General features: G+C 37.4%; 4 protein-coding genes and 1 long non-coding RNA gene across 7 annotated transcripts; 1 reads left to right on the top strand and 4 right to left on the bottom strand.

Annotated features, from left to right (window-relative positions):
- Window positions 1-21,291: 21,291 nt before the first annotated feature.
- LOC126615154 (ferredoxin, root R-B1-like) lies at window positions 21,292-23,726 on the bottom strand. Of its 3 annotated transcripts, none has more exons than XM_050282912.1 (2): window positions 23,441-23,726; window positions 21,292-21,910 (listed from the first exon to the last, which is right to left on the bottom strand). In XM_050282912.1, the coding sequence occupies exon 2, from the start codon at window positions 21,900-21,902 to the stop codon at window positions 21,441-21,443; it is 462 nt and encodes a 153-aa protein (XP_050138869.1). In that variant the 5' UTR covers window positions 21,903-21,910; window positions 23,441-23,726; the 3' UTR covers window positions 21,292-21,440. The 3 variants fall into 3 exon arrangements, with proteins under 3 accessions (XP_050138869.1, XP_050138870.1, XP_050138868.1); XM_050282913.1 differs by having other exon boundaries at window positions 23,472-23,726; XM_050282911.1 differs by having other exon boundaries at window positions 23,536-23,722.
- Window positions 23,727-41,684: 17,958 nt separating this feature from the next.
- On the bottom strand, window positions 41,685-44,976 carry LOC126615155 (uncharacterized). The gene is made up of 4 exons (XM_050282914.1): window positions 44,751-44,976; window positions 43,153-43,423; window positions 41,992-42,229; window positions 41,685-41,897 (listed from the first exon to the last, which is right to left on the bottom strand). The coding sequence occupies exons 2-4, from the start codon at window positions 43,158-43,160 to the stop codon at window positions 41,787-41,789; spliced, it is 357 nt and encodes a 118-aa protein (XP_050138871.1). The 5' UTR covers window positions 43,161-43,423; window positions 44,751-44,976; the 3' UTR covers window positions 41,685-41,786.
- A 5,848-nt stretch (window positions 44,977-50,824) lies between these two features.
- On the bottom strand, window positions 50,825-51,221 carry LOC126615156 (uncharacterized). Its single transcript, XM_050282915.1, has 2 exons — window positions 51,042-51,221; window positions 50,825-50,950 (listed from the first exon to the last, which is right to left on the bottom strand). Exons 1-2 carry the CDS (start codon window positions 51,219-51,221, stop codon window positions 50,825-50,827), a joined length of 306 nt encoding a protein of 101 aa, XP_050138872.1.
- A 3,460-nt stretch (window positions 51,222-54,681) lies between these two features.
- LOC126615157 (uncharacterized) lies at window positions 54,682-55,922 on the top strand. The gene is made up of 2 exons (XR_007620659.1): window positions 54,682-54,825; window positions 55,533-55,922. It is a non-coding gene; the product is annotated as an uncharacterized LOC126615157 (long non-coding RNA).
- Window positions 55,923-59,416: 3,494 nt separating this feature from the next.
- On the bottom strand, window positions 59,417-61,918 carry LOC126615153 (60S ribosomal protein L10a). Its single transcript, XM_050282910.1, has 6 exons — window positions 61,768-61,918; window positions 61,458-61,503; window positions 60,802-61,021; window positions 60,284-60,449; window positions 59,877-60,082; window positions 59,417-59,742 (listed from the first exon to the last, which is right to left on the bottom strand). Exons 2-6 carry the CDS (start codon window positions 61,460-61,462, stop codon window positions 59,689-59,691), a joined length of 651 nt encoding a protein of 216 aa, XP_050138867.1. The 5' UTR covers window positions 61,463-61,503; window positions 61,768-61,918; the 3' UTR covers window positions 59,417-59,688.
- Between the last annotated feature and the right edge of the window lie 10,171 nt (window positions 61,919-72,089).

The raw sequence follows: 72,089 nt of genomic DNA, 5'->3' as shown, positions 1-72,089 counted from the left end.
ACGACCAAGAAGGGTAAAGGAATAGTACTACTACTTGTGTTAGGGAGACTCCTATATATGTCGACCTCCATCCTCCACAGCCAGGCAAACCTGCAAATAAAAAAACATGCTCAACTTTTCTTCACATCCGAGAGGGCACTCTCAGCAGAGTCTCTCGAAATACTCAGCTTTTTTTCCTCCCGATAATACCTCTACAAACAAGCCACACCAGAGCAAGAGTATCTTATATCATCAGGGTTAAAAGCAAGAGTATCCCATATCATGCTTTTTCCCTGTCTTTTCCTTTGGCCTTGTTCTTACCTGCAAGACAAGGAGAAAGAGAACAATTAGTCAGCACTTGGACATCTTATGCTTCCAGAGAAGATACCACATCTGTCTCGAACCCTTTACCTGATTACTTACCTAGCATTGCTCTCGAGTACTCATCTTCAACATCTTATGCTTCCAGAGAAGATACCACATCTGCCTGAGGAATAGATAGGGCAAGTGATAAGGATACAAGGAAGCATGTGGAGACAAGCGTAACAGAACACGTGTCGATACATCCACTACTTTGTCAACAGCAAAAGTATCCCATATCATCAAGGTCGAACGTACTCTAGATTTGATGGACTTGTTTTAACCCTCAAATTCTTAAGTCAGCCTTATACTCTGGAGGGAACCAGAAAACCCTCCAACCCAGTTCAAGAATAGGCCTGTGGAAAGTTACTTCTTCAAAAGCAAAAGCATCTCATATCATCTCTTCTCCATTTTCTTCTCCTTATCCTTGGTGCTTTACGACACAAGGAGAATGAAAACAGTCAACCGGAAGCCGAAGTTGAACCTCCGATCTAGGTTGCTTGCTTGGAATTCTGATTGCTTACCTTGTCTGTTACATCTTTCAGCAAATCTCCTAGCTCGGCGACTTGGGGGACTCCTACTATAGGGTTTGTATCGCACTTTACCAAGCCCGAAACTACAAGTAAGCTTCAAGTGAAATTGATACATTACCTTGTGCATCTTCATCGGTTAAAGATACCACCCCTGGATGGAGGAAAAGTACTTCCAGAGAAGATCCCACATCTATATATGAGACAGATAAGACAAGTGAAAATGATACCACACTTCGGTACTTAGAAGTTTCGTGATTACTTAATGGCTTGGATCTTGCAAGTCCCCAACCGAGGAGCTTCCCTCACTCAGGAACTTAGGGGAGCACTGTTTGTACCATACTTGACCAATCCCGAAACTACTGAGCACCAGTCAACGTTATACCGTCAAGGACCCAGAAGAGTTTCCCTCCAATATTTCCTAATGTCATTTGTACTACATCATTCTCTCACAATATTTCCTAATGTCATTTGTACTACATCATTCACTAGTACTCACTAAAGGAGAGCTTGAACCTATGTACTTGTGTAACCCGTCACAATTAATGAGAACTCCTCTACTCTGTGGACGTAGCCAATCTGGGTGAACCACGTATATCTTGTGTTTGCTTCCCTGTCCCTATCCATTTACTTACTTATCCACACTAGTGACCGGAGCAATCTAGTGAAGGTCACAAACTTAACACTTTCTGTTGTACCAAAGTCCTCATTGATTTTGTGCATCAACATGATCAATTCAATTCCATATGTAAATAAAAATCATTTCTGAGAGTGATTTGTATGCAGGCTAGAGAGATATTCTGATTTTTGCTTGCCCAATAAGACCATGGCTATTAGTGAGTTCTTTGGAATAGAATAAACACATGTCTATATTTTCCTGGAGTTATCAAAAGATAAACTTTACTTCATTCTAATACCATATGTTGGTATTGTGCTTCACATGAAATGTAACATCTGACTCAGTGTATTGTACTAAATATAGTAAGGCACATACCTCACTAAGATATGGTACTCTTGGACTAAATATCAATTCATCATTTCCCTCACAAGGACGAATGATCTTTCTTAGTGTCTAAACATTGGTTAATCATTTGAGTATTCAACTCATAATCTTCAATCCATATGATTTTTTAATACCATAAACATTTTGGATAAGATTTTTGTTGACATATTGTTCGATCTGCAGCTTGAGACAATACTCATTTCAACACTTTATAATCTTTCTAGACTCTTCAAGAGTTCTTGCAAGAGATTCAATATGTTGCAACAATATCATAATGAAAGTACTCATTAAGCCAATTTATACCATTCATTGGTATTGAGTACATAATTTATGCTTTACCCTTCAAGGGATTTCTTCAAGCAATTTGAATACTTCTGGGATTTTCTATACTTCATGACACATTCTCTTTTGAAATTTATACAGAGCAACTTGCTTCCATGGATACTTGAGGGATTTACTTGTGATGATATGCTTCGAGCATGTATAATTCTCCACTAAAATGAACAAGCTTTACAATGAAAAATCATGTTTCCAGGAGTGTATTACAATTTCAGGTTTCAATTGGAAACCTTGTGTCATATCATGTGAGTGTATTTCACTGTATTACAAATGCCCATATGTAACCTTCTGAGTTCAACATCATTTGGCAATTTGTACTATAGGTCAATTTTTCCACGTTCTTAATAAATTGTAATGGAATTGCGTTTCTCCTTTTGACCAATAATTTTTCTTTTTGGTCAACCAACAAAAGAACGTGGCTCAATATCAACATAGCTCATTGATGAATTTAGTAGCTACTATAAAGCCAAAACTAACATTGGTAATCATCAATTCTTGATCCCATTATTCTCATGTGCATGCGCATGCATATTTATAAGTATTTAATTACTTTAGATATCCTTGCCTCTTTAGGGGCTTTACATTGTCTATTCTGGGACAATTATCTCTTATTAGATGAATTGTTTGAGAATTTGGATCATAACTCCTCTAGAGCATTATAGAGTTTGGATTTTAATCTCCACTTATGAGGAGTTAAATCATTGGAACCTACACATCGATCATACTTCAGGCATAAAATATATTAAAATTGCTGTGTCCATGGATTATCCCTTTTGGAACTTGAATCCATGCGGCGACTGCCATACTTCGGGCATGCAACAGTTCAGTAGTGCCAAGTTTGTGGATAGTCTGACTAAGACTTTAATCTGTGTGGCATCTTTGTAACTTGTAATCAATTAGTAGTTTTCATTACCCTTTTGCGCATCATGTGAATGATATAAACTGGTAGAGCTTGTTGGGGCTGTGAGTAGGATTTCCATCATTAAACTGTGGTCTTCCATTCACTCAATCAGCCACCAATTTTCTCCTTTTGCACTTCCATGGACTCATCGTTGATCATTCTACTTCAGTCTCTTGCCCGATAGATGTGGTGCGCAATCTTTGCCCTTGGATGGTCCATCATTTCTTGGTGACTCATCCATGCTTGGTAGCTTCAATGTAAGGAGCTAATAGCATACCAATTATTTTGCGATGTTAGTGACTTGAGGCCTAGCTCCAACAACAATTGAAGATGACTACTCGAGAGCAATACAAGGTAAGCAATCAAGGAAAAGTTCCAGCCAGTCAGTTCCTGATCAGAAGTTTGATTTTAGGTTCCGAATGATTGCTTTCTTTATCTTTGTCTTGTAGGCAAGAGCAAGGCAAAGGAAAAGACGGGGAAAGAGCATGATATGAGATACTCTTGCTCTCGACCCTGATGATATGAGATGCTTTTGCTCTTGAAGAAAAATAGTATAAGACTTTGATGTTAATGTAAAACTTTTTGACCAAAAATATTTTCTTACTGAGAAATTGAGTTTGGCATTTTGAGGGATTTGGTTGAAGAAGTATTCTCAGAGAGAATGAAGACTGAATATGTTGGGAGGTTTTGTTGCAAATACATTCTCGACAAGGAAGATGAGTTAGGCATTTTGGAGGTGTGCCTTGCCATGGAGGACTAATGTCAACATATACAGGGATTTCCCAATAATAGGTAATGGTGCGAATGTGGCCTTGTCACCCATGCTTGTCGGAAATAATGGTGTAGTTGGAATAGTGAACTTTATGCATTTTAACTTTGCCAAAAATATTTTGACAGAGTTGTCCTTGATATCCATAAAACTGAGATTGTGTCTGAGAAATGTTGATGAACTTTATTAAGGAAAATCCGATTTTTGAAATTCGAAGAGCCGTGTCTCTTCGATTTTTGAACAAGTGGTCATGTTGCCTCTCCTTTTATAGATGTATCAATTGTATCCAACATGCAAGCTTTGAAAATTGCCTGCCTGTGAAAATTGTCTTTGTTGTATTTATGAGATTTCACTCAACCCAACCCTTTTCTTTCATCATTTCTGAAAATAACTTGCACATCCAACCTTTGTTTAGATTTGAGTCTCGGAAGAGATGCATACATCATGCTTTAGGATAATATATGGCGCTCATCATTCTTGTCTTCTAACGGCCTTCTTATGGTTGGAGACTTTGTGATGAGGGATGATATAATAGCTATAGTAGTAGCTAGGAACTTTCTCACTTCCAGAGACAAAAGAATACTTTCAAAGAGGTCTGATGAATAGGCCGTTCAAGACTCTTTAGCTTTCAGTGTTCAGTGTATGGGTTCTGTATCCAACATGGACCAACGCTTACTTGCTCGAACTCGCCAAGTCGAAACATTAATGGCTGAGGTGGGAACTCTTAGATAAGAGATTAGAAGGCTCAAGCATGAGAATAAAGAATTGTACAAACTTGCAAATATTTACTCGACGAGCATGAAAAGAAAGCTCGACCAGCTGTAGGAATCCGAAAGTCAGATTCCAAGTGATCACCAGAGATTCATGGCTAGATTCCGAAGGCAACTGATGCCTTCCCCTTCTGGTGTTTTTCCAAGTACTAGAGCGTCACATGATCAATCTCCTAGTGCTTCCCCTTTCTAGGGTATTACCAAGTACTAAGGCTTCAAATTAGCAACCTTTGTGAAGGTCTCCCGCCCCCATTTGTTTGTTTTTGTAGTTGTAACTCATATATATATATATAAATTCCTTCTCTTCTGGTTTTATACATACTTGAAACTTTAGGTTCAGTTTGTTAGATATAGGAAATTATGGAAACTTTTGGTTCCATTAATATGAATCAATGAGCCTTTAAGCAAAGATGTATTCTAATATCATATGCTTCCACGTGAATTCTCAGGCATTATGAATTAATGAAAGTATCTCTTGTGTAAGATGTTAATGGTCATAAGATCAGGTTTTGCTAAGTTCATCATTTCCTTATTCCCAAAAAGAAGAAATTTAGGTATGATAGAAATTGCGATAATTAACTCAAACCACATATAACACATGTCTACACAAAATGTTAGAACTTTAAGTTCTTAACATTATTCATATTCTGAACTTCAAGTCAAAACATTATTCATATGGACTCGAAATTTATTCTCAATATCGACATCATTTTTTGTTCATATTTTTGGAACTCATGCCCTTACTTAATTTGTACATGAATTAAGGAACTCATGGTCACCATTCACATGAATCAAGGGACTTTTTGGCCCTCATTTAATAATCTATGGACTGAGGCATTTATGGCCATCACTTTAATTTAATTGAGGAACTGTTGTTCTCTTAGTTGATTCAAAAACTTCAGGTTTTGATTTGATCAAGGAACTTTGGGTTCAATCTTTTTTATATAATGATGATCACGGAACTTTAGGTCTGATCTTTTTTAACGGTGGAACTTTATGTCCATTCATTTTATATGATGAGGATCAAGAAACTTCAGGTTCTAATCTGATTAAGGAACTTCATGTCCTTTTATATACTCATCATAAAATATAGTACACTAAATAAATTAAAGCAATAGGCGGTAATTCTAGCCATGGTAAATAAATTGCTTTTAAGTAAATAAAGTTTGTGACAAGGGCTTTAATTAAGCACCATTCAAATAAATATCAAAGCTTAAAGCAAAGGGTAATAATTCCACCCACTGTAAATAAATAGAACTTGTGATAGGGCTTTAAACCAGCACTATTCACATAAATATGCCAAAACAGAAAAGAAAATGATAACTCTCCATTTTTTTCTTTGTCTGCCACTTTCTTTTGTTTCATCCTTTTTATTTTATTTTTATTTCACAGTTCTAAGTCCTTTTATTTACCTAGGAGGTAATAGTAACAATAAGTCCCAATTGGTGTTCCTCCTCAGATGAGTTTCGAAAAAATCAAAACGGTTCCCATAAGTTTTGGAGTCAAGAGTAGTGCCTGCAATTTATGAGAAGATCAAGCCGTTAGATTTGGCTCAAATTTTAGTATGATATGGATAGGAGGATGTCGAACAACTTTCGTGAAGAAACAATTTGGATCTGAGCTACTGAAAAAAGAGTTTAGGTGCTCATAAGATGGCTGTCCAGTTTTCTGCAGAATTGGAAAATAGGTTGGTGTTTCAGACATCTGTGACGATCGCACTGTTGGAATTTTTTGATCATTGAATATGTTATAGGTATTAGGTGGACCAACAACTTTCAAGAAGGAAGTATCTCAATCCGAGGTTAGCAAGTTGGATGTCAGAGGCTATTTACATGGCTGTTAGATTTTCTGCCAATAATAATAATAGTTATATAACCAAACGTATATTTACTTTAAGAAAATTAGTCATATAGAGATATGAAGATGAAATGAAAAGATTTTCTTATATGTGAGATTCCAGCCGATAGAGGTGAAAGGTAGGAAGTACTTCACTAGATTTATGGATTTGTGCTTTCCACCGACACGAGAGTTTCTCATGCTGATAACGTGTTGTAAAGTAGACGATATGTGTGCAGTGGAATAAAGTAAATAAGACACAATATTTATGAGATTCGGCAAGTGTGCCTACATCCTCGAGGCAATAGTTGTACTTTCTTTCATTACCTGAAATAATAGGAGCACAAAATAACTCTCCCTATTTTCTCTTTTCTCTCTACCCTGGCTCACTGGTAATTTCTTTCGCATCTCTTTTCTTTCCTCTTCTCTTCATTTTCCTCCATAACTCATCTTTCTTTCCTCTGTATGTTTTTCTCTCATCTCTTCCTTCTTCTTCTCACTTCTTCCTTCCTCCGTATGCTCTCATTTTATAGGCAAAAGATTACTATAGCGACACTATTCACTTTACAAACTTTCCTCAAATGAATAGTGAAATACTATGCATGAATAGTAATCCATCCGTTTTTCTTCATATGAATAATAATTCATCTAATTTTTTTTTGGATTAATAGTAACAAATTATTTATGTGGGGCCATCCACATATTTTATTACAACAAATGTGAAGATCCTCTAGAGATTCTTTGAATTTATTGTAGGGACTATTTTGTCCCCCATCAAATATTTGATGAAATATATGCTCAACATATCTTAATAGGCGATCTCGACAACTTGGGGCTCTCGACAGAACTTGATTGACATGCGGCCAACGTGGGTCAACAAATGACAACATGGCCACAAAATGCTCGACGAAATGCCACACTTAAAAAACTTGAATCTTTTACAATGGGGACCTACTAAAATAGGATTTTAAACCTCCATTACTTACAAGTAAAGAAATATATTGTTGAATTGTAGTGCTAATGACAAAAAAACAAAAAATTTAGAAAATACAAGCTGTGTATGATTGCTTGATCAAAGCAGCTCTCACACAAAATTGTTCCTACACAAGTTTTTTACCCGTTTTCATGTTATCGACGATTTTATTAAGAATTATAGTCACTATGATAAGTCTTCTATCTACCTGAAACATATAGGTCACTAAACAACCTTTAATTTGACTGAATATAAGCTGAAATCACCATTAAGTGAGATAAAGAAATGTTCTTAAAATTTCATGTTTAAGATAAAATTGATCGATTACAATTGAGTAGATTTTAGTGTGCACCAAACTATTATCGAAAAAAGCTTTGTTTTTTAGATACTCTGTTCAGATCATGGTGCGTTTCCAACTTTCCACTAATATCTATTTGGATTTTATGTTTTGCTTGTTTTATCTTTGACTAGCCTTGCATAAGACATTTTTTGAGTCACGGCGTGCTACGCGGAACTTACACATTTTAAATGTATTTATAGGCGTGAATTGACAAAAGGAAAGTAAAATATTTGAAGTAAATGAATAATCTTAGATCATGCTAAAAAAAAAAACCCTCACATACCAATCGAAGCAGGGAGGCAAAACCAAGAGGGAGGCAAAAAGAGTACGCTGAAGGTCGATGATGAAAATCTACGGGAAGTAATCATTAGCCCTTCCAAGGAACTTGATGTTAGAAAATAATAACTTTTCATTTTCAATTAATAAAGTTACATGATAGTTGTATATATACAACTCATTTACACATGTCACCATCAGCCACTCCAACTAACTAATTACACATTTAAACTGATTAACAAATATTGAATTACATCTCTAAGTATTAACTAACAATTTCATTTACATAAGTATCCTTAATATCCCCCCTCAAACTGAGCTGAGGAGTTCGAAGGGAGAGTTTGTTGCGGAGAGAATGAAACCGATCCTTAGCAAGGGCCTTTGTACAAATATCTGCAATCTGTTGTTGGGTGCAAATATAGTGGACAAAAACTTCGCGAGCTAAAACCTTTTCACGAATGTAATGGTAATCAAGCTCAACATGCTTGGTACAAGCATGGAACAAAGGATTTTTGGCCAGAGAAAGAGCAGAGACATTATCACACCACAGTTGTGGAACAGAAGGTGATTGGTAAGAAATATCCACTAGAAGTTTGCAAATCCAAGTGAGTTCGGCAGCAGTATTGGCAAGAGACCGATACTCAGCCTCAGTGGATGAGCGAGCAACAGTAGGTTGCTTTTTAGCGCTCCAGCTAATAAGAGAAGAGCCAGGAAAAATGCAGAAACCGCCAGTAGACTTTCTGTCAAGAGGACAACCGGCCTAATTGGCATCAGAGAATGCAGTAATGGATGGAGAAGAGGAACATTTGGGAAACCATAATCCCAAATCAAGAGAGCCTTTAAGATACCTGAAGATCCGTTTAACAGCTTGAAAATGGGAATGGCGGGGACTATGCATATATTGGCAGACCAAATTCACAGCAAAGGAAAGATCAGGTCGAGTCCAAGTTAAGTATTGAAGTGCTCCGACAAGAGATCTGTATTGAGTAGCATTGTCCAGTAAAGAGGAGGAATGATCAAGCTTTGATGTACTCAGATGAGTAGCACAAGGTTTGGCCCCATCCATTTGAGCTTTCTTAAGCAAATCCAGAATATATTTGGTTTGGGATAAGTAAATACCTTTGGAGGACCGTTTCACCTCAATACCAAGAAAATAGTGAAGGGGACCGAGATCCTTGATAGGAAACATAGAGCTAAGCCGAGTAATGACTTGTTGACAAGCAGAAGGAGATGGTCCAGTGACAATAATGTCATCAACATAGACTAAGATGAACACCATGGGATCAGTCTTGACAAACAAGGAGTGATCGGATTGACAACCAATAAATCCCAAAGAGAGAAGTGCATCATGAAATTTTTCATACCAAGCTCGAGGAGCTTGTTTGAGACCATAGAGAGACTTACGGAGATGGCAAATGTGATTGGGATGAATACAGTCTTCAAAACCGGGTGGCTGTTGCATAAACACTTGTTCAGAGAGAGTACCATGCAAGAATGCATTGCTGACATCAAGCTGATTGAGAAACCAATCATATTGAGCTGCCAAAGTGAGGAAAATCCGAATTGTGACCGGTTTAGCTACCGGACTAAAGGTCTCTGTATAATCCAAGCCTGCTTGCTGGTGGAATCCTTTGGCAACTAGACGTGCCTTGTACCTGTCAATAGTACCATCGGGTTTCCTTTTTATTCGGAAAACCCACTTGCAGCCTACTACATTGGTGGAGTGAGAGGGAGGAACCAAAGTCCAGGTTCCAGTTTGCTGCAATGCAAGAAACTCATCCTGCATAGTTTTAATCCAGTGTGGATATTTAGAGGCCTGAAGATATGTAGTAGGAACAAAGTCATGAGAAAGATGAGAGGGTAGAGGATGTTTTGTTGCAGTTAAGGCCTTAGGCTTGTATATGCCAGATTTAGCTCGGGTCTGCATAGGATTGATATTGGTGGGGAGATGGGAATGGGAAGTTGTATGGGAAAGTGGAGGTGATGGAGAGGCATTAATGGAAGGTAATGAGATTGGAGAGACAGTAGTAGGGGGAGAAACCTGAGAATGCTCTGGAGAAGATGTACCAGGGGTGATTATGGGTGGAGAAAAGGTTAATTGAGATGGAATAGAGTGAGTATGAGTAACATTAGATGGTGGGGATGGACTGGCATGTGAAAAGGAAAACTGGACTCATCGAAGATGACATGTCGGGACACATAGATCATTTTAGAAGTAGGATCAAGACATTTGAACCTCTTGTGATTGAGACTGTAACCCAGAAAAATGCAGTGTTTGCTTTTAGGATCCAACTTTGATGGAGAATAAGGCTGCAACCAAGGAAAGCAATTGCAACCAAATATTTTCAGTGTGTGATAAGATGGAGATCTGTTGAATAATAATTCCCATGGAGAAGCTTTGGATGTAGTCGGCATTCTATTGATCAAATAAACTGTAGTAGCAAAAGCATGATCCCAATAGATATGAGGAACATGAGAAACTGTCAATAATGTCCTCACTGTCTCCACTATATGCCGATGTTTACGCTCAGAGCAACCATTTTGCTCCGGAGTGTGAGGACAACTGAGTTGATGGTGAATGCCATGGTCAACAAGAAATTGAGAAAACTGAGAACTCAAATATTCACCACCAGAATCAGACCGCAGAGTTTGAATTTTGGTGCACAACATATTGTTGGTTCTTCCCTTTGCAATACAAATCAGATGTTTTTAGTACTTTTGTGAAGTTTAAGGCTCATGTTGAAAATATGTGTATTCAGGATACTTATGTAAATGAAATTGTTAGTTAATACTTAGAGATGTAATTCAATATTTGTTAATCAGTTTAAATGTGTAATTAGTTAGTTGGAGTGGCTGATGGTGACATGTGTAAATGAGTTGTATATATACAACTATCATGTAACTTTATTAATTGAAAATGAAAAGTTATTCTTTTCTAAGGTTTAGGGTTTAGAAAAGAATAACTTTTCATTTTCAATTAATAAAGTTACATGATAGTTGTATATATACAACTCATTTACACATGTCACCATCAGCCACTCCAACTAACTAATTACACATTTAAACTGATTAACAAATATTGAATTACATCTCTAAGTATTAACTAACAATTTCATTTACATAAGTATCCTTAATACTTGAAGAGGCAGAAGCGCAAGGGATTTGGGAAGGAAGAATGCAGAGCATCTCAAACAAAGTCAAATGGTGGAGGATGGCAAGTACCAGCCCCGCCGAACACAATGTTAGTCTTCAGCTGGAACAAGGGTGGGCTTGGCAACCGGCGCACGTTCCAAGACCTGAAGAATTTTCTTCAAGATAAGAGGCCAGACTTGATCTTCCTATGTGAAACTAGAATGACAGAGGTTCAAATGGGAAGTTTCAACAGACGTTTGGGTGTGAAAAGGATGATTTGTGTACCCCGTGATGGAAAAGCTGGCGGTTTATGCCTCCTATGGTGATATGGCCTGCCAGTGACCCTCATCTCGTCATCATTAGGCTATATTGATGGTCGTGTGGGCTATGAGGACCAGTCAATCTGTCGGCTAACCAATTTTTAAGGTCACCCTAATCAGTCACTTAGACAGCTATTGTGGGAGCTGTTACGAAATCTAAGCAACGTTGATCACGGGCCATGGCTTTGTTGTGGGGACTTTAATGAAGTTCTTAGTATCAGTGAAAACATGGGTGATTGACTGAGACCCGCTGCACAGATTGAAGAGTTTAGAAGAGCTATTGAGGACGCTGGATTATAGGAGTTTGAGTTTTGGGGTATGAATTCACTTGGAGCAATAAAAGAAAGAATGATGAAAATGTTAAGGCAAGATTGGACCGTGGGTTTCGCAATCCATCCTTCCATGACCTATTTGGTCCGCACACCTCCACCATCTCACAGCATACTCTTCGGATCATCATCCAATTCTTATATCGGCAGATGTAAACCTGGCCGGTGGTAGACGAAGGCGGGGTCATAGATTCTAGTTCGAAGAGTTCTGGGCGACTTCTGATGTTTGTAAAAAGGTGATCCAAGAGGCATGGTCCTCGGGGAATAACGTGAGCAGTAAACTAAAAAAGTGCGCCGATAAACTTGTCTCTTGGAAGCGGGAGAAATTTGGAGACATTCACTCTCGTATCCGTGACTTGAGAATGAGCTTAGACACCCTCTAGCGCTTGGACCCTAGTGAGGAGCATCACCAACAAATAAAATCTGTAGAGGGAGAAGTGGATCGACTTTTGGAGATTGATGAGATTTATTGTCACAAAAAATCGCGTGTCAACGGGCTGAAACATGGTGACAAGAACACCTCGTTTTTTCATAAACACGCTAACTACCGAGCAAAACGTAATCTGATCACTGGAATCTTAGATGAGAATAATGGGTGGCATCGTGATGAAAACGTTATCTCCAATACCTTTGTTGGTTATTTTAATGGATTATTCCGCACTGCAGAGGGTCCTCTTCATGACGAAATCTCTGATGTCGTCCACCATAGAGTACTGTCCAATTTGATCAAGGTCTAAACCTGCCCTTTACAAGGCACGAGATCGAGACAGCAGTGAAAGATATTGGGCTGGTCAAATCCCCAAGTCCGGATGGAATGCCGGCTCTCTTCTATAAAAAATATTGGAATATTGTTGGTGATGATGTTTGTAATGCTTGCTTGTCAGTCCTCAACAGAAGCAGCGAGTTGGGATCCTTGAACAAGACCCTCATCGTGTTGATTCCCAAGATCAATCTCTCGAAGAGGGTCTCAGAATTCTGCCCCATAAGTCTCTGTAATGTCCTTTACAAAATCATCTCCAAGACCCCGGCAATGCGAATGACAAAGGTTCTCCCTCATGTGATCTTTGAATACTAAAGTGCTTTCATTCCAAATAGAATGATTCTTGATAATGTACTTGCTGCTTTTGAGACTATCCACTGCCTGAAATGAAGGGGAAAATGTGGAAGAAAGAAGTTAGCTCTGAAACTTGATATGGCCAAGGTCTACGACTGTGTCGAGTGGGCTTACTTGAAGAAAACGATGCACAAAATGGGGTTCCCCTCCCGTTTTATAGCTCTAGTGATGAAGTGCGTTACTTCGGTATCGTACTCTATCCTTATGAATGGCAGACCCCACGATGTCGTATCCCCATCCTAGGGAATCAGGCAAGGAGACCCAATATCCCTGTACCTCTTCTTAATCGTCCCAGGGGGTTTGTCTTCCCTTCTACAATGGGCCGAGGATAACTCTCTGATTCAGTGTATATCCATCGTGCCGGGGGCCCCAATGATCAACCACCTCTTCTTTGCGGATGATAGCCTTATGTTCTGCAACGCTTTTCTGGAGGAAGTGAATGAACTGAGGAGAATATTCCTGATTTACAAGTATGCATTAGGGCAACGTATTAATTTTGCAAAGTTGGCCATCTGCTTTAGCTCCTCTACGGGTCTTCAAACAAAAATGCAGATCCACCACGCACTTGGAGTCCCAATTGTCCTATGCCACGAAAGATACCTAAGGCTACCAACGGTTATGGGAAGGGACAAAAAGAAAATGTTCTGATCATTGAAGGACAAGATTTGGAAGAAAATAAATGGGTGGGAAGGGAAATTGCTCTCCAAAGCCGGTAAGGAAGTATTGATTAAAGTGCCATGCCAATCAATGCCATCTTATACCATTAGTGGTTTCAAGCTTCCTCTATCCAGTTGTGGTGAGATTGAAAGCATCTTTGCCTGATATTGGTGGGCCAACAAGGATGGTCGTGGAATTCATTGGAGACCTGGAAGCATATGTGCAAGATTAAAAGTGTTGGGGGCTTCAGATTCTGGGAAATCTCAAGCTTTAATCAGGCCCTATTGGGTAAACAAGGCTGGAGGCTACTGGAATTCCCTAACTCCCTCATTGCCAGGATGCTCAAAGCTAGGTACTTCAAAGACTCAAACTTCATGGAAGCACAACTGGGATCGTACCCCTCCTATACATGGCGATCCTTGGTATGGGGCAGAGTGCTACTGCATTATGCGTCTCGGTGGCGTATTGGCAATGGACAGGCAATCCGTGTATATGACGATGCTTGGATCCCACCATCTTTGACGTAGTCTTGGTTTCTGTTAATTCAAAGATTGCTAGCTACAACTAAATGGTGATTCAATGTTTGGACATAATATAAATTTCCGAAACCATTATCAAGATAGTCTTGATAATATATGTCTAAGACTAGGAATCACAAGATGTGTAAGTTGTAGAGATCCATTCATCATGAATCTTAGCAAGCTAGTGGGAGCTATAACCGTCTTATGAGACAAAGATCAAATCGTTTGAATTCTCATAAAGATGTAAATGAATCTTTTGTTTACAAGGTTTACAAAAGATTAGTGCGAGTTAATTATATTCCTAAATTTGAACATATGTATGATATTAATTTTGGAAATGAAAGGAATTCTTCTTCGTTAAAGTTACGACTTTAAACATTCTATAATAATAGAATGTATATGGGAGACGTAGTCTTATATATGAAGGAAATTTTGTGAAAAACATGTTCATTTGAGCAACATCTATGGCATGCAATTAACAATTAAAGGCGGAATCATGCTTGTATGCACTCAAAACAAAACATTACCCATGAAATTCAAAGCCTAGTAGTTATGTGAACCAAGACTCAACTCAAGAACAAAGTGAGTTGAGAAATTTTATACCTTTGTTGATTCCTCTTTGCATAAGCAAAGGCTAATCACCCAAGGAGAGGGCCTTCATTCCTTGCTTCTTAGCTCCATGGATTTCTTGGATGAGGATGGTTGAAAGGATTCTCCAAGTTCCCAAAGTTGAGAACCTTTAAGTCTCCACACCAAGGTAGGACTTGAAGAAGAGATGAGTGACCTAGAGGAAGTAAGATTGCTAGCTAAAATTCTCTAGGTTGGCCGGCCTCTTTGAGAGAAAAGGGAGCCTGTGTTCTCATCTTTTCTCCAAAAGAAACCCTAAGGATGAAATGGCTATAAAGTTGCCTTTATACTACCTCATAATGGAGTGGCAAACTTGCAATTAAGCCAAGTTCACTACCCCTCTCTATATGGCCGGCCATTAAGGGTTCATTGGGCTTTCAAGCCCTTTGTGGTTTCAAGTTGTCATACAACTTGAGTTAATGGGCTTGATATTCAAATCCCATTGGGCCTTGCGGCCCAAAACTAACCCGAGGTTTATAATGAACTTATTCGTTTGATTAATTAACATATTAATTTATCATAGCCATAAATAATTAAACCATTTAATTATCATTACTCATCTCTGTTGTTTCTTCAATCTCTACCTTATACGGTGTACGATCCATTAGGTTCCTTTTAGCGAGGGAGTGGGCGATTAGAACTCTTTCAAATTGATTGTGAATTGAAACTTACTTTCAATTCTCCCTTTAGTGATTATACAAGTTTAGGGCTTCCACAAACCATGAGTGACACCTACCAGTATGTCATGGTTACCCAAGCTAATCAAAAGAGGTGGAGAACCTATTCAGTTTAAGATTACAATGCAATACGGTCTTTCTCTAATACAATACTCTTGACCACATTGTTTGGTTTGATAGTTTATTCATGTCTACTATCCAATGTGATTCATTTACTTATATGATTACCTTGAATGTGATTTGGAACGACTTCCTAAATCTCATTCATACTCTAGCCAGAGATTCTTAATCATATCATAGAGTATTCTCCCTCAAACAGTTTGAAGGTTAGAGATCCCTTGTTGCGCATTCACTTGCCTCCATGGCTAAATGGCTTAACCCCAACTATGTCGTGGACACCCCCGGATGAAGTGACTTTGACATAGTCAAAGATCAAGGGCCTAACCACAAGACAACTATGATGCCTCAGGTCAAAGGACTACTTTGCATTATCCCAACCATGAGTTCTCATGTGACATGAGTATGAGAACTCCTTGTTGATTGCATTCGGTGAACTCATTCTCTATCGAGCACCTACGTACTTGTCTTGGTGTCAGTCACACCAATGACTCAGACCAGTCACTCTCCCTAAGAGAAGACATAACACGTACTAATCTTAACGGACTGTCCATGCCCAATTGGCAATCCTATGATCAGGAACGTTTAGGATATGTATACGAAAGAGAATGGTCTCATGAATCTAACTTCTTTAGATCACATTCTCCCAATGACATATTCCTTGGACTTATCGTTTAAGCGTATAACATTTATATGAGACGGCTTCAAACAATAATCTTTGCCCTTTAAATTAAACTATATTAGTTTAACATGTGAAATGTCCGTAAAGTATCATCATATAATTGGTTTTAGGGCACATTTCCAACAATATACATGGAATGGAAATCCATAATGATAGATTTCAAAATATAATTGGATTATCTCAATCCCTATTGATAGATAATATATGTAGGAAATTTCTCGAATGATAAACTTCAAATGAAAGGAAAATTCCAATCAGACTGGGAAATTGCTCTTCTAAAAGGGAATGTACCATTTGACTCCCAAAGAAGCATAATGCGTAAATAGAATCATTTATGCATACATAGAAAGGTGATTTACCTATTTCATATTGTATGAAAAACGTTGATATGAGTTGTACCAAGATTGGTACAAGGCGATATCAGTGCAAGCCCAGGATCAGAACCATGGCAACGGTTAAGTGAGTAAGTATTTAAGAAATACTAATGGATAGATTCCTCAAGAATAAGGAAGAATTAGAGTAACGCAATGGAAGCGTAAGTGTATTAGATTATGAATCTAATATCGTATCCATCAATGGATGTCTCTTCATTATCAATGAAGAGATAATTGGATATCTCTTTATTATGACTAAAGAGATATTTGGGTGGAAACGTTACAAGTAATGACTTTAGTGTGTTCCATCATGCATGCAAAATATATCACTATATAGAAGCTTACAATAATGTTGTTTGGATATGAAAGTTCATTTATGAACTTTCCATTTGGTTCCAACCAGAAAGTGTCTCTAGTGTACCCACACTACAACACTAATAGAGCGATAGCTTAAGCCAGGGAATCAAGGCCTCATCAAGATCCAAACTCAAATGAGAGACTGAACGACATGATTGAAAATCATGTATAATGGTAACGTCGTTATTCTCAAGGTTGCTTCTATGGATAACATATAGATATCCATTGTCTAGGCTTACTACTCAGCCATTTTTGAAATGAGTTCAGAAAAGGTATCATCACTGATGACCAAGCTGATTGGCTCTAGTGCAAGTAGGATATTGTTGGAAATGTGCCCTAAAGCCAATCATCAAAAGTGGTCGAACTAATAAAGAGGAGGCGGCCAATGATGATACTTTCACATGTTAAACTAATCTAGTTTAATATAAAAGGCAAAGATTATTGTTTAAAGCTGTCTCATATAAATGTTATATGCATAAACGATAAGTCCAAGGAATATGTAATTGAGAGAATGTGATCTAAAGAAGTTAGATTCATGAGACCATTCTCTTTCGTATACATATCCTAAACGTTCATGATCATAGGTTTGCCAATTGGGCATTAACAGTCTGTTAAGATCAGTACATGCTATGTCTTCTCTTAGAGAGAGTGACTGGTCTCGAGTCATTAGTGTGACTGACACCAAAAAAAGCATGTAGGTGCTCAATAGAGAATGAGTTCACTGAACGTGATCAACAAGGAGTTCTCATACTCGTGACACATGAAAACTCATGGTTGGGATAATGCAAAGTAGTCATTTAACCTGAGGCATCATAGTTGCCTTATGGTTAGGTCATTGGTCTTTGACTATGTCAAAGTCACTTCGTCAAAGGGTGTCTATAACATAGTTGGGGTTAAGCCACTTAGCCATGGAGGCAAGTGAATGCACAACAAGGAATCTATAACCTTCAAACCATTTGAGGGAGAATACTCTATGATATGATTAAGAATCTCTGGCCAGAGTATGAATGAGATTTAGGAATTCGTTCCAAATCACATTCAAGGTAATAATATAAGTAAGAGATATCCAAACTGAATAAGTTATCCACCTCTTCTGATTAGCTTGGGCAGCCATGACATACTGCTAGGTGTCACTAATGGTTTGTGGAAGCCCTAAAGGTGTATAATCACTAAAGGGAGAATTGAAAGGTAACAGACATTCGGTACATAACACAAACAAAAACGAAGACAACAGATCACCTTGACGAATACCCTGTTTAGGTTGTACAAGACCCATATGCTCTCTATTTAGCTTGAAAGAATAGGATACAGTAGTAACACACATCATTATCCAGTGATTCATTCCTCTGCAAACCCTAACCTCCTCATCACACACTTTGCTAATATCCAATTTCAATGCCATCGCCCTATTCCACACATTGTTCTTTCTATCCATATAATGAGCGATCTCTGAAGCTACCAAACAATTATCGGAGATCAATCAGCCTGGAATAAAAGCACTTTCAGAAGGTGACACAATATCCAGCAATATAACTTTCAACCTATTAGTGAAAACCTTGGAACAATTTTCTTTGGAATCAACATAACATGCGTATAATTAATTTTCCGAAGCACATGCCCCAAGGAGAGAAGATACCTGACCCCATCACAAACATCTTGGCTGATAATCTCCCAATGTTTCTGATAGAACCCAAGTGACATACCATTAGGTCCTGGGGCCTTAGTTAGATGCATTTGGAAAAGTGTCTACTTAATTTCCTTGTTCGAAACATGCCGAACAAGTTTTTGGTTCATCTCTACCAAAACCTTGGGATTGACAACCTTCAGGATTTCCGTCACATCCGCTTTACCTTGAGAGTCAAATAATTTTGTAAAATTCTCGACAATAACATTTTCCATACTGAGCTTATCTTCATGCCATGCTCCGGCTTCATTAAACAACCCATTAAGCCCATTTCTCCATTGTCTCTGATTTGCCTTCTGATGGGAATACTTAATATTTTGATCACCAAGTTGTAACGAATTTTCCTTGGACCGCTGACGCCAAAAACCTTCTTCTTGTGCCAAAAGAAAGTGCAACCTAGTATAGAGCTCATGTCGTTGGGTTATGGTTGTCTCAGTGAATGGCTAACCAAATAAAGAATTCAATTGATCCTCCGTTTTCAGAAATCTCTCCAGGGATGGAACATTTCGTGGCTTTAGCCCAATTAGCCAACTGAATACGTGTTGCTTTAATTTTTTCCATTACACAAAACATAGGTGAACTTTGAACTTCCGCCTCTCACCCGTGTTTAATCGCAGCCCCACAACCCTCCTTTACGGCCCAACCTTCTTCATAGCGAAAGTTTTTTTTTTTAAACTAACTCGTCTCTGAAGAATCCAATCCACCAGTATCGGTATATGATCTGACAATGTGGGCTTTAAATGGGTGACTTTATAACATGGAAACAAATCCACCTAACTCTGTGTAGCTAACACTCTGTCCAACCGAACTTTGATTCCTCCACCCCTAGTTGTTACCAAAGTGAACTTATTCCCTACAAACCCCAAGTCTTGGAGTTGGCAACGAGTAATGGCATTACGAAAGCCCTCCATTTGGTGTTCACTATGAATATCACCTCCTTCCTGCTCCTCTACATGCAAAACCTCATTAAAATCTCCCATGCAACACCACGGCAAGCTAGAAATATCCCTCAGCCTCTAAAGTAAACTCCAAGATTTGTGTATGTCCCCCTCAACCAGATAAGAAAGTAAATCTCCAGTGATTCGCATCACCCACCCCTCATAACTCCAAATCAATATGATTAGAAGAATAGGATCGTAACAAAAGATTAGCTTCCGTCTTCCACATGGCACATAACCTCCTAACCTTGCTGAACTAGGAACTGCAAACATAACATAAAACCATAACTGTGATTTTAATCTCTCCATATGCTCCTTCGAGCTTTTAGTTTCACACAAAAAAATCACTATGGGATCTTTACAGAGAACAAGTCTCTTAAGTGCCCGAATTGCCCGGAGGTTCCCAAGCCCCCGACAATTCTAGTTTATACAACTCATTGGGCTTGGCGGGGCTGAACTCCGTCAGCCTCTGCCGCTGTAGAACTCATCGAAACCGAAATAGCACGTCTCTTGGAAACAGGTAAATCCCACACCTTCTCTTTCTCTCGCATACCTCTTTTACCAAGCTCTGGGGGTACAAAGGAATTTCTTTGGGACTTCCTATTTTTCTTCCGTCGAGTCCCCTTGCCATTTGCACGAGAACTACCATTAATCCTTGGCCCAAAGATAAATGGATCCAAGTTAAACGGATCAGATCCCGTGGAGTGTCCAGATACACTTCCCCCTTCGTGACCACCAGTGTTCACCCTCGCTCCATACCCTTCTCCCGATAAAGTGAGTTCCAGACTCCCTGACAAAACCTCTGCGCTGTCTCCTCCAGTCCTACCCTTGGTGTACTCTCAGTCCCAAATAACATTAGAGGTTTCGATGTATCACTCTCCACTCCATCAACTTGACAGTCCATACATTCAGTTTGGAACCCAATAGCTTCCCTCGGCAAAGTTGATGACAATGGTCCAATATCCCCACTACCCTGATCATCAAGAGACACATTCAGATGAGGTACAATGTTCCCAACGTGATCGCTCGCCCTCCGTGCCTTGTGCTCAATCACCACGTCATCCATACGATCATCCAAATCCTCCGCTGGCGGCACAGTCATCACCCAACCCATTTCAGCATCAAGCCCAAACCTTCTCCCTGTAGGTCAGATGTAATCCTTGTCGAACACGTCATCTTGAAACCACCTCCCATAAGGCTTATCCCTATCTTCCATCTGAGTACCATCATAATGCTCACACTGATCTTCAAGCATGTTAACGGCAATTTCTCGTACCTAGCTAGCATCAATATTCAACATCGAGCTTCCAGTTGTACAGTCACATACCGTCGTAATGGCTTCCTCACATCCATTCGCACCCTAACACATAGGATGCTACCAAAATGCTCCTTCTTTCTACTTTGATCAGTAGGCAGTAGGAACATATTCCCCAAGAAGGTTCTCTAAAAACTTTTCCATGGGACGCGTCATATAGCATAGGGGTAGACCCTTAAACAAAACCCAGAATTCTTGGAAAAATAATGGGATCCTAGCAATTTCTCGTACCTAGCAGGATATACCACCGGTGGTCACCCTCGCTTCACACACTATTTTTCTGCTTCTACACTCCTTTTATTTTTTAGAAGCCAAACAAGAGTATATAAATTGATGCCATACCATACCACCATTAAATTGGTCTCCAAATGTGTCAAAAACTTAAACCATTAACATTTAACTGCAATACGATTCCACAACAAACAGAACAAAAGGGAAGGTCTATGAGAGCCTTGACCATAACATGTGAAGCATAAACCAAAACTATCATAATTCTACTCAAAGCTGACGGCAAACCCAACTAATACAGCTCACTTTCCTTGTGAGTGTGAATCACAAGGTCTGAAGTCGGGTACGAGACACAAGTCAGCACATAACCCTCCTTCATTTGATTGTCGTCGAGGAATGAACCATCGGACTGATCCACTGAACCTGATGCCAGCTTCCCCGCACAGGTAGAGCATGCCCCAGCCCTGCAAGAATATGGCAGCTCAACTCCGGCATTCTCAGCTGCATCTAAGATGTAACAATCATCCGCCGCCTCAAATTCGTTCTCCACACCATCTGGTCCAATCAATTTAACCTTGAATACTTCCATTGATGCCCGGGAGTTGGAGGATGCTTTCAAGCCAAAGGACTTTGAGATATTCTTCACAGATCCAAGAGGAGAAGATAACTTCACAATTGAACTGGTGAACCACTTTTGGGGCGCATGTCTGAACATGCATTGGGAGGGAACTTGCACGGTTGTCATGGCTGACATGTTTACCCCTGAACTCATACACCAGTGAAGAAGAAGATTAGTAAAAGCAAAAGCACAGAAAAGAATCTGGTGAATCAACATAAACATCATCATTAACAATTCTGACAAGTAAAATCAAGTTAACGAAAATATCAAATGATGGATAAGGCATTTAAGCACCATTATAACAACAAGGAATTCACACAGAACAGAACTTTGATCATAGAGTGCAGAGTTTATTATCCAATATCAACTAACAGCAAAGTAAATGCATATATACAACAACAACAACAACAACAAAGCCTTTTCCCACTAAGTGGGGTCGGCTATATGAATCCTAGAACACCATTGCGCTCAGTTTTGTGTCATGTCCTCCGTTCGATCCAAGTACTCTAAGTCTTTTCTTAGGGTAAATGCATATATACAAGATGAAACAAATTAAACTATTCAAACACCTAATCAGCCGCAGCCCTCAACACCTATACCGCTACCCATAGCTTGGATGCGTTACTGATTAGCATTATACAGCACTACCTGCTCTTGAATTTCAGACCGTCACTCCAGCCACCCCGACTGAACAAGAAGGGTGATACTTGCAGTTAACAGAATTACTTGTATACACTGAACAATCCTAAAAGGATGAAACCAAACCATCCCCTGTGAAAGACAGCAAGGGAATCAATGTCCGGTGCACTATGAGAAGAAGCAAGCTCACTCGAGGCTCCGTTTTGGTTAACTAGCATACATAGGCTATTACTTTAAACCCCAGATAATATCTAAGGAAAACTAGAAGTTGTACGAAAAGTATGCATCCACTATTGAAACAACAAACAACAACAAGAAGTCTTATCCCACTAGGTGGGGTCAGCTACATGAATCCTATAACGCCGTGCTCGGTTTTGTTCATAAGGATTGGACATAAGAACGGAGTGCCGGCTGTCCCACTATTCAAACCCGGCGCTAAAAATTAAAACTACCCATCACAAGAGCTCATATGATATAAAGTAACCATCAACTTCGTCATGAAAAAAGCACTCATGGGAACTCATGAAATAATTCATCAACTTATGCTTTCGCAGGAAGTGATGTCATTTCAACATCTAGTTAACAAAACAAAGCAAACACAAAAAGTAAAATTCACAATAAACCCATCAAAAACCAAAGATTATAAATAATTATACATAACACTACATGCGATTATATGATTTTGCTTCTCAGCCAGATGCCATCATTGACCATTTTTAAACATCCATAACAAAAATTTCGAAACAAAAATATTCTCACCAATTCGACACAGAAGGCAAATTAAATCAGTATTAAAATAATGGTGAAAAGGCAAATTAAAAATAAGATTAGAAATTCAACTAATATTTGATTAATTAAAGAAGGAGGTTTTAATGGCAGAATCAAAAACAGTTTTCAACTTTCTATATCTGCTAAGATACGACAAAAGATCATTACAGGGGCCGATCTTCAGTTTCAATCTATAATTCAGCTCAAACGCAAAAACCCAAAATTATAACCCTAAAAACAAAACCCAGATTGAAAAGAACAATTACCAATTAACAGTAAACATTAAGAAGATCAAACCTCAAAAACCAAAGATCCAAACGTGACATGCAAATACAAATATGTAGAGAGAGAGAGGGCTTACGGAGTGAGAGGGAGGGTTAGGTGAGGAGAGATGTGAGAAGGTTGATGAGGACTGACGTGGGTGGGGATGTTTTTGATTCGGCAGAGCGGAGAAAGCGAGGCAGAGGAGTCACTGTTTATGATGACTATTTATAGACAGAGAGAGTGTGAAATGAATTGGTAGACGTTCTAGCTATCCGTACACTCCTTAATTTTATGTCTGTCATATCTAATGAACTAAATAGAATTAAAGACAAAAATAAACATATAGAGAATACGAGAGATAAGAGAAGGTGTGTGGTCACGAGGAGGAGGCTAAAATATTTCTGTGAATATTATCTGCTCAAAAGAACCAGACATTTTTAATTTCGCCACCAATTAATTCCATTAAAAAAGAAAAAACACTACCCTTATAAACAATGGCATTATTCACACACTTATTTTACGTCGCACACAAAGCTTGTAAATTTATATTCTTTAATTCATTCAATTAATGACTAAAAATTTAAGAATGTGTAAAAAATAAAAAGAAGTGTGTATAGCCTACGTTATAAAATCTAGGACTTTGTTTTCATTAACAATTGAGAAAATGATGGCGTTTGGCATATTTTGAAAGCCATTAAAGCCAAGGACATTAAAAGATCCCCGTTGCAAGGGGCCAAAAGGCCCAAACCCACACTCCTCTCTTTCTTTATTTTTCTATTACCTCAATTATTCATTTGCCCCCATTACAAAACTTGGTTGTTACTTAATATATACATATATATATATATATATATATATATATATAGGGATGTGTTTAAATAACTGAAAGCGAAAAAAATCAAGCCGAACATCGAACCAAAGCAAAAAAAAACCGAACCGATCTGAAATAGGTTGGTTTGGTTTCGGTTTTGGTGGTCCAAAAAACTGATCGTACCAAACCAATTTTTATTTAATTATTTAATATATATTAATTATATAAATTTGTAACAAATACTCAAAATCTAGGTGTTTCGAACCCCTGACCTCCAGGTTAAGAGTGTTTGCTTCAACCAACTTGACAACAAGCTTTGTGCTACTATAATCATATTAGTAAAACATTTATACTGATTATGGATCTTTAATTCTTTATAAGATTTCTAAACACAAAACCCTAGCCATCCCATTTACTCCCATTTCATCTCTTATTTCAACTAACTTATCAGCCTCTCTCTTTCCCACCGTCGAATTCTTGCACCTCCGTGCTCTACTTTCTTAGTTTCTTCCTCTCCTCCTCCAAACCTCCAAGTCTCTGTAAGAGTAGCCCAGAGAAGATCAAACCAGAGAAGCTCAGCATTTTTGATATCTCTCTTCATCTCAAATCTAACTTTTAGTTGACTAGATCAACGAAGAGCTATTCCGGACTAAGTACGACACCGTATGGACCCCTTCCATTCAGTCACTAGGACCCACTCATCGTTCTTCTAGGTAATCTTTCCATGCCCTTTGTTAACTTCTTGGATTATGAACATTATTTGCCCTTAGAAATTAGAATATTTAGCCAAATGAGTCTTTGATTCTGGTGGATTTTTTATTGTTTCTGGTTTTGAATGTTTGATGGGTTCTCAAATTTTGAAAAATTACACACGTTTTGCCTTAAAGATTGAATCTTTATTCAACCAGGTCTGTGATTATGGTTGGTTTGGAGTTGTTTATGATTGTGCATGCTTTTTGGTACTTGATTGTGGAGAATGTGGATTGGGTTCTCAGTTCCTTTTACTTCAATTTTGTTAAAGTTGATTTCTTTTGCTTTTTTCATGATTTGGTTTATGGGTTCAAATTGAAGAATGCGACACCAATGAGATACGCAGAGGTGCATGTGTCAAGGAAGGATGAGGCTTCGTACATGAAAGATATAACATTGGAGGAGGGTGATAGGCCAGAGATTTACACGGATGAGCATGAGAAGTTGTTGGGCAACACTGATAAGACCTGGACTATGTTTGTGGATGGTTATGGAAAAGATGGAAAGCGGATTTATGACCCAGTTAGAGGAAAGACTTGCCATCAATGTTTTAAGATTTCAATTTTTGAAAAAAAAAAAAAAACCAAAACCAAAACGAACCTAACAGAAATTTCGGTTCAGTTTCGGTCTTGGCAAAAAAAGGAATCGAATTGAATCGAACCCAACTCTAATCATATATACTAAAACTGAGTTTCCCCTCGGCACTGTTCATCACTAGTGTTCGGACGGAAATGCCCTTGATTTTTTATTTTGTTTGATGTTTTGCTGCCTGTTTTGCACACTTAAATGCCTGTTTTGCCCCTTATTACCACACGTTGATCATCTTTTGTTAGTGAGCTTCGATTACGTTCTCTTCACTTTACCTTTCTGTTTATCTTTTGTCTCTTTCAAGCTTTTCCTCTTCTCTGTCTTCGTCTTGCTTTCTTCGTGTTCGATCCTTTGTTTTTTTTGGTGGAAAAAATTGGGTAAAATCATTTTATCCTGATTTTACGATCGTCGAGGAAAGAATTTCAGGGTGTTGATCTCTGTTATCATCGGCGATCCCGAAGTTGGGACTGGCTTTCCGGCGATTTTTTGTCGATTTAGCAGCGGCGTGGTTTGAGATTGTTGTCTAAGAAATCAAATTCAACTCAGGTATGTTCTGAAAGAGTTGTATGTAAGTTCGTGTTTCTGATTGGTGTTGTTTTGAGGAAACCCTAACAATTTCGTTATGTGGTGAGTTGTAGTGTTTTGTTCAAAATTTGTGAGCTAGGGTGTATTTTGTGTTTTCCTTCCTCCACTGAGAAGTTTGTGAAATCGCAGGGGTTGGAACACCACTATTGGTTTGGGTATGCTCTCTCTGGCTCGACTTATGTTTGATTCTATTTTCCTTTCTTATTTGGATCAGTGGAATTTTGGGTTTTCTTTTTTATGTTTAATTTTCCATAATTTTATTTGGTTCGGTTTAGAGTCCTCAGAAGAAAGACATTTATTCTGTAATCCATTAGAAACCCAAATGGACCGAGGACGCACTGGAGATTCGGTTCCCTTTTTTTCACTTTCGGGTTTGCATACATTTTGTGCATTTCCCTATTGAGTTTTCTTTCTGAAAAGACGGTAATTGAATGGAATCTTGGCATGGCTATTATTTTATGACAATACAGTTATAACTTATAACCATTTTACATAGATCAACACATATGTATATTGAATTTACCTACATTACTCGAACAATTTGCTTTTTGATTTGTGAAGGGAATTAAAAAAAAAAACCCATTATCTATGTAAAAGTTTAGTTTCCAACTTTCTAGCAGTGAAAATGTTGCCCTTTCTGTAGACTACACCCTTTCACACACTCACTTTGATATGGTTAAACATATATATTCAAGATTTTGATCTCTGTGAGATTTGACAACTTTTCACCTAATATTCCTCTCTCTTGCTCATTAAGGCATTCATTGCATTAAAAAAAAGGTTCCCAGTTAGTCAAGTATAGCCATAAATGGAAGCCAAAACTTTGTCCATTCAGAATTTCTACTGTGAGTAATTTCCCTTACATTAGGATATTGGATTCATTTGATACCAATAAGTTTTTTATTTTACATCTTCTTCTTGTTGCGCATCTCCACGATCATTACTAGATATCTTAACCGCTTGAATGGCTTCATTTTTCGTATCTTTAACAGGATGAAACTACACTAATCTGGTATTCATATGGAGAAGAACGAACTCTAAAATTAGCTTCTGTCTCTCGAATTATCCCCAAATAGAGAACAGTGAGTATAATACTCCACTACCAATAACTAATCAATATTGTTGTGTTTCAACTTAGTAATTGTGTGTTTCAGTATATAATTATGAACCACTTTTGTGTCCTATTTGATGGAATAAATACTTCTACTGCTTCTTCATAGGTTGTGTTTAGAAGGTATTTGCACCCATAAAACTCAGTGATAAACATCTTTTTTTATGTAATTGGATTAGAATTTGATAATGTGGAATAAAGTTATTCTAACAAATTAGAAATAAAGTTGATTTTTTGAGTTGTTTAAGTGGCGTCCACCACCTGATATTTTGTGTTTTTATTAACAATAACAAGAAGATGCAATGAATGCATTACTCTATAATTTGTGTGGGTGCACGGAAAAATCTTTCGTTGGTTTGAAATCTTTGTTCGTGTCTTTAATTGGTTAATTTTTTTTAACTCTGTTTCTCTTGAGGGACTCATGCATGTTTACAGTACGAAATAATAATTATTTTTCTGGTTGCAAAATTTATAGTTGTAGTGGTTGGTTATGAGTGGAAATCAGGTTTTGTTCATTTTTATGAGCTTCCTAAGTTTTATACAGTTTACTCGGTTGATAACAGTTGATGATATTTTGTATTACAGGGTTTGATAAATGTTCGCAATTCAAGTTTTCAAACTGTTTTTGCTACCTTTGACCGCGCGCTGTCGTCCAGGTAATTAACTTGGACATCTACATTTATTTGTTAAACTTTGATTGTATGGTTCCATTTTGTTTTCTGTGATTGGAGATAATTTGGTTTTATTGTTGACGTGCTGGAATCTGTTTTTTTGTTTGATCAATGTGGCTATGCATGCATTGTAAGAACTAAATAAATGACAACTATTTGTAATAATTTTTTATCTTTGTGCTTAACATCATCTCACATATAATTGGATTAAAATGTGATTATATGGAATAAAGTCATTTTTACAGATTATAAACAAATATTAAAATGTTTGTATGTTGCATTACATGTGTGAAACTGTTATAAATAGGCAAAATTTAGAGAGATAACCTTTACTCTGGACAAGAACGAAGCAGTTGCAGATTATTATACCAACACAAGCTGTTGCAGAGGAAGTAATGTATATTATTGCTATTAGATGTTTTTCTCTTCCAAGTCTAATTTGATCAAATCTAGTGCTTTATTTATAGAGCAACCTCATAGGAAACAAACAAATGACACTATTAAACTTATGAGTCTATACTATACACATGTAATACTTTACTATACACATTACTATACACATGTGGGCAAATATACCCATTATTTACAACACTCCCCCTTGGATGCTCACATATCAATATCAGTTGCCTCATTAAAACCTTGCTTGGAAAAACCCAGTGGGAAAAAACCATAGCGAAGGAAAAAGAGTACAACTTTACCCAAATGGTGTTGAGCATGCTTATGTTGCCTCGTTAAAACCTTGATAGGAAAAACCCAATGGGAAAAATCCTAAGCGAAGGAAAAAGAGTACAACATGCATGTATCATGGATGCTCCCCCTGAATGTATCTCCCCTTGATTCCGCATTCTTCAAATTTGTAAGCCGACGTAATCCGATTCCCTGCACCAACTTCTGAAATGTGCACTTTGGTAGAGATTTGGTGAACAAGTCTGCTAAATTTTCATTAGAACGGATTTGTCTGACTTCAATAACTTTAGCCTTCTGAAGCTCATGTGCGCTGAAAAATCTTGGAGATATGTGTTTAGTCTTATCACCTTTGTTGAATCATTCCTTCATCTGGGCGACACAGGTTGCATTATCTTCATGGATGACAGTTGGAGTGTCTGTCTTTGAAGGTAGACCACATGAATTCCGGATGTGATGGATCATTGATCGTAACCAGGAGCATTCACGACTTGCTTCATGCAAAGCAGTTTTCAGAGTGATTAGAAGATGTAGCAACTAGCGTTTGCTTCGTTGATTGCCATGAAATTGTAGTATCTCCATTAGTGAACACATATCCATTTTGTGAGCGGGCTTTATGCGGATCGAAGAGAAAATCAGCATCTACGTATCCATGCCAAATCGTAGAACATCTGTTGTCCCGCGAAGGTATTGTAGAACATCTTTAACTCCCTTCCAATAACGAATTGTTAGAGCAGAGCTGTACCTGGCTAACAAGTTAACTGAAAAAGCTATATCTGGTCTAGTACATTATGCTAAATACAATAAAGCACCTATTGCACTCAAATATGGTACTTCTGGACCAAGGATCAGTTCATCATCGTCTTTTGGACGAAATTGATCTTTCTTAATGTCCAAAGAACGAACGACCATTGGGGTGCTAAGTGGATAAGCCTTGTCCATGCCAAATCGCTTCAGTATTTTTTCAATATAAGCTGATTGATGGACCAAAATTCCATTAACACAATGCTCGATCTGCAGGCCGAGACAATATTTGGTTTTTCCAAGATCTTTCATTTCAAATTCGCTTTTCAGATAGTCAGCAGTTTTGTTGAGCTCTTCAGGGGTTTTAACTAGGTTCATATCATCGACGTATACTGCCACTATAGCAAATCCAGTATTTGATTTCTTAATGAACACACAAGGGCATATGACATTGTTGGCATATCCTTTTTTAATCAAATACTCACTGAGACGATTATACCACATTCACCCAGATTGTTTCAGCCCATACAGTGATCGCCTTAATTTGATTGAGAACATACCTCGTGGTTTGTTAGTTGCTTCAGGCAACGTAAGTCCTTCTGGGACTTTCGTATATATGTCAGTATATAATTCTCCATATAGATACGCGGTGATGACATCCATAAGTCGCATGTCAAGTTTTTATGAAATCACCAAACTTATTAAGTAACGGAACGTAATTGCGTCCATTACAGGATAGTATGTCTCTTCATAATCAATTCCAAGTCTTTGTGAAAAACTTTGTGCAATGAGTCGTGCTTTATATCTTGCAATCTCGTTTTTTTCGTTGCGTTTCCTTATGAATACCCATTTGTAACCTACGAGGTTCACACCAGACGGGGTTTGGACTACTGGTCCAAAAACACTTCGACTTTCCAAGAAATTTAATTATGCCTGGATTGCATCTTTCCACTTAGGCCAATCTTGTCTCTGTCTACATTCATCAACAGAGCGGGGCTCAATATCATCACTTAATATAATTTCAGTGGCTATTGCAAATGCAAACATGTCGTTGATGATTATTTCATTTCGATCCCACAATTCATTAGTACATGCATAATTTATGGATATTTCTTTGCTTTCATGTGCTTCTGTCTCTTCAGGGACATGTGTCTCATCAAGGACATTTTCTTTTTCTGGAAGTACAGAATCATGAATTGTGGATTTATCATTCAATTTCTTTTCTTGAATGATATCATTTGGGTTCAACTGTGCCCTCATCTTTCTCTTTCGAGGGGCTGAATCTTTTGAACCTGGAGGTCTACCACGCTTCAGGCGTGCACTGGATGAATCATTCGCTGCCACTTTATTTTGTCCAACAGGGACATCAATTCTTGCAGGTGCGTTTGCAGCTGGTATATGTGACTTTGTCACTTTCGAAGCATCATTAAATGCATCTGGGATTTGATTAGCGATACCTTGAAGATGAACGATCATTTTCACTTCGTTTTCACATTGAGTGCTTCGTGGATCAAAATGAGATAAGATGGGAACAACCCATGTCAATTCTTGCCGTTCTTCTGAAACAGTCTTTTCTCCCCCTAACGACGGGAAAACTGTTTCATCAAAATGACAATCAGCAAAACGAGCTGTAAACATATCATCAGTCAAAGGTTTCAAATATCTAATGATAGATGGTGAATCAAACCCACATAGATTCCCAGTATGCACTGAGGTCCCATTTTAGTTCATTGTGGCGGTGTAATAGGCACATAAATAGCACAACCAAAAGCTCGTAAATGTGAAATATTTGGCTGATGTCCAAACACGAGTTGTATTAATGAGTAGTGGTGGTTGGCTATGGGTCTCAGCCGAACCAATGATGATGCATGTAAGATGGCATGTCCCCATACAGAGATTGGCAATTTCGTTTTCATAAGCAGAGTGCGGGCTATTAATTGAAGCCGCTTGATAAATGCCTCTGCTAAACTATTTTGGGTATGGACATAAGGAACAGGATGTTCAACATCAATGCCCAGTGCCATGTAGTAATCATCAAAGGTTTGAGACGTAAATTCACCAGCGTTATCAAGTCGAATGGACTTAATGGGATGATCTAGGAACTGTGCTCGCAACTTAATTATCTGAGCAAGAAGTCTCGCAAAAGCTACATTTCGAGTAGAGAATAGGCAAACATGTGACCATCGGGTAGATGCATTAACCAAAACCATAAAATATCGAAATGGTCCACAACGTGGTTGAATAGGTCCACAAATATCCCCTTGAATTCTTTGCAAAAATGATGGGGATTCATCATCAACCTTTAGTTATGATGGTCTAATTACCAACTTCCCTTGGGAACAAGCCTTGCAAAGGTTATCATTTGAGACATCAATGTGTCTGCTCAATAATGGATGTCCATTAGAGTTGGTAATGATTCTACGCATCATGGTAGGTTCTGGATGACCTATACGGTCATGCCAAAGTATGTAAACCTTTGAATCAATGAACTTCTGGCTTATGACAGTATATGCCTCAACTGTCTTTATGTATGTATAATACAATCCACTCGATAAACCATGCAACTTCTCCAATATACGCTTTTGGGTATCATTGGAGGTAATGCATAAATATTCCACATTTTCTACACTTTTCGTTTCAATGTGGTATCCATTTAGACGTATGTCTTTAAAACTCAACAAATTTTGAATGGATCGAGTAACATATAATGCATTCTTTATGGATAATATTGTTCCATTTGGTAACATAATTTGGGTTTTTCCTGAGCCTTCAATTACATTTGATTGCCTTGATATTGTTGTTACCTTTACTTTTGCAAGTACCAAATTCGAGAAATACTTTCGATCTCGAAGTATTGAATGCGTGGTTGCGCTGTCTGCAAGACAAAAGTCTCTGCCATTGCTCTTGTTTTGAGAATAACCATAATTTTTATCCATGTTCTCTGAGTAAAGAAAAAGCAGTCTATTCATACTGGAATACTACTTTTATTGAATTGACAATGCAAGCATTAAACCCCAAGTACAAATAACAACAGTAAATTAAACATAAATAATTCAATCGAACCTATAAACTTCATTCCCTCTTTCATTAATAAAGTATGTAGCATCCAGGTGGGTTGTGTTTAACTGTCCTGATAAATTGGTCACTGGATCAGGTGTTTCTAGTAGTGTTCATATGAGCTTTTCCTTTCTGACGATTTGCATTTTTAAAGCTCGGGCCTGGATTATGCCTTGGAATTTGGTTGTGAAACTGGTTATGAAACTGGACACCATGGTTCTTGCCATTCCCTTTCCACCGGCTTTGCTTGTGGCCACGTCCTCGTTTGTAATTATTGCCATGGGAGGATATGGTATTCCTTTCAAGGGAAGCAACATTCACTTCTGGGAACGGTGTTGATCCAGTAGGTCGAGAATTATGGTTCTTCATCAGGAGCTCATTGTTCTGTTCAGCTACCAGGAGCACATATATCAGTTGGTTGTATTCAGTGAAGCCTCGCGCTCTATACTGCTGCTGTAGGAGCATGTTAGAGGCATGGAATATGTTGAAAGTCTTTTCCAATAAACATCTCATCAGTAATAGTATCCCCACAAAGCTTCATCTTAAAGGTAATTCTGAACAACACCGAATTGTACTCAGCCACTGACTTGAAATCCTGGATCCTTAGGTGAGTCCAGTCATAGCGAGCTCTTGGAAGAATCACCGTTGTCTGGTGATTGTATCTGTTTCTCAAGGCCTTCCAGAGGGCTAACGGATCTTCAACCGTTAATTACTCGCTCTTTAATGCCTCATCAAGATGGCGATGAATAAAAATCATTCCCTTTGCCCGATCTTGAGAGGATGAGCTACTCTCTTCCCTGATGGTATCTCCAAGATTCGCTGCTTCCAGATAGATCTTGGTATCTAGTACCCATGTAAGGTAATTCTTTCCAGTAATATCCAGGACGGCAAAATCAAGCTTTGCCAAGTTTGCCATTTTCTTTTCTGAAAGAAAAATGAGATGTGTAAGAACTTGCAATAATATGTGTTCTGGAGGAATATATTGTTAGAACTTCTGGTTTTTACAAATTTTTTATCTTCAGGCCAAAATGATAAGTACTCGAAACTTCAGGCTCGAGATTTACATGATTAACGAGAAGGGCAATTGTAACGCACCATTTTCATCGAAACAAGTATAGGATGAGCGATTATTCCGCACTACTTTAAACAGTAGGAAAATTTAAATATGTAGAATAAGGCGGACGATTATACCGCATCACCTAAAATTGCGATAAAATTTAAATATGCAAAGCAGGGTGGACGATTATACAACATCACCTAAAATTGCGATAAAATTTAAATATACAAAGCAGGGTGGACGATTATACCGCACCACCTAAAATTGCGATAAAATTTAAATATGCAAAGTAGGGTGGATGATTATTCCACACCACCTAAAATTGCAATAAAATTTAAATGTACAAAGCAGGGTGGGTGATTATTTCACACCACCTAAAATTGCAATAAAATTAAATAGCAAGTAAATTTAAATATGCAGAATAGGGTGGGCGATTATACCACTCCACATAAAATTTGTAGTAAAATTAGATATGCAGTCCAAGATAGGCGATAATACCGCACCATCTTGGATTGCATAAATAAACATTGAGTTAATAGTCAAGAGTTACACCAAACAAGAAATCAAATATATTAGTAACTGTTAGGTTGAGAACTAGAAGTAAACATGGTGCAAAAAGTTCTTTGCGATTGTATATCCAACAATTGAGGCAGAGGAAGAAGAAGAACAGAAAAAACCTTAGAGGAAGCATTTTTTTTTCTTTCTTTCGGTGAAGGGAAATGAAAAATTATTAGAGAGTCGTGCTGATAACGTGTTATAAATAGGCAAAATTTAGAGAGATAACCTTTATTCTAGACAGGAACAAAGCAGTTGCAGATTATTATACCAACACCAGCTGTTGTAGAGGAAGTAATGTATATTATTGCTATTAGATGTTTTTCTCTTCGAAGTCTAATTTGATCAAATGTAGTGCTCAGTTTATAGAGCAACCTCATAGGAAACAAACAAATGACATTATTAAACTTATGAGTCTATACTATACACATGTGATACTTTACTATACACATTACTATACACATGTGGGCAAACATACCCATTATTTACAACATAAACTGATTTTTTGAGTTGTTTAAGTGCTTTTTGCCACCTGTTATTTTGTCTTTTTGTTGTTGATAAGGAAATGAACAGTGAATGGATTATTGTATAATATATGTTTGTGGACAAAAGAATCTTTTGTTGGTTGAAATATTTGTTTAGGTTTTGAATTAGTTTATTTATTTTTTAACTCTGTTTCTCCTAAGGAACTCATACATGTATAAAATAAAAAACAATTATTGTTTTGTTGGTTGAAACTTTAATTCTATCGTTTTGTTTCATTTAATATGATTAAAGTTAATTTGGTTTTATTGTCTAAATTTTGTTAAATTGGAATACAACTTTTAATTTAATGTTGTGTTTCTGCTTATCACATCACAGCTTTTCACAATGTTTAAAAAATCTATAAATGATCAAACAAGTGATGGCACAAAACAAAAGCAATTGATAACAGACAATCTAATATAGTTCTCGAATCTGATTACTGATCGAAAAAAATGTATAGAACACATGGTGTGCAAAATTTTGAAGACATTGTTTTACCCATAGTTAACATGTTTATTTCTCAAAATTCATTCACTGAACATCAGTGTTCCTCAAGCACAGTTTCTATTGACAATTGTATTAAATTTGTTAACGATGGTGAAATGGTGGATTCCACTGTGTGTAGAAACAAATATACACGTAATCAAAAATGTAAAAATATTGTTAGTTTGTCGAATAATATTGAAAATAGTGTTAAAAAAGCCTCAAATGGAGAAATTGGTACACTCATGAATAAAGCCCAAGCCTCTTTTCAAAAAAAAAAAAAATAGAAATGGTGTGTTTCTAATTTTGTGCACTTATTTTTTATTCCGTATTTTAACGGTAGTGTTTAGTTGATTAAGCATTGTTGCTAACTTTTTTTTTTTCTGTTTTTTTATTTGTTTTTTTTTTCCCTTTGTTGGATGTGGTTTTTTGTAGGGGTTGTCAAAGATTACATGGACTTAGGTGATAAAAGTTATAGATGTCTACTGTGCTGCATATTTTTGGTTAAAAGCGTCTCTTAAACAAAGTTGGAAAAAAAATGAACCCATTTTTACTCTTTGTTGCCATCAAGGAAAAATTATATTTCCACATCTGAAACCTACACCGACTTTTTTAAATTCCTTACTTGATCCAAATGGAGATCAAAAGAGTTTATCATTTCAAGAAAATATTAGAGCTTACAACTCTATGTTTTTGTTTACTTCAATGGGAGCAAAAGTTGGTTGATCACTTAGTTAATAACGGATCGACTCCTTACATTTTTAAAATTAGTGGTCAAGTTTGTTATTTAATGGGATTTCTTTTACCTGCTGATAATGAGCCTTCGAAATTTGCTCAATAATAAGTTTATGATACATATAATGAAGTACAAAATCGTCTAAGAGCTTTTAATTCTGAAGAAAACAATCGAAACCTTGATCCAACAATTGTTCAAGAGTTGATCAAAATTTTTTATGAATGTAATCAATTGGTTAAATTTTTCCGAACAGCCAGAGATAAATTTAAAACTCATGGTCCCATAAATTTGACAATGACTTTATTAGGCAGGCAACCAAATGATGGCAAACAATATGATCAACCAACAAGTGATGAAATAGGTGGTTTAATAGTTGGTGATATAGGCTTGTCAGACTCTAACAGAGATATCATCATAGATTCTAAAAATGAAAGATTGAAGCGTGTGACAAAATTGAATTCAAAATTTATGGCTCTTCAATATCCTATTCTTTTTCCATATGGTGAAGATGGGTATAGGCCAGATTTAAAATGGAATGAAAATTATAGAGGCTACAAAATGAAAAGATAGAGAGTACCTATGAGAGCTTATATAGCTTATCAAATCCAAGAAAGAGAGATGTGCTTAACTACGTTGTTAAAAGGAGGTAAACTTTTTCAACAATATTTAGTTAATTCTTATGCAACACTTGAAGAAGATAGATTGGATTACATTAGACAAAATCATAAAAAAAAAATAAAAAAAATAAAAAAATTGAGGAGTGAAATTTACAAAGGAATTTATGATGCAATGTCAAGAGGTGATAATGATGCGAATAATTTAGGACAAAATATTGTATTGTCTGCTTCATATACAGGAAGTCCTAGATATATGATTAATAATTATCAAGATGCTATGGCAATTTGTAGAGAATATGGTCATATTGATTTGTTCATAACATTTACCTGCAATGGAAAGTGGCCAGAAATTATTAGAGAATTTGAAAAAAAAAAAAAAGGTTTTAAACAAGAGGGCAGGCTTGATATAATTTATAGAATATTTAAAATGAAACCTTATGACATGCTTGATTTCATCATGTTTGGGAGGCCTTTTGGACAAATTGAAGTAAGTTGTAAAAACTTATTTTCATTGTTATCTTTATCTTGTTCCCAATTTTTTGTGCATCAACCTAACTTTTTTTTTCTTTTTTTTTTGTTTTTTTTTTGTTTGTTTTTTTTCCTTTGTTTTGTTCTGGTTGTTTTTACAAATAGATGTTTGTACAATTGAATTTCAAAAGAGAGGTTTGCCTCATTCTCATATGTTAATATGGTTGCAATCAAATTTTAAGTGCTATACTGCAGCAGATATAGATTCCATCATTTCAGCTGAGTTGCCAGATAAATTTGTTAATCCTCAACTTTATGAAATCGTTAACCAATTTATGATTCATGGTCTGTTTGGTTATCTCAATCAAAACTCTTCTTGTATGGAGGAAAATAAATGTTCCAAAAACTTTCCTAAACCATACAAAAATGAAACTGTTTTTTAACCCAATGGTTTTCCTGTTTATAGGTGTTTTGATGATGACACAAAATTTGTTATAAAAAAACAGAGTCAAAATTGATAACAGTTTTGTGGTTCCTTATAAAATATTTGTTTAAATATATAAATAAAGGTTCAGAAAGAGCACGGTTAGTTTTACAACAAGATCCACATTATGAAATATTAGCTAATTTAAATTGTAGATATATATCACCTTATGAAGCCATTTGGAAATTCTTTCAGTATTCCATACATCATAGAGAACCTTCCGTAGAGCGATTACAAGTACATTTACCATTAGAGCAAAATATTGTTTTTAGTGGTGACCAATCATTGCAATCAATTATCAATCAAAATGCTTCTAACCGTACAATGTTAACAAATTAATTTGAAACTAACAAAATTTATAACAAAGCGCGTGCACTAACTTATGCACAGTTTCCATAGAAATTTTTATATGATACACGAAAAAAAATTTGGATACAAAGGAAACAAAAAAGGTTCAATAGGTAGGATAGCATATATACATCCTGCATCTGGTGGGTTATATTATTTAAGAATGTTTTTTAATTTGAAAAAATGTGCGAGTTATATTATTTAAGAATGTTTTTAAATTTGAAAAAAAATGTGCTTTAAACTTTGATGATAAAATTTGAAAAAATGTGCTTTAAACTTTGATGATATCAAAACTATTAATGGTATTGTACATGTTTCATATCAATCTGCATGTCAATCATTAGGATTGTTAAGTGATGATAAAGAATGGGCTAAAGCTTTATCCAATGCTATTAATATAGCATCATCTGCTCAATTGAGACAATTATTTGTTACAACAATTTTGTTATGTGATGTAGCAAATCCTCAAATTCTGTTTTATAATCATTTGCAAAACATGTATGATGACATTTTATACAAGTTGCGAAAAAAAATTTCAATTCCTGATATGATTATACCACAAGATGAATTAAAAAATTGTGTCCTGTTTGAGCTAGAATTGCTTTTTAACAATGCATCAACTTCTTTAGACAAATATCATTTACCTATGCATGATGCAAATAGAATGTTAGAAATTAAAAATAAACTTTTAAGAGAAGAGTTGAATTATGATTGCGAAGAGTTGAATCATTTTGGTAATGAAGAAGAAAGAAAAGTGAAGTAATAAGATATAAACAGAACTTTGTCACTAATATTAAAATCGAGATTGTAGTGAGCAAAGTCCAGGTATCAAGAGTCTGAGTTATAATTTTAGTTATATAATGCATTCTTTCTGAAGTATTGCTTAAATGAAACCTGTCTTATTCTATATTATATTCAATATTCATTTATACTTAATCATAAATTTATTTTTACTTTTACAGGTTGACCTTTCCACAAAAAAAAATTAATCTCAAAATTTAATTGAGGTACAAATCCTTTCATCCGCTTAACGTTTTCAATTCAACTTTCCCTGTCCTGTATTCCAAATTACAAATGAAGACTTCAATGGTATGTATCAACAATTTAAACTTTATTCCTTTTTTTTTATTTAATATTTCAATTTTACATTCAATCCTTACTAACATTTTTTCTCAGGAGAATTGTCTGCTACCAATATAGATATTAACTATCTTCTTTTAACTTAATCTACAATACATGACTAATCCCTTCCCTAATCACTCAAGGGTTTACTTCAATATCTAAAAGTATTAGTCAAGGTGTTCCCATTATAGATATACCCTACATTTCATAATAGAGAAATTGTTAAATCTATCCATATATCATTTTTATTGCCTATTGGCTCCATTTAACAATTCCCCTATTTCTAAAGTTCTCTTTCGTTTAGTTAAAGCATATGGAACAAGTGTATCTTTGGTAGGAACATCTTTGTTTATACTTTTAGAAATCCATCATAAACCCTTGAGTGATCAACACAGTAATTAGCCATGTATTAGGACCAAGCCAATAGAAGAAAGTCTTTACCTACAAATTGTTAACGATCAATTCTTCTAAGAAGGAAAGATGGAAATGATGATCGTTTCTCCAAATTATGCAAGTTGAAATAACTTGACGACTTATGCTTCTGTATTATACAAAAACACTGAACTAAACATATTTGATCCATCTTGTATACCTACCCCTTCCATTTTTAGAGTAGGGGTTGGTTCCTTGAAGCCTAGATTCTTTTATGTTTTGTCAAAACCTATCAATCTGGTTTCGATGGTTTTATTCTCATTTTACGCACTACTAAATTAAACAGTTTGCATGATGAGGGAGATTTTGTCGTGCAAATCATTATTACGTTGCACAAAAACTATGGCGACCAGAAAATCATCGCTCATATTTTGTAGCGCAAAGGTTGTTAAAAAAGACATTGCGCGATGAACAATTTCAAATTCGTCATGCATAAAAAAAATTGCACGATGCTTGACTACTCATCGCGCTAAAGTTATACGGATGAAGGTTTTCACCGTACGATATAAAAGGGTACAAGAGCACTTTGTGACTAGTTCGTCTCGAAAAGTTTGTGCGACAAAAAATGTAAGAGGCGCATGGTAATGCGTGACGAAGTAGTAAGGCGCGCTTAATTTTGCACTACGACTGGTTGGCGTCGCGCAAGTGTAATTTTTATTAAAAAATAAATAGAATAAAAGGAAAATTAAAAAAAAAAGATTTCATACTAATGACAAAAAAAAAAGCAAATTAATGAATAAAAAAATAATTTTTATTTATAATATAAATAAAATGTACGAACAAATATAAAGTTCTAAAAGAAAGCAGGAACAAAACTATGAAACAAAAACGGAAAAATCTATAGGCATGTCGTTCGAAGGTGCTTGGTAATCTTGTTGCTGGTTGGGGACGGGGTCAGAGGTGGACGAGCTTGATTCCTATGCTTGCTCGATGTGGAAGGGCTGTGAGGGCGATGGTGCAGAAAAACAGAGGATATGTATTCCAGAGGAACTGAGGGCTTGTACAAGTATCGACATTTGAGACTTGTACGATGCCAGCTTACTCTTTAGGCCAGTGACTTCCTGCGTCAAAGCTGTAACCTAGCCCTTTGACTGCGAGGATGACAAGGCTCTACTTTCCCACCGCCTGACATTTCCCATCCCCCGACAATAAGTCCTTGGCCTCCGACCGAGAGTTTAGTCCAACGTCTCTGTCACGATGTGAAACCCTGCATCCTCAGGGGATACTCGATCGACGTGCCCGAGGGAAGCTGGGAGGCGGACTCCTGAAGCACCGACTGACTCTTTTCCACCATAGTCGCTTGTGAAAAAAAACATGGATTATTAATAGAAAACAATTTGAAATAAATAGTATAAATGTTGAATGCATAAGAAATTACTTACATGAAGGGACTTGGTCAACTCATCCCTAGGCCGAACATACACGTCAGCAAAGACGTCGATCTCCGTAAATTTTGAACCCTCCTGAAATTGAAAAAGATAAGGAAAATGTTAGTAAGAAAAAGAAATTATTAGCGACATTTTAAAATTGGAAATGAAAGTTGTAATATATACCTTCTGTCGTGCCTCCATCTTATAGGAGAAAGGCCTCGAACTCGAATGGTGGAGAAGAGTCATCTTCTCCCGATTGATCTTGTTCACATTCGCCTTCTTCTATTATACAAAAAATAAACGTATTAGTTGTAATTGTAAGATCCCACATCACCCAGGGGAGTGATCCTTATATGTATATTCTCATCCCTACCTAGTACGAGGCTTTTTGGGAGCTCACTGGTTTCGGATTCCGTAGGAACTCCGAAGTTAAGCGAGTAGCGCACGAGAGCACTCTTATGATGGGTGACCCACTGAGAAGTTCTCGTGTGAGTTCCCATAAACAAAACTGTTAGGGCATGATCGGGGCCCAAAGCGAACAATATCGTGCTACGGCGGTGGAACGGGCCCGCGATGTGGTAGGCCCCGGGTTGGGATGTGACAATTTGGTATTAGAGCCTAATCCTGGCTGTGGTGTGCCGACGAGGACATCGGGCCCCTAAAAGGGGTGGATTGTAAGATCCCACATCACCTAGGGAAGTGATCCTTATATGTATATTCTTATCCCTACCTAGCACGAGGCCTTTTGGGAGCTCACTGGCTTCGGGTTTCGTAGGAACTCCGAAGTTAAGCGAGTAGCGCACGAGAGCACTCCCATGATGGGTGACCTATTGGGAAGTTCTCGTGTGAGTTTCCAGAAACAAAACCGTGAGGGCATGATCAGGGCCCAAAGTAGACAATATCGTGCTATGGCAGTGGAGCGGGCCCGGGATGTGGTGGACCCCGGGTTGGGATGTGATAGTAATACTTGAAGAAAATTTTAAAAAATAATAATAAACATTAGTAAAAAAAAAAATGAAAGAAGTTGTAATTAAAAATGCACCACATAGCCTGGCTCTTAAAAATGACCGCAAAGCCAAACCTAACTATCTTGTCGATCCTCCAACTCCTTCAAACAACCCTTCTCGAGAGCGACCTGTGGATCATCAAACTATTGGAAACATTGGTGCAAGTCACTCTTCCACTGCTTGTAGCATTCGGAGAATAGCTGATTGAGGTACACAAACATGTCCTCGTCCATGTCTTTTAAATTGTAGTTTGTCTACAATGTAACAAATATTGTGAAAGTATTAGCAATAAAAAATAGTAATAAATATAAATATATAAATTTTACATGAAAAGGCGACGTTACTTACGAACAATTGGTTGTGCACTGTGTTCTTCGTCTCCTCCGACATTGCCTTCCAAGACTTCCACCGCATAGGGTAAAAGGTCCGTACAACACGCCCAATGTCGTGGGCCAATGCACTATGCTGCTCCGCATTTGGTGCTGCTCGATGTCGCTCATCGTATCCGATTGGGATACAACCGTTGGTCACTCGGGTGACCTTCGCTGTCTTCAATTGCCGACAAGGCCCCCGATGTTTTTCTTCGCTGCAAAGAGATGAAAAAAAAAAATCATCAACCCAAAACTAATAACAAATCCTACTAAAATTTCAGCATAACTGCCCCTATAATTAAAATATTTCCCAAAACCCTAAAAATAACATAAACAATATACGTATCCAACACAATGATCACAACAATTTAATAAAAGGTTTAGAACGATGACAACTTTTTAATTCTTACATGACATAACTTAACAAATTGAACCTAAAATAACAAAACTCAGTTAACATTCACATACATTTTCTTCCTCTATTTCTCCTGAAAGTTACTTATTAAGCATCACAGCTACTTCTCTGTTTGAGGCCACTATTTCCTTTCTCCTAATTAGAACATATTTCCAATTCGAGCGTTTTCAAATACCACAACAAACTTCTAAAACTGGCGACAACTGCCATCCAATACGGCCAATTTTCGAGCTTGTATACACAGGCTCTTGACATTGCTGGCAACGGGCTTGGCAAAGAATTCTAAGCTGACGTATCAAACAATTCCATATAACCTCATCCACATTGGCATTTTTAAGACTCTGACAATCACAACCAAAACTTCTACGACTCTAAAAACTTAGCTTCATGATAATTACCAAGGTTTTCATTTCGCCATTTCCTTAGCATTTAATCTTTTCCACAGCACTACCGTTTCAATTCCATGAGAAATCCATTTCAGTAATTAAGAAATGACACATAAATTAACAAAAAAAATTGCAAAAACATAAAAATTAACATAAATGAATTACGGAATACACACAATTTCGATTTCATGACAATACCCATTTTTGAAAGCAAAGAAAGTGTGAACAAAAAAAGAGAAAACAATGGAAACTTTTTAATCCTTACATAACATAACTTAACAAATTGAACCTAAAATTAGTTAACATGGTAATGAGGGAGTGAATTAGCATTGTATACCTAATCATGTACCCGAGGTATCAGTTGTGGATCTCGATGGCGACATTTGGTCCGTAGTATGGAGGCGTCGGGGAGTACGTCGGGGGCTAACAGGCAACGCCACCGAAGAAGTCGACAATGCCTACACATGTGGGACTGGAGGACCAATTGGGTCAATTGGATTGACCAACCTATGGTCCATCTCTGCCGGAACAGTGGCGGCAAGAGTAGGTGTAGTCGTCGGACTAGGTGTAGAAATCATCGCCCTCTAGGTTCTAATGAGGTGTGACATCTACAAAATTGGAAATTAATTTGTTTCGTGCACAAAGATTTAACTTACCGTACACATGCTAATAATTTCAACTTAAATTTAAAACGAAATTTAAAAACCCTAATTCTAAACCCAATTCAAGTTTGGCAGAAACAAAACTTAAAACTGATATACTATACACAAACTAATCAATTCATATAGGATATAGACCTAGCAATTATAACTTATAAGAAGAAACTAGCATAAAGGACAACCTTACAAGTTTATTACCTAAAACCAAACAAATGTGAGGTGCCTTGGATATCCTTACTACCTTATGTTTAAATAAAGACCTCACAACAAACTAATAATGTGAGAGAGAGCATATCATTATGTACTAGTAAAATCTAGATTTGCATATATCATGTGGGTTCCCATATCTTTGAATAATAATAATAATGGAGTTCACAAACAGATTTCATTTGATTTAATGTGTTCCTATTGGTTTGTTATACCTAATCACCATGACATTGCCCTATTTGGCTGAAAAGATATTTTACATATAAATTTCCCATTTTTTGTCCTCCTTGGTGAATTAAGTATAGCCAGACCCAAGAGAGAATCCATTCATGACATTCCTAAAAATGTAACTTCAAAATTGGGGGGCCAAATTCAACAAGCAACACAACCGAGTCTATCATATTAATAAGGCAACAACAAAGGCTAATACCCCATTATATATCAAGAAATCATGGCAATCAACAATGCAAATCTCTAAAAACTTATTCCATAAATGTCAAGTGTAATTCAAATTTTTTTTCTTTCTAACCTACAATAGAGAACACATCCCACAATATCTTAAATTCCAACATAAAAACCATAAACATAAATATATTTCATCTAATCATAATAAAAGAGTATTAAAAAGGTGAAATATACGATATAAAGATAAATAAATAAAAGGATTGTTGCATACCGAAAAGTGTAAGTGCAATGTTGTGGATGCATAGAACACAAGAAAACATTAACAAATTCCTAATTTAGGAACCATGTACTTAAACTAAAAAAAAAACCCTAATTTGAACCCTGTACTTGAAATTTAAAAAACCCCTAGTCTAAGAACCCTAATCTAACCCCCAATTTAAGAAAACCTAATCTAACCTCACTGCCCAAAATCGTTCCCCTAATTTAAGATCTAAATCTAACCCCAATTAAGAACCCTAAAAATTCTAATTTAAGAACCTAAATGTACCCTCCAATTTACGAACCCTAAATCTAACCCCACCGCCCCCAATTTGAAAAAATAAAAACCCTAATTCTAACCCCCAGTCTAAACAAAATTGAAACTAAAAACTATAGAGGAAATTACCTCTTGGAGAAGAAACGGCGACGGCCTGAGAGAGGGACGGAGAGATGAGGTGAGTGAAAGAGAGACGGACGGAGATAGAGAGGAAGGAAAGAGAGGGTATCACGTAGGGAAAAAAGGAAGAAGAAGGAAGTGAGGGAGGAACGAGACGAACGGGGTTAATAATATAGAATCTTGCTCAACAAAGGCTTTGTTTCTCAAGGCTAAACAATCGTCGCGTAAATTTTTTAAAATTTCCACAAAAAAAAAAGCGCCTTAATTGAATTTTCAGACAGTTACGCGACGAATACATATATTTCGTCGCACAGATATACTTTGCGCAACGAAACATATGTATTTGTCGCTCAAGTGTCTAAAAATTCTAATCCCACGTAAAATTAAAACGCTTGCACGATCGAAAATTTTTTATGTGTTACCCAGTTATGTTTTAAATAGGTTTTTTTAATTTTTTTTACAATTTATTATAAAATACAAATAAAACAAATTTAATTACAAAGTAATTCACATATAAAATGGGAATCATTCATACCATTTTTTTTCATCACTCTATATAATGCATTAACCATGTCATGTGTTTTACAAATAAATTGCCTTAATTTTCATCCGAACTATAATAACTTTCACTTTCGTCGATATCATCATTTTCAGTGTCCCATTCCTCATCATCGATAGGTACGACACAATCGTCGTTTGTGTGCACTGGACCATCGTATCGTGGAATATTACCGAGATTAATTGTGATCGACTGAATCGGTATTTCGATTGAAGATACTCCTTCTATCTGAAATGGTTCTTGGATAAAACTTGTATCTCGGAATGTTTCCGCACTACTTTCCATCGAAGATTCAAGACGTTGGTCAACAACATTGTCAATGTCATTGTCAGTACGGTATTAATCTGGTATAGCATACACGTTCCTATGATCCATCTTTTAAGCAACTTTCCAACCCCTCTCGGCTTTAGGGTCATCTAGATACACAATTTGTTTTGCCATGGTTGCTAAGATGTAAGGGTTGTCATCGTACCAAGTTTTGGTAGTGTTCACTGATAGCAATCCATGATCTCTTTTCACACTTCCATGCCTATATGGGTTTGTATTAAACTATTGACACTTAAATAGGATCACTTGGCACCGGTCTTTGTAAAGCAATTGCACGACACCTGTTAGTTTGCCATATAATTCAATGTTTGTATTTTCAACTCCCTCGGGGACATGAACACCGCTGTTTTGGGTACACAACTTGTCATCTCGTGCAGCCACTAAGAATTTGACATGGCAACTTGAGTACAATTCAACGCGAATCGGTCTGAATGCCAAGTTATATAACTCTTCACTGTACGTGGGAGAATTCGATGCTTTCAGTTTATTCACCTAATATTAGACAAACATTTAAATTTTTTAGTTCAAGCAAATTAATTGGTACAATATATATGTCCAATACAAAACACTTCAAACTTACATATTCGAGAAACCACTACGGAAACAATTCACGGTGTTTCTTGGCATAAAAATGTGAAGAATGTGCTTGCTTCATCATATTTTCATGCTCGTCTAGGTATGACAGTGTCTTATCACAATTGTTGAGTATGAACCAATGTGCTACCTCCATGTCCTTCTTGGAAAACGACTCGCCACAGATCGGATCTCCGAATGGTCGAGCGATTTAGGCAAAAATTGAAAGTTTCTCATTTCTCACACCCCCATCATTATTGTGAGGAGGACGATTAAAAGTTGTCTCAACATCCTTTAAATACATTCCACAAAATGTAAGCACCTCATATGCCACCCAAGCTTGTATAATGGACCCTTCGGGCTTCGCTTTGTTTCATACACTTGTCTTCTGTCTTCAAGTCTCCAAGAAGCCTGCCAAAAGAAAATGATACGATACACATTTTACTAAACGTAATATATTTAATATTGATTATTAAAAAAATGAGGAATATATACATTTCTATTGGATACATCCATCAAAAGTTAACTGGTCTGGTAAGTGAACCATCACATGTATCATACTTGTGAAGAAAGCTGGAGGAAATATCATCTCAAACTTGCATAGAACTTGCACAATGTCATGGTGCAACTGATTAACGTCCAGTTTATATGTGTAGAAAGTCTCGTCCTACTAACATTGGTCCTGAAAGGAGCAAAATCCAAGTGGTTAAGCTGTTCCAAAATATGATCACCGGACCATTCTCTAGTTCTGAGGCAATGCTCTTTCTCCATGTCAAACTCTTTATCCTTGTCTCGCCACTTGTGGTCCCAAGGAAACCATCTCCGATGACCAAGTTAACAAGCTTTTCCGGCATGCCAACTAGGTGTTACGTCTTCCTTGCATACAGGGCATGCCATATAACCCCTAGTGCTCCACCCTGAAACCATTGCATATGCGAGAAAATCATTCACAATCCACATCACTGCAGCCCGCAAAGTGAACATATTGCCAGTACATTTATTGTATGTGCGCACACCGTGTGTCCATAAATCTTTTAGCTCATCCATCAACAGCCGTAAGTATACATCAATTGACCTACCAAGATCTTCAGTTATCAATAAAGTCATCATCATGTATTCTTTTTTCATACATTTCCATGGCAACAAATTATACGAAAATACGAAAATCGGCCATGTATTGTGGTGTTGGTTTAAAACCCCAAACAGATTAAATCCGTCAATGGCAAGTCCCAATCTAATGTTATGAGAATCAGCAATAAAATCAGGGAACGTTCAATTGAACTCTTTCCATGCCTCTCAATCTGCAGGATGCCTCAGGACATCATCATCAACCCACTTTCCATATACCATTTCATGTCCGTGGTAGTATACGTTGACCTATACAATCGCTGCAACCTAGGTTTTAGGGGTAGATAACGCATGACTTTTTGTGGGATCTTAGTCGTTCTATTCTAAGATGTCATTTTGAACCTCGACTCATTGCATACAAGACATTTATCCAATGCTTTATTCTCTTTGTAGAATAATATACAATTGTTTTTGCAAGCATGAATTTTTTCATAATCCAATCCAAGACCATTCAACACCTTTTGCGCATGTCTATGATCTTTCGACAAACAATTGTCCTTCAAAAGCATTCTCTTGAAAACCCCCAAAAAGTAATCGAAACACTAGTTCGACATACGATACTTTATTTTTCTGTGCATTAGTTCCACAATGGCTGTGAGAACGGAAAAGCTCTCGCACCTCGGGTATAACTCTTGGTTGGCATTTTTTAATAGTTTTTCATATTGTTTGAACTCTACATTGTCAATTGGTGTAGGCACGTCATCTTCCCCTTCCTGATAGGTGTTTGTCAATGCAAATGGAAAAAAATCATTTATAATATCCATGACTTGTTCATTAGGATCCGCAATAGGTTCAACATTGTCCACTCTTGTGGCGTTTGAAGGCAAAGTATTGTCTAATTGTTCCCCATGATGGTTCCAAGTATTATATGTCTCAATCATTCCATTCCTTACTAAATGAAATCGAACATTTTCAATTGTCTCCCTTAACGTGTTGTTACACCTCCTACAAGGACACCAGATTCTAGTTGCACCCGGGTTGTGTGTATGTGCAAAGTCAATAAAATCCTCGATTCCATCCAAGTATTCGTCCGCACATCTATTCGGGTTCTATATCCACGTCCTATCCATAATTCCTGGAACACCACAATAACAATACCACAATCACAACAACTTCATACAAAATGATAATGTCACCTTATGCCTTCGGTAAGGGCCCTATCACATTCGGGAATGCATAGTCATGTCACGTAATTTATGGCTACATCAGATTAGATTTCGACGTGGATGAATTTCGGCAACATCTCGATACAGTTCTTCAGGTGTACGACCCGAAGAACGTACAGAGATGACACCGAAATCTCTACAACCGAAACCTAATCATTTAACCATAAACTATGCGTCATAATTGTGCATTCCCAAACTGTCCAAATAATGGGACAATTCAAGAATTAATTGGACCGCAGTCATGCTTTCGCATCCATGCGAAATCCAACTAATCCTTGAATGAGAAACTAAGTTTTACTAAAAATAAAAAACAGGTACGAAGTTAATTTCAATTAACTCTGTACATCATAACACATATTTGTACATCACGTACAAATTTAACAACATAATATCAATATAATTTCACAACACAATATAAACATAACAAACCAAGTTCAACATAATTTAATTAATTTTATATGTTTAAAAAATAAAATGAAGAAAATACCTTCTCAATCGTTCTCCACCAATCGCTAATCACACACAATATCCCTATAGACAACGAAATTAATGGCGTTAGTATGAATTTACATTAATACTTTTACCCTAACGACAAAAAACGCTTACCAAACACACCGAGATAGCTCGATCAACCTAGAGAAGAAGATGGAGGGAGTATTAGATGATGAAATTGAGAGAAAATGGAAATGACGGATGCTGGATTGAGCAAAATCGAAGGGATGAGTGCAGAGGCCCAATCTGCAATTTTTTTGCAGTTTGCCTCAGCACATGGCTGAATCCATATTAAAAAGCTCACTTTTGGACGAATGATTTTGCACAACGAAAAAGGTCTTCATCGCGCAAACACCCATTGTGAGACGAAAAAAGAAGCATTTGTCGCGCAAGTTTACCATCTTTTATTTTTTGTCCTTTACTTTACAATTTATTCTTTTCAACACATTGCGCGACAAAGGAATGTATTGTCGCGCAATGCATATTTTTTGAATTTTTTCTATTTTGGTTTTTTATTTGTATGTATTGTAAATTTTTATTTTATTATAAATAAAAAACCCAAACCTAATTAAACATTAAATTAATTAACAAAACTAATTTACTATCCCAAATAGAAATTATAATTAATGCAAATATTAATATTCATCCACATAAAATATATTTATTCATTAAATTAAATATAAAGTCCAAAAAATCTTATTAAAAAAATAAAAATAAAAAATAAAAATGAAAAAGAAAAACCCTCATCAACTTCAATCCTTTGCCCGCAACACATCAAACTTCCACTGCTGAAAACTCTGCTTGAAAAGCCCATCCACATAAATTCGTTGCTTCTCATCGATTTCATCAACATCCCAATGAACCTACATTAATGCCAGTAACAATAAATTAGTAATTTAAAAAATATTACATTTTAACAAAAATAATTGTTCATTATTTACCACAAACTTACCGATAACTCTCCCAACGTGGACTTCTTCAACTCCTCAGGGACGTTTTTCCAAGACTCAAACTCGGCAGAACAATCTCTCCGCACCAAATTCCCAATGTCATACTTAAATTCAGCGTACGCCTCAGCCAAATTTTTGCCTTCAAAGTACGGCACTTGCTTCCATCGATACCTCACTAATCGCACTACAAGTTTTTTTTTGCCAGAACCTTCTCTAGAATCGGCCATTCTTTTTTAAACAAAAAGTTTTTGAAAACTAGGGCTCTGAAACTGTGTTTATATAACACTAGAACACCTTTGCGCGACGAACTTATTCGTCACGCAAATTTCAAGTTTGTCGCACAAAATGCATCATCAATGCGCAATTAATTGGAAGGTTTGAATGTAGACTGACGGTGCTTTGCGTGACAATCACATGGATTCGTCGTGCAAAGATGTCTTACACGACGAAGTTAAAGTCGCTCAATATATTGCGCGACGAATAAAATATTAATTATTTTTAGAATAAATATTTAAGGTATTATATTTAATACCTTAAATATTTATTCTAAAAATAATTAATACTTTAAATATTTATTCTATAAATAATTAATACCTAAAATATTATTCTATAAATAATTAATGCATTAAATATTTATTCTATATATAATTAATGACTTAATCCATACAATTATTTTCAGCATAAGTACGATATTTATTGAAGATTGTAAACACATATAAACCAAGGATATGGTGCTTACATTAGGTTTCAATAAAAAAAAACCAACAGGAATTGAAACCTAATTAAGTCCAAGTACATAATTGAAACATAATTAAGTCCGAATACATTAACTTATAAAAAAACACCTTAAATTTAAATATTGTCATACAAAACATAAATTTAAAACTATTATTTGGATGATCCTAGTCCATTCCGCAATACTTTATAACGCCATCGATTGTAACCTCCCTCCAACGCATTATCCATTAACTTCATCAACTGTTCGTTCATATCATCATCAAGAGTATACTTACACTGTTAAATGTATATGCAAATAATTAATTCCAACATATAACTAAAAATTTCACAAACTTAATTATTAATCCATCAACAATAATATACTTACTAATACTTCATCCATCACAGCCTTCTTCACATTCTCGGGCACATCTTCCCAAGAACGCCACTCAGCAGTAGGACAATTATTCCCCATTGCTACAACAATCGCATGCACAAACTCAAAATGGTCCCTTAAATCATGCAAGTTGGCGTCGCGTACACTCTCATCCTTGTTCTTATCCGCCATCCTAGCACGAACAGAATTTTCAAGAATAAGGATAATAGAATTGTGAAGAATCAAGACAGTAGAAACGCATATTTATAGGTAGGTTAGGACCTTTGCGCGACGAAGCCTTTGTTGCGCAAACACCTGTATTAAATGCGGCATTAATTCCTCGGATTCACCTACAGTAAATTGTCAAAACTGACAGGAACTTGCGCGATGAATTATTGGTCGCGAAAACGCCCCTTTTCGTCGCACAAGTTTTTCGCGCCAAACAAAATTACCCCACGTTTTCTTGCTGACTTTACGCGACGCCAACAATGATTCGTCACGCTAAGTGTTCTTGCGTGACGAAACTCTTTGTCGCAAATTATTTTTTTTTCTCCTATCTTTTCTATTTTGCGCGACGAAATGTATTTTTCGTCGCACAAGTACGTCTTGTGCGATGAAATATTGTTCGTCGCGCAAGCTGTTTTTTCTACTAGTGACGATTGTTCATGCAAAAACTTAACATTATTCAGCTTTGATTTTATCTTTGATCATCAAATTGAGATCAGTCTCGAAGAGGTTTTTTTTAAGGTATGGGGTCTGCTGATCCTATGTTTACTTTTTTTTTTTTTTTTTTTTGTGATTTGTTGTTTCGTGCTTGACAATATGTGAACCCAAGTTTTAGTTTGGACGTTTTTATGAGTTTGGGTTGTTTAGGTTTGTTTTAGTGTTTCTAAAAATATGATATGATATTTTGATTCATTAAATAATAGAGAGACAAAAGAAGAGTGAAAAATTATTGTCAAAAGTTGTTTCCAGAAAAAAGCGAAAAAAAAGGGATGAATCTGCAAGAAAGTGGAGACTGCACTTTACAAGGGCTTGAAATTTTTTTTTTTTAATTAAGTTATAAATTTTGTTTCAGTATTAGAAATTGTATGAATATGAATTTGAATAATCATTTATTCGGTTTTTAAACAAAATGAGTCTCAGTATTTTGTATTAGTTTTTATCTCACCAAAATGTGCACATACCTGTCTGTGTTGCTTAAGTAAATTGATACATATCTCGCCAGTTAACATTATGTATTTGAAATAATTTTTTAAAATAAATCCCTTATTATACACGTTTTAACAATTGGTCTTTGGTTCTATATGTTTGATAAAAATTGATGCATATCTCGCCAGTTAGCATCATGTTATCTGCACTCAAAATATGTTGTGCTGCATATTTCCTGTTTCATTTTATCGACATATGCACTGTTTATATGCAGTGGAGTGGATTACAATAACCTCATTTTGAAAAGTTCTTCAAAATTTAAAGTGTGGTTTTGCAGTTTGTTAGTTAGGCGGTAGCTGGATTACAATAACCTATAAAATCTGTTGTTGTAATAAGTAACTTTTTCTTCATTCTCTACCATAGCACTGTGGATTTGAATTGCATTGGGTGCTGTTGTTGGTGTTGTACTCTCCATGGATATTTTGGAGGCATTACATGATATATTGCGTCTAGGTTGGCCTTGCTCACGGAGATCTTCGTTAATGGTAAACTATTAATCTCTGAGATATGTTTCTTTTTGTTTATTTCACAAGTGTGGCTATTTATTAACATTTGATCTGCTAAGAACTGGAGATGGTCTCAGTTTTAAGGTTAATTTGAATCATCTATGATTTTAAAAATATTTTGTATTAAACCTACAACAATGGACGCATACGTTATACATGTGGATTGCCACATTATTGTGGTTCTCAATTGATTTATGGTAGATAGTCGTAACTCTTCGTCTGTGTACCAATTTTTTTATTTTAGTGCTCAGGCAGAAATTACAGAGGGTCTTATTTGTTGGAGATTTGAAGAGTAAAACTTAGTAGCGCAATACTGCTGAAGGTGGTAATTGCTAATCAGGTTTCCACTTTTTTTTACAAATACTTTGGTTCAAAAGCAATATCATTTGAATGATGAAACATTAAGTTAGTATCTCAAGCGATATTTGCCACTTCCCTTTTAAATGAATTTTAAGATCAGCTCCAATCCATGTTTGTTCAATAATGTTGTATCATTCATTATATAGTTTCACAAAAATCGTGCATAATTCTTGCTCAACTTGGTTTGATTTTCTTTTGTTTAGGAATAGAATGAGCGAATCACAGTTCTACCAAGTCTTGAATGATGAATTGAACCAAATCATTGAGGCCTCTTTGTCAAGTTAAAATTTCATTCTACTTTTTATTTGTAATGCTCAGTTCTTCACTCAAAGATTGCTTCTGAAGTGAATAAATTTGCATAAGATTAAATAAATTTCCAATCCCGTAGCAACGCACATGTACCGTTGCTAGTATATCTCTATATGTGTATAATTCGGTAATTTATTAAAATATTTTGGAAATTTTGACCTTTTTTTTATTGTAATATTAATGTATTTAAATATAATATTATTATTGTTCTAGCAATAATATATTAAAAAAGTATTTATTGAAATCGCCCTTAAACTTGTAATCCACTGCCAATCTACTCCTTCAACTTTAATTTCAGCCATCCCTTTTAACTTTTATTTATTGCCAAATCTCATGATTCTCAATAAAATATAATTAAATTAATTTAAAAAATAAAATAAAGAAACCATTCCCACCCACTACAAACCTCAAACCACCAGTCACCCTCAATCCCAGGTCAAATTCATAGTAAAAAAACTACTTGGTTTGAAATGACAATTTTGCCCTCTAACTAACGGAATCATGGATGAAATGTATGAGATTTAACGGAAGACAAGAACTTGAGCATAAATAAAAGTTTAGCGAGTAATTGGCTGAAATTAAAGTTCAAGTGGTAAATTGGCAATAGATTACAAGTTAAGGGGGAATTTTGACAAATAGGCCTATGTTAAAAATATGTGAACTTTGTAAGTGTCAATAAAAAAATAGGATAAATTACATTCTACCACTTTAGTTTTGATCACATAACAAACTCATACCTTATCTTTTGAATATTGCAATGTCATACATCAACTTACGAATTTTGTGCAATGTCAGACCTCCATCAGTCAATATGTTAATTTGACCATTAAATAATAATGTGTCACCTGTGAATAAAATTTTGCCCAAGTTTTGATTTTTTTTTCTTCTTTTTTTTTTATTAAAATGGGGACTAACTAGTGGCGAAGTCATAGTAGTTTAGGGGTGGGCACTTGAAACCGAAAACCGCAACCGAAACCCGAACCGAACCAAACCAAACCGAACGGTTTGGTTTTGCGGTTTCAAAACGGTTTCGGTTTGAAACCGAACCGAATAGGGGGAAAACGGTTTGGTTTCGGTTTCGGCCCTCCGAAACCGAACCGAAACCGAAACCGCATACCTTTATTAAATGTTAAATTTTAATTGGTTATTTTCATTGAGTCCATATATTTAGTATGGACTCAACCACATCATAACATGGCCACATAACTTAACCTTTTATTTTCTTTCTTCTAGTCCCGTGGACTAACCAAGACTAAAGAGTAAAGATTTCTCTTTCTCAAGTTTTTATTCATCCGTGCACTCTTCCAGTTCTAGTCTCCAGGCGCTGTCTCTCTCTCCCCTTCAGCCTCATTCCCTCTTCATTCCAGGCTCTCCAGCTTCTAGCTTCTAAATTTCAGAGTTCTAATATGGTAAGAACTATGATTTATAACTTGTTTTAGTTAAATTTACTTATAGATTTGAGATTAATTTTAGGGTTAGGTTTAGGGTTGGGTTTTGAATCAAAAGGGGATTTGGTTTTTCGTTGGTTAGTCTTTGATTTTTCTTCGTTCAAGAACATTAGAATGTCAATTGAAAGCATATATGATATTTGCATATTGTAGGGAGGTACGTCAATGATTCAAAATTTCGTAGAAAATTCTGTATTTTTACCTAGAGTCTTTAACCTTGGTCCTAAAAGGCTCAAACTGCATCCTGATTATCCCGGGGTGACATGGAAGATTGAAAATGTTGTTGAACGAATGGGTTTTAATGCTTTTTTTTTTTTTTTTTGTTCTGTAGCTTTGTCTTCCTTGTTCCTTTTTGGTTGATATGGACTCTTAATTGATAGGAAAAGATTACCTTAGGTCCTTTCACAGCTAGATAATCACCTTTGCGCATCACTAGAAGTGGTGAGACATCCTTCCTTGTGGATACATCTACCCATACGATAAAAAAAAAATTAAAAAGTTATCAAACAATATGGTGTGTTCCCAGTTTCTGCTCTGCTCTGTTTTTACTATTTATTGGTGAAACACTTGGATTATGTATTGGATATAAGCAATGTTATGATAGCATTGAAATTATTGGTTATTTATCAGACCCTAAACTTAATGCCAATCGTGAATTTCTGATGCAGTGAGGCAAGGAAGTCATTAAACAGACCGCATGTTGGGCAAGTCCTTGATAATCTCATCTACAATTACAGTTTGACTTTTTGTGGGAAGGCTTTGGCTTAGTAAGCCAAAAAGTGCTCTTCAAACTGCACTTGTATTGGTTGTGATCACCCAGAATTGTAGTTACTGGGACTTTCTTTATGTTACACTTTCTGTGTGTTTGCCACTTTACTAAAACACATCTACCACCTTTTGTTATTAAAAAATTTTCACATAGTTTGATTTGTAGGTTCTACCAAAACCAAAGTTATTAGAATTTTTTTATGTTTGGGTTTGCGGTACTGGCATCGGATTTGATGTGCTCTTAGTTGCTTCAAGTTGAATTATTTTGTTGTGGTTCTTGTGGATGTGAATTTTGTTGTCATCAATTAGGTAACTATAATAGTTTTTTCATACAACGAAACCAAACCAAAACCGTTTGAAACCAAACCAAACCGCACCAAATGGTTTGGTTTCATTTCGGTTTTAGCTTCAAAACCGCACCAAACCAAACCGCAAAAACTTGCGGTTTTGGTTTTGGTTTCACTCAAAACCGCACCAAACCAAACCGTGCCCACCCCTATAGTAGTTCATTTTTTGAGGAGCCGGAAAACTCACTGAGACATTTCAACCTTCCTCTGGTTACCATCATGTGATTCATTAGCCCAGAAATCAAACTTAGAATTAACCATGTACTAAAATTTGCATCAACAACTAGCCCACCTCATGGTGGCTAAATTTTGAGTGCTTTCCCAATGGAGGACTGCATGCACTCAGCTTAACGGAGATAACAATCTGAGTGGCCGAATTTGAGATCACTGCCAGAAGAGATGCACTCTTTCGGCAATGGGGGCTACCGAACAAGGAGCCTGAGTAGTCGGTACGGTGTGCGACATCTTCATGAGTTCCAGTTCATGTATTGGTATTTTTCTAATCTCTCTCGGGTACATGTTCAATCTCAATAATGATTTGAAAGTGCTTATGGTCGAAATAAATAGGTTTAATTGCTATATTTGGTTTAAAAAGAATCAATAATTAAATTATGCAATTAAGTACCAAATAGTTGCATAGGCATAACAAAATGCAATGCTATTGCACATGAGAACTGGGTTAGAAGCACCAGAAATCTTTGTCGCACATACATGGACGCGAATACGGTGACACGCGACAGGCAGATATGGTCACCTGGCAAATGTCAAAAAATAAGGACACGGACACGATTAGGACATGACAATTAAAATATAATAAATATTATTTATTTAATCATTGTACGTTTATGATTGATGAGCACTTGTCTGTCAAGTTACAACAATCACGTCCTTGCAATAGTAGCACTTCCAAACGACAAAACTTTAACAAATCACGATTGTGTTGTATACTCTCTCATATGAACTTCGACCGATGCATTGCAAAACACTCTAACAATAGTGCATTATTTTAGACTCTTAGTGGAAAAGTAATTTCATGACTTTCATAGAACTTGCCTATATACTACAGTCAAGGTTCTAAAAGATGTAGGCCCAAGTCAAGCAGCGGGCTGTGGCCTAGCGCCTAGGCGGCTAGGCGGGGCTTAGACGGGCACCTAGAGGGAACATATTTTGTGTAAATAAGTGTCTGTTTATACTTAAAATATATATAATTTCATCATAAACTACAAAATAGAATGACATATATTATGAAGTTTTGGAACATAATGAAAACATGAGGAACACACATATAATGTGTGTTCATTTAAGTATTCAACAAGTCTCTTACAATTTATTGAGTAAAATAAAATGCAAGATGAAAGTTATCTATTTTTTGTCTAAGTGAGTCGCAACCTAGGCGGGTGCCTAGGTGGGTTTGGGAGGGCGAGGCGGGTGCCTAGGCGGTCTAGGTGAGTGCCTTATCAAGTCTAGGCACCCTTTCTTAATTTTCTAACGCCTAGGCATTAATCGGGACGATGACCAGCCGCTTAGTGGCTAGGCGAGGCCTAGGCGGCGTTAGGCGGGGATTTTTAGAACAGTGTATATGGTGTTGAGGACCCTCATCGAAAAGGGTGTGAGGCTGCTGAAAAAGGGCAACAATGATCGCTTGATTTAAGTAATTCATAGTTTCAATTTGAATAGTCGCAAAAAAGGGATAGGCAATGGTTATGAGGTAAGTGCGGAGATTTATCCATAACAGTTTAAATGATTACTAGTAAAACTGTTTATTAGTTAAGTAATTTCATAAACGGATATACTCATAATTATAATCGTTTATAAACAGATAACGGTACTCTACCCGTGAACTTGTTTACCTTTTTTTTTAACAAGTTAAAAATTCAAATAGAATTTTTTATAATTTTGTTCAAATTCGATAATATTTTAATTAACCCTAATAATCCCATTAACTTCACTTTTCTGGTTCCTTCGTTCTAATATAACCCCTAAAGTCCTCCATCTCCTAAACCCCCAACTAGTTTCCTACTTCCTCGGCAGCAATGGCAGAGAAAAGCATTGCCCTGAAACTCAAAGAGACAGCATTCAGAGAGCAGCCCTGAAACTCAAAGAGAAAGCATTGCCCTCCTTCCCGCTCGAGGGACTCTCGAGCAGATGTCAAGAACAACTCGAGGGGCTATCAATGGGACGTCAAGAACAAGTACAAACTACAGAACTTAAAATCGCCATGTTGCTTAGCGATGACACCAGTAACTGTGTCGCACTCCACCTCCTCCATGTCGTCAGTCACTCCTGACGGTTAAATCAGTACCCATTTTCCCCCGCGGGTAACACTCATACTCATCCGTTTAAATTGCAGCTGTATTCTCTTTTCTACAGTCCTTTTGCTTTTGTTCCGAAATAGTTTTTGCGAACATAATATGTAATATGTTGAACTGATTACAAGATGCCTAGTTTCCTCTCGACTACTGCTATTGGCTTTCTATTTGTTAGAATTGGAGCATTTCGTGATATGGAATTATACTCCCTCTCAACCTGCTCTTTCACATGTACCATCATAAAGCTTGTGACTCTGCAATACATTTGATTACCATTGCGTTTTTTGTTTTTAGTTTAAAAAGTTGACACAACGACCTCGTTTGATATTGCTGTTTTTTCACCAAAAACTACTTTTAAGCACTAAAAGAGTATTTGATAAAAGTAAAATATCATTTAAAGCTATGACCTTTAAAGAGCAGCCATTAAAAGCAAAGCGTTGGTCTAAAAGCTGCTTTTACTAAAAGAAGAGTCGAGTCTTTTATGAATATTTCAATTCTTGCAATTCCCTCATTAATTTTTTTAAAAGATGTTATTTATCATTATACCCACATTTTATCCTTTGGAGAACAAAGTAACCATCATTGCTTACCATTACAAACAGTAACCTTACAACCACTGCTATTACCACTACTACCCTGCCACCACCTCCACTACCATGTCCATTTTTATCATAAAATTATCATCGCTTTACATTTAAATTTACCAAACACTTTTACACTCTTTTTCATACAACACTTTTAAAAATATAATTTATCAAACACTCAACTTTATTTTATCATTCTTAAGTACGGCAAAAGCAACTTTTTATAAATCACAACAATACCAAGTTAGCCCCAAGTCAATTTTAAGCAGTTAAATTCTCCGAATACACTGATAAAAAGGATATACGAGCATAAGTGCTTCCTACGTAACAAGTAAGCCCAAATGCATACACTACGCTTTCCCATATCGTTATGGCAATGTACTTGTTGCGAGTTAAATGGCTCCAATCGTACATCAACTGATAATCACAATGTCTTAATTTCTAGGATTTGGTTTCATACAAAATGTTCTCAACACAAAACCCACGTTTCCATTTGATAACACGTAGATATCGATCAACCAATGTCACACCCAGAAACACGCACTTCAAAATCAATGGAATTGGGAAAAATTGCATTCCTTACATAGAAAATGTTCTTCATATATATATGCTCAGGCCAAAATATCAAAACCAGGCTTCCACTCCGACAATATATATATATTTAGTAGAACATTACCGTGACGATTACCATTAAACAACGTAAAACAGCCAACCAATACCAAAACTTGACCATTCAGATAAACACACTTCCTATTATGTATCAGGCTCCAATAACCTCTCATCTCCCTACAGAACTCCCGAAATAAGCTAAAGTACTTAATAGATGCGATATGGCTTACCCATAGTAGTCTTCAAATGCAAGCACCTTACCTGATAAAAATAAAATGAATATTTATCTTAGAACATGTTACTGACAACAAAATAATAAAACGAATAGTTCGGAAGGTCAGCGAGATAACACGAAAGGAGTTAGTTCAAAAAGAACCAGAACAGATACTACTTACATTTTGCCAATTTTTCTTCAACAGCGAAACAAGAAAGTTAACGCTCAATTGGACGTTTTGAAAGACCTGCTTCTCTTCCATGGATACATTCCCTACAGCAACTCCCATACAAAGAACCTTCTTCAGTTGGAACTTGATCATTGCTTTTGTCTCGGAAACCTTAGACTCGAGGGATTCTTGGTGACTAACAAGGGTTGGAAATTTTCCTGCACCGTGATACGAACATCAGTAAAAACTGAAAAAGCACACGGCGCCACAGTTCATAACCCCATACAAGAATCATTACAAACAACGATTCTAACAAGCCAACACAACAAGGGAGGCAGAGGACCTATAATAAAAGAATGCATACGAATCATAAATTAAAAGTCACTAATCAAGCACCAACAATTCGATTGCATACCCACCTGCCTTGTTGAGACCAGGACCCAAAAGACGGGGAATCTGCTTAATAACAGCTTCTGAAGCCAAAAAGGCATGGTATTTCTTTGCCAACTTCTTAACCAACTTTTTGTTCTTGTTGAGCTTCTTCAGCCCTTCAACATCCATATAGTCCAACCCAATCTTTTCAGCCTGTAATTAAATATATAAAAACAACCCACCAACTTGAGATAAGTATTCAACCAAAGAAAAATTGCAGAAATTCATCATCCTATCTCGATCGGTACAATTGACATGTAACGAAAGTGAAAATCTTGACCTTTTAAGAAACATAAGAAATTTTGCAGAGAACTGGAATGGCGGAAAAGAAGAATGGAACTGTTTGGTGTTTACCAAAAATAAGTATTGAACTTTGGGAATTGTGAAAGAAATTCCAATAAAAACACACATGGAAGTTTGGAACCCTTCTATAAAGACTTCTCATAAGACTTCTCATAAAGTTCAATATTATGCCAATGTTTTAGCCTCGTAAACCAAACATTACCTCCTCAACATGCTGAGCATCTCCAAGCATGCAGACCTTCATCTTTGGACGAGGGATGTGTGGCAACCTAACAGAACCACTGAAACGTTTGTCCTTCTGAGGATCATAATTTTTCAGCCCAATCTGAAGTTCAATAGTCTCAGTGAAGTTACGTTTTTTTTCCTTGGACGCCGTCATGATGATGGAAATACCCTCTCGGAGGGTATCACTCTGAAGTTTACTGTAGTGAAACGGAAAAAGTCATAAATTGATCGTGGTTTCTGTCAATACTACACTCAATCAAGGCCAAAGAATTCCACCAAACGACGGGAATACACGCCAATTGTATAATAAAAATTCACTGGATAATCACTAAGAACAGGTGAATTCAATTAACGATCTAAAACACTATCTGCTGTCAAATTCAACGTCAATTCATACAAGAAATCCCTGTCGAATTCAGCCTCAGATTAACATTTCATCATTCCAGGCCAAAATCTTGAATCATACACCTTAAACTACTCAGATTGTAGCAAATGGTAAACAAGAAACCAATAATATGCGTTAACAATAGAGAAGCTAAATTAAAAGCACAATCTTTCGGAACCGGATTACACCAACTATTGAATTGCCGCAAACAAAAGCCAATTCCGATGCATAATCGTAATTAAACATACCTCATGGCCGAAGCTTAAGCTGCCGGACCAAACGAAGAATTCTGACCTGAAAAATATAAAAGCTTAATGCTTTATTGGAAAATAAAAAATAAAAAAAAAATGACAGAAATGATAAAGAAACAGAAACAAAACTATTTTGATCTAAATAAAATTAAAAACCCAATTGAGGGCCGAGGAAAAAAAAGGAGTAATTACTGGAAAAAGCTCAGTAAAAGAATTTACTGGGTCAAGGACAATATTCAAACTAGAAACTAATTGATGGAGAATTAAGGGACGATATATGTCGGAGAAACAGAGAGAGATGAAATACCTGAATGTAAGAGAAGGTAAGAGAAGGGCTCGTTAGGGTTTCTGGCGGCAGAGGAGCTTTAAGATAATGGGAGGTGGTGAGATATATCGACAGATAAACCCTCGACATGTGCGCATATGTTATTTGTGAGGGGGCTTTTTTTTGTTCTTCTTCTTTTTTAGGCTTGGATTGGATTTGGTTGTCCCCGTAAGACTGTGTATGAGTTAGAAAATTAGGAGGTTCTACAATGAAGGTTCTTGGTGCCGTAATTATTCTCACTGCCAAAACATTAAATTAAGGTACGGTACGAGCGGAGTGATGCGAACGACGCGAATGATGTTTTCCTTGAGATAACCACATAGGAAAACATTCTTTACATCAAACTGTTACAATGGCCAATTCAAGTAAAGATCTCTTGTTACCATATGCCTGAGAGCTTTTCGCCACCAATCTTTCCTTGTATCTTTTAATCAACCCATCTACCATGCGTTTTATAGTATAGGCTCATCTAAATGACCCTCTCATATATAGGATGTATATTATTTTGCAATATCTCTGATATAGGACTATATTACTCCTACATGCCTCCTCATGAGTGAAGGAAATTGGTCGATTCATTATATCAGAGTTAACACAATTTTTCCAAATCTCGATCAATCATTATTCGAGCCAACACAACTTTTTGAGGCCTAGTCATTCATTCAATTCTCTTAAGCTAGAGTTAATGCAACTTTTCGAAAGCTCAACTTGTAGATGCACAAAATCAATGAGGATTTTGGTACAACAGAAAATGTTAAGTTTGTGACCTTCGCTAGATTGCTCCGGTCATTAGTATGGATAAGTATGTAAATGGATAGAGACAGGGAAGCAAACACAAGATGTACATGGTTCACCTAGATTGGCTACGTCTACGGAGTAAATGAGTTCTCATTAATTGTGAAGGGTTTACACAAGAACATAGGTTCAAGCTCACTTTTAGTTAGTACAAATGAATGATTTAGTACAAATGACATTAGGCAATATTGTGGGAGAATGATCTCCTTTTATAGAAGAGAGTTTCTAGCTTTATTTTTACATTGACACGTGTCATGTTGTGATTAACTTCTGATATTGACACGTGTCGCACTATGAATGGCTTCTGATGCCAACACGTGTTGCACTGTGATTAACCTCCTAGTTGGAGGGAAACTCTTCTAGGTCCTTGACGGTATAACGTTGACCGGTGCTCAGTAGTTTCGGGATTGGTCAAGTATGGTACAAACAGTGATCCCCTAAGTTCTCGAGTGAAGGAAGCTCCTAGGTTGGGGACTTGCAAGATCCAAGCCGCTGAGTAATCACGAAACTCTTAAGTACCGAAGTGTGGTATCGTTTTCACTTGCCTTATCTGTCTCATAGGTAGATGTGGTATCTTTTCTGAAAGTACTTTTCCTCCATCCAGGGGTGGTATCCTTAATCGGTGGAGATGCACAAGGTAATGTATCAATTTCACTTGAAGCTTACTTGTAGTTTCAGGCTTGGTCAAGCGCGATACAAACCATGTAGTAAGAGTCCCCCAAGTCGCCGAGCTAGAAGATTTGTCGAAAGATGTGACATACAAAGTAAGCAATCAGTCCCAGATCAGAAGTTTGATTTCGAGTTCCGGCTGATTGTTCTCATTCTCCCTATTTTACAGGCAGCAAGAAGGATAAAGAGAAGAAAAATGAGAAGAGATGATATAAGATACTTTTGCTTTTGAAGAAGTAACTTTCCACAGGCTTATTCTTGAACTAGGCTGAAGGGTTTTCTGGTTTCCTCCAGAGTATAAGGCCGACTCAAGAATTTGAGGGTCAAAACAAGTCCATCAAATCTAGATTACGTTCGACCCTGATGATATGGGATACTTTTATTGTTGACAAAGTAGTAGATGTATCGGCACGTGTTCTGTTACGCTTGTCTCCACATGCTTCCTTATATTCTTCTCACTTGCCCTATCTGTTCCTCAGACAGATGTGGTATCTTCTCTGGAAGCATAAGATGTTGAAGATGAGTACTGGAGAGCAATGCCAAGTAAGTAATCAGGCAAAGGGTTCTAGGCAGTTAGTTCCTGATTGGAAACTTGATTCCAAGTGCTGATTGATTGCTCTCTTTCTCATTGTCTTGTAGGTAAGAATAAGAGCAAAGGAAAATATAGGGAAAAAGCATGATATGGGATACTCTTGCTTTTAACCCTGATGATATGAGATACTTTTGCTCTAGTATGGCTTGTTTGCAGAGGTATTATCGGGGGAAAAAAAGCTGAGTATTTCGAAAGACTCTGCTGAGAGCGCCCTCTCGGATGTGAAGAAAAGTTGAACATTTTTTTTTATTTGCAGGTCTGCCTGGCTGTAGAGGATGAAGGTTGACATATATAGGAATTGTCCCAACAGCGAGTGGTAACGCTGTTCCTTTACCATTCTCGGTTATAGCAATGTAATGGGAGCTGCAAGCTTCACGTGTTTTAACTTTGTCAGAGCACTTTGAAAAAATGGTATGTGGTATCTGGAAAGCTGATGTTGCATGTGAAGATTGCAAACAAGCTTTATCTAAGGAAATCTGGCTCTTGAAGTTTAGAGAGCGGTGCCCCTTCGGTTTTCGAGCAAGCAATCCTGCCGGGGATCTGGCTCTCGAGATTCGGATAACGGTGCTTCTTCGATTTTTTAGAAAACAATCCTGTTGGGAGTCTGGCTCTTGAGATTCAGAGAGCGGTGCCTCTTCGATTTTTGAGAAAGTAATCCTGTTGGGAGTCTGGCTCTTGAGATTCGGAGGGCAATGCCTCTTCAATTTTTTAGCAAGTAATCCCGTTGGGAGTCTGGCTCTCGAGATTCAGAGAGCGGTGCCTCTTCGATTTTTTAGCAAGAAATCTTGTTGGGAGTGTTTTCTCAAATGTGAGTAAAGGTTGGGCATTTTTGCCAGTCTGCCTTGCCACGGAGCACAGAGGTTGACACACTTAGGGACTTTTCAATTATCAAGCAATGGTGTTGTTCCTTTACCCTTGTGGGTAATAGTAGGGTAGTTGGACCTTCAAAATTTATGTGTCTAAACTTTGCCAGAGATCTTTGGCAAAATTATATGTGGTACTCGAAGAGCTGATGTTGCGTGTGGAGAATGGTGCCTCTTCGAAATCCGAAGAGTGGTGCCTCTTCCATTTTTAAACCAATGGCCATGTTTCCCTTTCTTTTATAAGGGCACCAATTGTGTGCAAGAAGTACATTCAAATAGTTATTGCTTGTAGGAATTTTCCCTTTATTTTTGTACTTCAGAGATTTATTGGACTTCATTTCTCCTTCATCATTTTTGAAAATGTCTGGCCCATCTGACCGTCGTTTTGACTTGAACTTTGGTGAAGAGGCAGCTATGTCTCCTTAAGAAAACATATGGCGTCCATCCCTCTTATCCCCTACTGGTTATCTTACCGTTGGGGACTCTATGATGAAGAATGATATAATCGCTGCGGTGGTGGCCAGGAACCTTCTCACTCCCAAAGATAACAGACTAATTTCCAAACGGTCTGATGAGTTGGCTGTTAAGGATTCTTTAGCTTTCAGTGTTCAGTGTGCAGGTTCTGTGTCTAATATGGCCCAACACCTATTTGCTCGAACCCGCCAAGTTGAATCATTGGCGGCTGAAGTGATAAGTCTCAAACATGAGATTAGAGGGCTCAAACATGAGAATAAACAGTTGCACAGGCTCGCACATGACTATGCTACAAACATGAAGAGGAAGCTTGACCAGCTGCAGGAATTTGATGGTCAGATTTTACTTGATCATCAGAGGTTTGTGGGTTTGTTCCAAAGGCATTTATTGCCTTCATCTTCTGGGGTTGTACCGCTTAATGAAGCTCCAAATGATCATTCTTCGGTGCCTCCTTTTTCTCGGGTTCTGCCCAGTACTAAGGCTCCGAATGATCACCCTCCGGTGCCTACTCTTTCTGGGGCTCTGCCGACTGTTGAGACTTCTCCTGAGCAACCTTTGTGAAGGCTCAATCTTGTTTGTTTATTTTGATTCATGTATATGTACATATTTGTAACTTATTGGAGATATCAATAAATAAGCTTTGCTTCATTTCAACGTATTGTGTTAAATACACCAAAGCCTTCTTCACTAAGTTCTTTAAATTTTTCTTTTGTTGAAGCTTGTATGTTGAAGCTTTGTGAGTGAAGCATGTATGTTGAGGTAGTGCTCCCTTAATTACCTGAGTGAGGAAAACTTCTCGGTTGGAGGCTTAAAGAATCCAAGTCACTGAGTGGTCGTGAGACTTTCGAATATCAAGGTGCAGTAGCATATGGTAGGAATCCCCCAAGTCTACGGTCGAGGGAGTTGACGAATGAGGCATTTCCTTTCTAAGTGGTAGCCCAAAACTCCTCCTTCATATATATTTGTTATGAAATTTGTTAGGCCCAAAGAAGAGGATGCCTAGGCAATTTTTTTATTTATTTTTCAATTTTTTTTTCGAATTTTCGAATTTCCAAAATATATATATATATATATATATATATATATATATTTTAAGTTTTGGTGTTGAAGCTTTGTGGGTGAAGCTTTGAGGTTGAAGCTTTGTTAGGTACCATGAATTGATTTTGCTTGACACTATCTTGATCAAAAGTGTGTGAAGCTTTTGTAGGTGAAGCTTTTGTGGGTGAAGCTTTTGTAGGTGAAGCTTTTGTGGGTGAAGCTTTTGTAGGTGAAGCTTTTATGGGTAAAACTTTTATGGGTGAAGCTTTTGTAGGTGAGGCTTTTATGGGTGAAACTTTTGTGGGTGAAGCTTTTGGGTGAAACTTTTGTGGGTGAAGCTTTTGTAGGAGAAGCTTTTGTAGGTGAAGCTTTTATGGATGAAGCTTTTGTGTTGAAGCTTTGTAGGTGAAGCTTTGTAGCTGAAGCTTTTGTGTTGAAGCTTTTGTAGGTGAAGCTTATGAGTTGAAGCTTTGTAAGTGAAGCTTTGGAGTTGAAGCTTTTATTGGGTACCATGAATTGATTTTGCTTCACACTATCTTGATCAAGATAGTGTGAAGCTTTTGAGAATTTGTAGTTGTCCTCCATTGATGAAGCTTTTGTTGGTGAAGCTTTTGTGGTGAAGCTTTGTTAGGTACCATGAATTGATTTGGCTTTACACTATCTTGATGAAGATAGTGTGATGCTTTTGAGAATTTGTAGTTGTCCTCCATTGATGAAGCTTTGTTGAATTTCCCATTTTTTTCTTTTTTTGGTTTTCGAAAACTAGAAATTTGTTAAATTTCCCAATTTCCTTTTTTTATTTTTTTTTGGGAAACCAGAAATTTGAGAATGTGGGAGACACAACATATACAAATTTTGCTTCCACATTGTTGAGCAAGAGATTGTGTTGCAAGCCACACCTTGTAGTAGTCGAAGGTTTGGATGAACCATATAAATTGAATTTACTTCGAACAGTCTTAATCAAGAGTGTGTGAAGCTTTTTACAAGTTGTAGTTGCGCTTCATTGATGAAGCTTTTGTTGGCACCATAATTTGGTTTTGCTTCACACTGTCTTGATCAAGAGTATGTGAAACTTTTGAGAATTGTGGTTGAACTCCTTTGATGAAGCTCTTGTTAGCACCATAAATTGGTTTTGCTTCACACTGTCTTGATCAAGAGTGTGTGAAGCTTTTGAGAATTATGGTTGCCCTCCATTAATGAAGCTCTTATTGGCACCATAAATTGGTTTTGCTTCACACGGCCGACTCAGTGTTCTCTTGCAAAAAATAGATCAATGCCAACCGAATGGGTGGTGACAAGGTAGTGCCAATCTTCACCATGCGATCTGGATAATCTTTTGATATAGAAACCTTCTCCAGCTCTTCAGTAGGTTGTGCTTGCTCGATGAAAGAGTCATTTCGAGGATCGTCGGGTTGACTATTGCCACCGTGAAGATCCAAGTTGGCTTCGTCCGGGCTAGTCTTTATGACTTGGTCAAGTATAGAAAAGGTTTCCTTGGGCACAGGCAGGTGTTGTTGCTTGACCGAACTGTTGTAACATGATCGTGCACTAAGTTGATCTCCTCTGATGTAACCATTGCTATAGGGGGTTGGAGATTTCATCAACAACATATGTGTGGATACCATGTCTTTGAGATCATTGATGCCTGTGCGCCCAAAGATGACATTGTATACTGTTAGGCAATCAACTATTAGGACGTTAATGGTAATGGTAGCTGTGTAAGGGTCTGTACCAATGGTGAAAGGTAAGTGTATGCTCCCTATAGGTTGCACGATATCACCGGAGAGGCTTATCAGAGGAGAAATCGAGCGATCGAGCAATTGTTCAGCTACATTAAGTGCCCTGAAAGCTTCAGCAAACATGTATTGACCGAAGCCCTCGTGTCTACCAAGATTCGTCTTACTTCAAAGTTGGCTATGTGAGCTTCCACGTGAAACACTTGGTGGCCAGGCCTTAAAGCTCGTTCATTGTTTTTCATGGCCCTATTGGAAGATTCAGATATGGGTGTGCCACCGCTTATGGAATATATCATATTCACTTGGCGTTGGTTACGGTTATCCTTTGAAGGGTGAATGAGGAATCAATCAATTTTTCCTTCACACGCCAAAGCTTCAATATGATCACGAAGGGTGATACATTTCTTGCTGTCATGGTCGTTATGTTCGTGGTAGCAGCAAAACGTGCCAGTGTTCTTCATGGGCTTGTAACCCGACTGCCTCAGCATTGGCTTCGGTATCATGTGTGCTATGCTGGGGTAAATGGCCACACATGTGGCGTTCAAAGGCTTGTATGTCTCATACCTCAGGGTTGGGCATTATTGTGGCGATACCCTTGGTTATCACGATAGTGTCCCTTACTCATTTTACTAAAATGGGACTGCTAAGGATGAAAATCTTTCCTTTTACCCTGAGATTGATATGTTTGTTGACTTGACGAAGTATTAAGTAAGGTAGGAGGAGGCATCGCTGTCGTTTGGAAGGTCGAGGTCTTCTTATTTGGTTGGATTTGGCTTCCACTCCCTACTTGTTGATAAGGGGTGGCTGTGGGGGGGTTTCCCTTGATATGTCATTGCCTCAGCGGAGGCATGGTTGTAAGCATGTGCCATCACCTCAAAGTAAGCCTTCCAAGTGTTGGCATTGATCATGTACTTGAAGAAACAGTCACGTAGGCCTGCCGTGAAGGCTTTGAGGATAGTCTTGTCGTCTGCCTCAGCACAACGGGAATACTCATGGCTGAAGTGGCCAACATACAAACGTAATGACTCGTCTGGCTTCTGGTAAATAATGTAAAGTCATCCGCAAAGTGCAAGCAATTGGTCTGGAAAATGTGTTGAGAAACAAATAGTTTCCTCAATTCCTCAAATGAGTCTACTGTCTCAGGTGGAAGACGACAATACCAGTTTAGAGCTCCGTCAGAGAGGGTGGAGGGGAAGAGAAGAAATCGCTCTTCATCGGTGTGCATCCGGTATGCCATGGTGGACTCAAAAAGGTTAAGGTGTTCAATCGGGTCCTCCTTTCCAATATACAATTGCAAGCCAAGCTTCTACTTTGTCTTTGCTTAGAGGGGGTGTCGAGGATCCTCCTTGTAAGAGGGCCAGGCCTAGGTTGGTTCCAATCAGGTATCTCAGCTTGTCGTTCGGCCTTCAACTTGTTTATTTCCTTAAGAAGTTGTAAGACAAGAAGGTCCTGAGTGGAGTCATGTACCATTGGAGCTTTCTTTCGTAAATCTCCATCTCTTCTTAGAAGTAGGAAGGTTTGATCAAGAGCATGTGATTTTTCCCTGGACTCGCCGTACTGACTTCCAAGGGATGTTTGTCGGAACATCTCTGAGTCCCTTATACCTTCGTGTTTCTTTAAGACTTGTTGCCCCTTCCCCAAATTGGTAGCTGGTCTGGACATGGGAGGGGACCGAGTCTTTCAGAAACCCTTGGGTCATTGATTTTCCAGCTTACATGGATTAGATTGTCTCGACGTCACTTTAGGAAGTCTCGACAGTCGCGAAAGATGGCTTTCGATCCTTCCATTCCTTTGGTAAGGATGTGTCTTCCTCCACTCCTCCTGCTTCGGGTCGAAGCATCTGGGTTAAGAGAAGTATCTTGTTGGTCGCCATACTTGACCAATCCCGAAACTATTGAGCACCGGTCAACATTATACCGTCAAGGACCCAAAAGAGTTTTCCTACAACCAGGAGGCCAATCACAGCGCGACACATGTCGACATCAGAAGCCAATCATAGCGCGACACGTGTCAACATCATAAGCCAATCACAACATGACACATGTTAATGTCAAAATGAAACTAGAAACTCTCTTCTATAAATAGAGATCATTCTCTCACAATATGTCCTAATGTCATTTGTACTAAATCATTCACTTGTACTCACTAAAGGAGAGCTTGAACCTATGTACTTGTATAAACCTTTCACAATTAATGAGAACTCCTCTACTTCGTGGACGTAGCCAATCTGGGTGACCCACGTACATCTTGTGTTTGCTTCCCTGTCTCTATCCATTTATATACTTATCCACACTAGTGACTGAAGCAATCTAGCGAAGGTCACAAACTTGACACTTTCTGTTGTACCAAAGTCCCCACTGATTTTGTGCATCAACATTTGGCGCCGTCTATGGGAACGACACTTATTCCCACTTTCTTCAGCTTTGTCAAGCTGGTTTCCACCATTCGTACACTCTCTTTTGACCAGGTATCCCTCTCCAACATGGGGAGCGAAGGAAGCCACAACACATAGAATGACACCCCTCTTGCACCTAGTGCGAAGCAACGAAAGAATGAAGGAAAGAATGTTGCTCTTCAAGCTAAAGTCGATGAGTTAGAAGCTCAGAACAACAATATAGCAATGAAGAATGAGGTCCTCCAAGAGCAATATGAGAAGCTATTTGAAATGCTCCACAAAACTAGGCGTACTCAAACACGTGAGCTCGTTGCCCCTGTGGACATCAACCATCATCTGGGTGCCCCCCAGCACGGAGGGTCACCTCCATTCGACATGGGTATCCCTGATGAGGAGCGAGTTAATCATCAAAACATTGATCAACATGAAACTTCTCTCAACCTAGATGCTTCGACCTGAAGCAGGAGAAGTGGAGGAAGACACCTCCTTGCAGAAGGGTTGGAAGGATCGAAAGCCGTTTATCGTGACTGCCAAGACTTCCTAAAGCAACGTCGAGGGAATCCCCTCCACATATGCTCGAAGATCAATGACCTAAGGGTTTCTGAAAGACTCGGTCCCCTCCCACAACCCAGGCCAGCTGCCAATCTAGGGAAGGAACGACAGGTCCCAGAGGAACATGAAGGTACGAAGAACTCTGAAGTATTCCGGCAGACTCACCCTAGAAGTCAGTACGGCGAGTCTAAGAAAAAACCACACGCCCTTGCTCAAATTTCCTACTTCCAAGAGGCGATGGAGACTTACGAAAGAAAATTCCAGTGGCACATGACTCCACTCAGGACCCCCTTGTCCTACAGCTCATTGAGGAAGTAAACAAGTTAAAGGCCGAACGTTAGGCCGAGATACTTGACTGGAACCAACCTAGGCCTGGCCCTCTCACAAGAAGGTTCCTCCACACCCCCTTGAAGCGAAGACAAAACAAAAGCTTGGTTTACAACTTTATACTAGAAAGGAGGACCCAATTGAACACCTTAACCTCTTTGAGTCCACCATGGCATATCGGATGCACACCAACGAAAAACGATGTCTTCTCTTCCCCTTCACCCTCTCTGGTGGAGCTCTAAACTGGTATTGCCATCTTCCATCTGAGACAGTAGACTCATTTGAGGAAGTGAGAAAACTGTTTGTCTTTCAATACATCTTCCAGACCGATCACTTGCATTCTACAGATGACTTGTACACTATTCGCCAGAAGTCGGACGAGTCACTACGAGAGTATGCCGGTCGCTTCAACCATGAGTATTCTCGCTGCGCTGAGGCAGATGACTAGACCGCCATCAAGGCCTTAACGGCAGGCCTACGTGATTGTTTCTTCAAGTACATGATCAATGCCAACACTTGGAAGACTTACTCTAAGGTGAGGGCACAGGTTTACTAAGGGAACCCCTATATGGTTAACCCCTATCAACAAGTGGGAAATGGAAGTCAAATTCTACCAAGTGAGAAGATATTGGGCATTCAGACACCCATTGCATCATCTCTTGCCTCATTTAGCCACTCGCTAAGTCATCAAACGTATTTGTCTCTTGGTAAGAGAAAGGATTTTTACTCTCAGCAAGCCCATTACAACAAAAGGGATAAAAGTTCATATCAAGACAACCAAGGGTGAACGTACCGTCGACTATTATGACTATGGGGCCAAACCTCACTCTTTCAAAGTGGATGACAAGGTACTGAAGGAAATG

Source organism: Malus sylvestris, chromosome 3 (genome assembly GCF_916048215.2).
Source record: "Malus sylvestris chromosome 3, drMalSylv7.2, whole genome shotgun sequence".
NCBI lineage: Eukaryota > Viridiplantae > Streptophyta > Magnoliopsida > Rosales > Rosaceae > Malus > Malus sylvestris.
The sequence above is the reverse complement of the archived record's forward strand: the minus strand, read 5'-3'. Positions and strand labels throughout refer to the sequence as shown.

Bases quoted from the DNA above. Each gene is read 5' to 3' on its own strand.
- LOC126615154 (XM_050282912.1), bottom strand. From the start codon at position 21,902: ATGTCAGCCATGACAACCGTGCAAGTTCCCTCCCAATGCATGTTCAGA.
- LOC126615155 (XM_050282914.1), bottom strand. The intron at 41,898-41,991 runs GTAAGTAACGTC...GTTACATTGTAG, and splicing joins CAGTGCACAACCAATTGTTC to ACAAACTACAATTTAAAAGA.
- LOC126615156 (XM_050282915.1), bottom strand. From the start codon at position 51,221: ATGGCGGATAAGAACAAGGATGAGAGTGTACGCGACGCCAACTTGCAT. The intron at 50,951-51,041 runs GTAAGTATATTA...TACATTTAACAG, and splicing joins CTGTGATGGATGAAGTATTA to TGTAAGTATACTCTTGATGA.
- LOC126615153 (XM_050282910.1), bottom strand. The intron at 60,450-60,801 runs GTAATGTTTGGT...ATTTAATTACAG, and splicing joins ATGCTCAGCATGTTGAGGAG to GCTGAAAAGATTGGGTTGGA. The intron at 60,083-60,283 runs GTGGGTATGCAA...ATCACGGTGCAG, and splicing joins TCCTGGTCTCAACAAGGCAG to GAAAATTTCCAACCCTTGTT.